General features: G+C 44.7%; 2 protein-coding genes across 2 annotated transcripts in view; both read left to right on the top strand.

Annotated features, from left to right (window-relative positions):
• Window positions 1-11,631: 11,631 nt before the first annotated feature.
• LOC120920111 (high affinity immunoglobulin gamma Fc receptor I-like) lies at window positions 11,632-39,320 on the top strand. Its single transcript, XM_040332024.1, has 7 exons — window positions 11,632-11,662; window positions 18,089-18,109; window positions 20,790-21,050; window positions 30,965-31,213; window positions 36,555-36,830; window positions 38,934-39,215; window positions 39,298-39,320. Exons 1-7 carry the CDS (start codon window positions 11,632-11,634, stop codon window positions 39,318-39,320), a joined length of 1,143 nt encoding a protein of 380 aa, XP_040187958.1.
• Window positions 39,321-41,182: 1,862 nt separating this feature from the next.
• LOC120920506 (high affinity immunoglobulin gamma Fc receptor I-like) overlaps window positions 41,183-53,373 on the top strand; it is a 21,986-nt gene continuing 9,795 nt past the window's right edge. The window contains exons 1-3 of the mRNA XM_040332622.1: window positions 41,183-41,525; window positions 44,552-44,683; window positions 48,268-48,348. Coding sequence (XP_040188556.1) covers window positions 41,219-41,525; window positions 44,552-44,683; window positions 48,268-48,348 — 520 coding nt within the window. The 5' untranslated portion in view covers window positions 41,183-41,218. The remainder of the gene's footprint in view (window positions 41,526-44,551; window positions 44,684-48,267; window positions 48,349-53,373) is intronic.

Here is a 53,373-nt window from a genome sequence, read left to right as displayed (position 1 = left end):
TCAGGGAAATATCAAGTATTAAAGCTGAATTCATAGGTGTGCGCACAGGGTGTGCCGAGTGTGCCCAGGCACACCCTAATCACCCCATGCGCATTAGTGTTATCGCTCCGTGTAGCAACAGGAACATGGGAAAGATCTCTCACTTACCGGTTCTGCCATAAAAGAAGTGTTTATGCTCTTCTCTTTCACTGTGCCAGCAGAGAGATCAATGTGCCGGGGTCATATATATGTAGATACATACACATGCATGTGTGTTTGAGCTTAAGGGTGCACATCCTATTGCATTAGGCTGCGCACACGTATGGCTGAATTCCAGGTTTGGCTATTTCTGCATAGTTTCATTGTTCCCGCTTGGTCCAATGTAAGTATGCATGATCCTAACCTGGAAGATCCCCATGAAATTGGGAATCACTGTAAAAGGCATTACTACCACAGTGACTACTGTGATTACTGCTAGCTTTCAGCTCGTCCAATCAGAGAACACTTTGCATTCATTAATGCTGTGTACACATGGTCGGAATTGCCGATGAAAAAAGTCTGATGGATATTTTTCATACGATATTCCAACTGTGTGTATGCCCCATCTGACTTAGAAAGAGAACATGTTTTCTTTTTTTACGATGGAAAAAAATCTATCGGAAATTTTGTTCGTCTGTATGGAATTCCGACAGAGAAAAAACATGCATGCTCAGAAACAATTTGACGCATTCTCAGAAGCATTGAACTTATTTATTCTAGGCTCATCGCAGTGTTGTACATCACCACATTTTTGACGGTCGGAATTTGGTGTGTCCATGTGTATGCAAGACAGCTTGATCGGAATTCCATCATAAAAAACCCGTCAGAGTTTATTCCGAAGGAAAAAACGCTCGTGTGTACGTGGCATTAGGAATTGTAAAAGTGCTCGCTGAATGGTGCCCATGTTGAGCAGGTGTCCTTCTGTGTTTACCAAGCAGTCGGGCAGCTGCTTGGCATAGGTCTGGTAGTGATCACTGAATAAGTAGTCATACTGCAGTGATTTCCAACTTCCAGGGGGATATTCAAGGTATGGATTATTCATACTTACATTTGTCCAAGCTAGACCAATGTAACTATACAAATACTGTATAGCCATACCTAGAATTCACTTTAAGATCTCATGAAAAATAATTGCAGCTTCAGGAAGCGGAATCTTACTCTTTAGGGTACCCAATCATATCGCAATGAGATTGGTTAAAAGAAGGGCCAGGTAGTATTAGTCAGTGTAGAAGTTCCACCCTTACATTGGGGTCAGTGTAGAAGTTCCACCCTTACATTGGGGTCAGTGTAGAAGTTCCACCCTTACATTGGGGTCAGTGTACAAGTCCCACCCTTACTTTGGGGTCAGTGGAAAAGTACCATGTTAAGTTGGTGGTCAGTGTAGAAGTTCCACCCTTACTTTGGGGTCAGTTGACGATTACCATCTTACATTACTGGTCAGTGTGTAGAAGTTCAACTCTTACTTTGGGGTCAGTGGAAAATTATCATATTCAATTGTTGGCCAGTGTAGAAGTTCTACCCTTACTTTGGGGTCAGTGGAGAAAAAAAAACATTTTATGTTGGTGGTTAGTGTACAAGTTCCACCCTTACTTCGGGATCAGTGGAAAAGTACCGTCATACGTTGGTGGTTAGTGTACAAGTCCCACCCTTACTTGGGGACAGTGGAATAGTACCATCTTAAGTTGGTGGTCAGTGTACAAGTTCCATCCTTACTTTGGGGTCAGTTGACAATTATCATATTCAATTGTTGGCCAGTGTAGAAGTTCTACACTTACTTTAGGGTCAGTGGAAAAGAACCATTTTACGTTGGTGGTCAGTGTACAAGTTCCACCCTTACATTTGGGTCAGTTGAAAAGTAGCATCTTACATTGGTGGTCAGTATATAAGTGTCCCTCTTGCAAAGGTGGTCACTGCTGACTTGTTAAGGAACCCCAACCTACCTCTGGATGAGAGTGGCTGTGCTATACAATCTGATTGTGTAATCTGCTTTGGATTTACCATCAACTACTGTATGTAGTACAAAGACCTGCATGATATTAAACAAACTAAAATAGTTGTTTAAGTTTGTCCTTGTATTACATTGTTTTGGTAATGCTAAAGAAGAGCCAACATAGATTGTACAATCACATAGTTTAGTGTACAGCTTATTAATTTTATTGTGAAGCCAAAGAAGCTAAAACCAGAGTGTTTCGGGGGACTGCACTATCCTTCATCAAGACTGTAAATAGGAGAAGATTTATTTTTCTCTCTGAGCGGAGAGCTGCTGACTGTCAATCAGCAGCTCTCCTGCTCTGTCCCTCCCATGCTCACTGGAGCAATGAGCTGTGGAGGGATGGGAAGGGACCGTCTGAGGCTCTCAGAGACTTTATTGTCGTGCCTGGACTGATTCCTGTGACGTCAGCACATTGTGACCCATATGAGAAGCCCAGCCAAACGAGCTCAGGCTGGACTTCTCTTGTAAGACTTTAATATAAAGGAGACTTCATTAGTTACCCTCCTCAATTGTGTAGATGGATACAGTGGCGGTGCATCCATAGGGACGCAGGAGCGCCGCCCCCTCTGGCTCGCTCACAGCCAGTAAAATATACAGATTCATACACTGCATGAATCTGTATATTTTCGCCGCTGCCGCCCACTATTCAGCTGGCCGGAAGTTGAGCGCCGGTCAGCTGAATAGCGGCAGCTGACTGGCTGTGTGGAAGTGCCTATCAGGGCCAGCCCTGAGGCTGTAGTCGGCTTCCTGAAGCTCATCCTCGGGACGTACCGGCCGTGCGTCCGAGGATAAGACTGACAGGCGTCTCAGCCAATCAGGTAAGCTGATTGGCTGAAGCTTCATCGAGGGCGGGACGAGGGACATCGAGGGACGTAGAAGCCATAAAGGTAAGTGCCAGGGGGGTGTACTGGGCACAGTGGCTACAAGTTGGGCATAGTGGCTACAAGTGGGGGCACAGTGGCAACAATTGGGGGCACAGTGGCTACAATTGGGGGCACAGTGGTGACAATAGGGGGCACAGTGGTGACAATTGGGGGCACAGTAGCGACAATTGGGGGCACAGTGGCGACAATTGGGGGCACAGCGGTGACAATTGGGGGCACAGTGGCGACAATTGGGGGCTGTGTTTGATGGCATAGTGGTGACAATTGATGGCACAGTAGCTGCGTTTGATGGTATGGCACAGTGGCTGTGTTTTGATGGCATGGCACGGTGGCTGCGTTTTGATGGCATGACACAGTGGCTGCGTTTTGATGGCACGGTGGCTGCGTTTTGATGGCACGGTGGCTGCGTTTTGATGGCATGGCACAGTGGCTGCGTTTTGATGGCACGGTGGCTGCGTTTTGATGGCATGGCACAGTGGCTGCGTTTTGATGGCATGGCACAGTGGTTGTGTTTTTATGGCATGGCACAGTGGCTGCGTTTTGATGGCACGGTGGCTGCGTTTTGATGGCATGGCACAGTGGCTGCGTTTTGATGGCACGGTGGCTGCGTTTTGATGGCACAGTGGTTGCGTTTTGATGGCACAGTGGTTGCGTTTTGATGGCATGGCACAGTGGTGACAATTGATAGGTACAGTGAGGCTGCAATTGTTTTTTTTTTTTTGCGCCCCCCTAAAAATTTTGAGCACCAGCCGCCACTGAGATGGAACATGGAAAATGTATGTAGTTTGCTTCCCCTGGGGCCCAACTGGGAAGATCCTCCTCCAATACCCCAATATTAGCACAATTTTGAATCCACTTATATAACATCCTCTGCTGCTAAATAAGACTTATACTGTATATACTGCCTTGCTTTGAGATATTCATGTCTATTTGGTGAAGGGAACCCCCTAATATCTCCTGAAATTTGGCCACTAGGCTTCTCCTGGTGAATGTGCCTTGCCTATTGTATAAAGTCTTGTCCAATAAATATGTCTAGGAGAGGAGCACAACAGATTTTTCGGATGTCAGGAAGTGTAATTTTGATCTATTGTGTTTTGGTTTCTATTTGTAAAACTGCAGTAAAAGCCTTACTAAAAAGAATTTAAAAACAATAAAAATTTTCAAAAACATTCTTGTCATTTAATGTATAAAAATACCTAAAAAGAAAATGCACAAATGGTTTCTGGACAAAACATAATGCCTAATAGAGCTGTTGGGTGTCTGAAAAATTTAATGCTCCTATCAAATCTTCCAAATATACAAAAAAAAGCCTTATATCCCAAAGGCATAAGAGCACTACAAAACAAGTATTATTATTATCGTATATACTCAAGTATAAGCCAAGTTTTTCAGCCCTCTTTTTAAGGCTGAAAATTCCCCCCTCGGCTTATTGGCTTATACTTGAGTCAGTGTACCTGAAATTATTGACAGGCTGCGGGCGTCCATTGTTTAAAAGTCGCGGTCTCCTCCTGGTTCCTTCTGTGATGGGCGTTTCTCAGCAGACACAGTTCCGCCTATCACGAATGTTCTCTCATCCTTGAACTCAGTTTCCCAGCAGTCACTGTGTTCAGTGTTCCACCAATCACGGATGTCTTTTCATCCTCGGATAAGAGGACGTTTGTGATTGGCGGAACACTGAACACAGTGGGGTAGATTCAGAAAGAGATACGACGGTGTATCTCCTGATACGCCGTTGTATCTCTGAGTTCTGCCGGTCGTATCTATGCGACTGATTCAGAGAATCAGTTACGCATAGATATCCCTAAGATCCAATTCCAGGCCGGCCGCTAGGTGGTGTTTTGTTTTTTTACGCGACGAATATGCAAATTAGGATTTCCGCCGATTCAGAAACGAACGACCGCCCGGCGCATTTTTTTTTTACGTTGTTTGCGTTTGGCTTTTTCCGTCGTAAAGTTACCCCTGCTATGTGCGGCGTATCCTATGTTAAGTATGGCCGTCGTTCCCGCGCCGAGTTTTGAATTTTTTACGTCATTTGCGTAAGTCGTTTGCGAATACGGCTGGACGTAATTTACGTTCACGTCGAAAGCAATGACGTCCTTGCAACGTCATTTAGAGCAATGCACACTGGGAGATTTTACGGACGGCGCATGCGCCGTTCAAGTAAAACGTAAAAAACGCGGGGTCAAGGGAAAACACGCCCCCTACATCCCCATTTGAATTACGCTGCCTTACGCCGCAACTAAGAGCGCAAGTTCTTTGTGAATAAAGAACTTGCGCCCAAAGTTAGAGCGGCGTAACGCGGGCCGGACAGATACGCCAGGAAACAGACACTGGGAAACTGAGTCCGAGGATGAGAGAACGTTCGTGATAGGCAGAACTGTGTCTGCTGAGAAACGCCTATCACGGAAGGGACCAGGAGGAGACCGTGACTTTTAAACAATGAATGGACGCCCGCAGCCTGTCAATAATTTCAGGTACACTGACTCGGGCACAGTGAGGCTGCAATGGGCACAGTGAGGATGGGCACAGTGAGGTTGCAATGGGCACAGTGAGGCATGCAAATGGACATTTTTGACCCTCTTTTCCGCTTAGGCCTCGTACACACGATAGGATAGCCAGAGGACAACGGTCTGAAGGACCGTTTTCATCGGTCAAAACCGATCGTGTGTGGGCCCCATAGGTTATTTAACCTTCGGTTAAAAAAATGAGAACTTGCTTTAAAATTCAACCGAGGGACGCCTAACCAATAGGTCAAAACCGTTAGTATGCAAAAGCAGCGGTTAAAAACCCGCGCATGCTCAGAATCAAGTCGACGCATGCTTGGAAGCATTGAACTTCGTTTTTTTCAGCACGTTGTTGTGTTTTACGTCACCGCGTTCTGACACGATCGGTTATTTAACCTATGGTGTGTAGGCGCGACGGACCATCAGTCAGCTTCATCGGTTAACCTAAGACAACGGTCCTTCAGACCGTTCTCATCGGATGGACTGATCGTGTGTACGAGGCTTTACAGTAGCTGCTGAATTCTCACCCTAAGATTATACTTAAGTCAATACGTATACGGTATATGGATGTATTAATAAATCTTTTGAAAATCCCCCAGCACTCCATCCAGACAACCTAAATACAAATATAGATTGGAGGGTTTGTTTCATACATTTGCCAATACACATGGAGCCACCCGACTGTGTCACGGCACCTCACCTCTTCTATATATTTTTCTTACCAAAAATATATAGAAGAATACATATGGGCATGAACTGAGAAAGAAATTTGTGTTTTAATATATTTTTGGGGGATATTTATTATAGTAAAAAGTTACAAATATTGTTTTTTTTTTTTTTTTTTTCAAAATTGGCTGCTTTTTTTATTTTTATAGCGAAAAAATAAAAACCACAGATGTGATCAAATACCACCAAAATAAAGCTCTATTTGTGGGAAAAAAAGGACGCCAATTTTGTTTGGGTACCACATCGCACGACCGCACAATCATCAGTTAAAGTGACGCAGTGCCGAATCACAAAAATTACCCGGTCTTTAATCTGACAAATGGTCCGGGGCTTAAATGGTAAAATATTTTTTTTCCCTTTTTTCTTTTATGTTAGACTGTATATTTCTTATGTTTTCCTTGTTAAGTTGTTTGAGAAGCTACCTTTAACCACTTAACGACTGCCTCCTGCATATATACGTTAGCAGAATGGCACGGCTGGGCAGATGCATTTACAGGTACGTCCTGTACATCTACCCAGCCATGGGTCGCGGGTGCGCGCCCGCGACCTGGTCCAAAGCTCCGGGAACCGATCGCCGCTGGGGTCCCGCGATCGGTCCCCGGAGCTGAAGAACGGGGAGAGCCGCGTGTAAACACGGCTTCCCCGTGCATCACTGTGGCGGCTGCATCGATCGAGTCATCTCCTTTATAGGGAGACACAATTGATGACGTCACTCCTACAGCCACACCCCCTACAGTTGTAAACACACACTAGGTGAAACATAACTCCTTCAGCGCCCCTTGTGGTTAACTCCCAAAATGCAACTGTCATTTCCACAATAAACAATGCATTTTAAATGCATTTTTTGCCCTGCCGTAGCCGTTCCCAAGTGATAGGCTCTTTATTTGAATGGTATAACTATTTTGATGTGTGCATTTCTGTTATGATATGTGGTCATGCTGATCTTCTTGATTTATGTTTGTCAATTATTTTTTTTTCTCTAATAAAAATATATTGAACAAAAAAAAAAAAAAAAAGCATTTTTTGCTGTGAAAATGACAATGGTCCCAAAAATGTGTCAAAATTGTCCGAAGTGTCCGTCATAATGTCGCAGTCACAAAAAAAAATCGCTGATCGCCGCCATTAGTAGTAAAAAAAACAAAAAATAATAAAAATGCAATAAAACTATCCCCTATTTTGTAAACGCTATAAATTTTGTGCAAACCAATCGATAAACACTTATTGAGATTTTTTTTTACCAAAAATATGTAGAAGAATACGTATCGGCCTAAACTGAGGAAAAAAAATGTTTTTATATATTTTAGGGGTATATTTATTATAGCAAAAAGTAAAAACAATATTGAATTTTTTTTCAAAATTGTCGCTCTTTTTTTGTTTATAGCGCAAAAAATAAAAACCGCAGAGGTGATCAAATACCACCAAAAGAAAGCTCTATTTGTGGGAAAAAAGGACGCCAACTTTGTTTGGGAGCAACGTCGCACGACCGCGCAATTGTCAGTTAAAGCGACGCAGTGCCGAATTGCAAAAAGGGGCCTGGTCCTTTACCTGCATTTTGGTCCGGGTCTTAAGTGGTTAAAGGCGATATATAGAATAAAATAACGTTTTTTTTTTTATTATTATTATTACTACTTGTCTTCATAATCTCCAGCTATGGCTGCTTGGCATTTCTCAAGGTGGATTTTTTGATATTGACAACAGTAGACAATGTCTGTGTAATGTATGTTGAAATATAGTTTTCATCACAAGCCCGTGTCAATTACAAAACAGTAGCAGAGCATAGTCACACTATTACAGGAAGTGCCAGAACAAGGATCTTCATGGCAGGGACACAAAGATTTTTTTTATAGAAGTTGAAAATTAAAAAAATTTAAATAAAATGAAGTTTGAAATTGCATTAACATGTTAAAGGTTGTAAGAGATTTTAGTGATCGACTTTTTATCTGTCATTCACTCATTTTAGTTAAAAACATAATATGATTGTTATTTTTCCTGGGCAAAAAAAAATTAATTTTATTTTAACTGAAAACATAAGTCATATCTTAAATGTATTTAGACCATTATAGAAAATACTGTTTTCATTCAGTCAATCTAAAGCCCCATACACACTACAGCCCAGATTCACAGACAGCGGAGCACATTTATGCCACCGTAGCGTATCTTCTTTACACTACGCCGACGCAGCGCAGAGAGGCAAGCACATAATTCACAAAGCACTCGCTCCCAAAACTGCGCTGGGTTTCCTAGGCGTAAGCCGGCGTAGGTGGAAGTGGGCGTGAGCCATGCAAATGAGGCGTGACCCCATGCAAATGATGGGCCGTGCGCCAGACAGATACGTATAATGAACGGCGCATGTGCCGTCCCGTGGACGCATCCCAGTGCACATGCTCAGAATCACGTCGGAACAACTCCCTAAGATACGTTGGGTCACTGCCTACGGCGTGAACTTAACCTACGCCCAGCCATATTCACGTCCAGCGTAAACTACGTAAAATACGCCGGCGGCTTGTGTTCCCTGGTGCAGCCCTTTGCATGGATGCTGCTGAGTTACACCTCCTTTATGGGGCATAACTTTACGCCGGACGTAGAACTTTACGCGCACTGCGTCGGGCGCACGTACGTTCGTGAATCGTCGTATCTCCCTCATTTGCATATTTGAATAGAAAATCAATGGGAGCGCCAAATGCATCCAGCGTAAAGATGCGCCAACTCTACGCCAGCGTAGGCAAGTTACGTCGATGGGATGAAGCCTGTTTTTAGGCGTATCTTAGTATCTGGGTCCGGCGCATAGATACGACGGCGCATATTTGCACTTATGCGGCATACCAAAACCATGAAGTGCAAGGGCCTGCCTGATTGCATACAAATTGAAACTCTTAAGGTTTGACCTCATATTAGATGTTTTTGGTAAACCTGATGAGAAAAACCTGCAGGAAAACTGATAGTGTGTATGGGGCTTAAGTTATTATTTTAGTTATGTAATTAGGTTGAAAAAAGATAAAGAAAAATGAAGTTGCGCTAAAAAGTCCCAAACAATGAAGGAAATTATTCTCAAGAACGGCAGTTTATTATTCAACATTAGGGATAAATGAATCCTCTTCCCAACGGCACCACAGTGACTTCAAATAGAAAGTGCCCCGTCACCTTAACCACTTAACCCCCGGACCATATTGCTGCCCAAAGACCAGAGGACTTTTTGCGATTCGTGACTGCGCCGCTTTAACTGACAATTGCGCGGTCGTGCGACGTGGCTCCCAAACAAAATTGGCGTCCTTTTTTTCCCACAAATAGAGCTTTCTTTTGGTGGTATTTGATCACCTCTGCGGTTTTTATTTTTTGCGCTATAAACAAAAATAGAGCAACAATTTTGAAAAAAATGAATATTTTTTACTTTTTGCCATTATAAATATCCCCAAAAATATATAAAAAAACGTTTTTTTTTCCTCTGTTTAGGCCGATACGTTTTCTTCTACATATTTTTCGTTAAAAAAAATCGCAATAAGTGTTTATTGATTGGTTTGCGCAAAAGTTATAGCGTTTACAAAATAGGGGGTATTTTTATGGCATTTTTATTAATATCTTTTTTTTACTAGTAATGGCGGCGATCAGCGATTTTTTTTCGGTACTGCGACATTATGGCGGACACTTCGGACACATTTTTGGGACCATTGGCACTTTTATAGCGATCAGTGCTATAAAAATGCATTGGATTATTATAAAAATGCCACTGGCAGTGAAGGGGTTAACACTAGGGGGCGGGGAAGGGGTTAAGTATGTCCCTGGGTGTGTTCTTACTGTAGGGGGGGGTGGCCTCACTAGGGGAAACACTGATCCTCTGTTCATACATTGTATGAACAGAAGATCAGCATTCCCCCCCCTGACAGGACCGGGAGCTGTGTGTTTACAGATACAGCTCCCGGTCCCCGCTCTGTAACGAGCAATCGCGGGTGCCTGGCAGCGATCAAGCCCGCCGGGCACACGCACGGGAGTCGGGGGCGAGCGGGGGGCGCGCGCACGCGCCCCCTAGTGGCGGCTCAAAGAGCAGACGTTATACTACGTGCTCTCGCCCAGGAGAGCCGACCTGCCGCCGTAGAATGACGGTGCGCGGTCGGCTAGTAGTTAAGAAAAACCTGCTTATCGAAAAGCAAGCAAAAAGGGCATGTGGCTATAACCCAGCCAAGGTCTTTAACTTGCACGGGTGATCAAAAGGCCGAATATACCAATGGCACAGGATAAATGACTGCAGATCTTCCCTTGTCATCCTCCATAAAGTCTGTGGCCGTAAGCCCAGCAAAAAAACGAGAAAGAAAGACTGACCATAGCATTATACAGTCTAATCAATTTAATAAATAAAAAGTATTGCACTTACATAAATGCGTAAAAGGTTTGCATGTTAAAATTAAAAAAAGCCCGTTCTCCTAGAAAAACGATGCGGTGACGTCAGCACGTACCCTCCCTCAGACACGTTATGTCATATGTGACGTCAAAAAAGATGCAAGTCCATTCAGTTCAACCAATAGAATAAATAAATAGAAAACCTCCATATACAGAACCCTATACCTACAGTTAATCTGGAGGAAGACAATGAAATTAATAAACTCTATAAAGAATGATCCAATATGTTCTAGTGAGGGACATAACAATTCCTTCCTGGTCCCACAGACGATAATAAAAAAAAAAACACAAAAAATGTAAAAAAAAAAATGTATCTACCGTATTTATCGGCGTATAACACGCACCCTAAATTTAAGAGGGAAGTTTCAGGGAAAAAACTTTTCACGGTCCCCTGCGTATAACACGCAGGCACAGTTTACCCTCTATTTTCAGGTAAATAAGTGAGTGTTATACGCCAATAAATACAGTATATGATCTGACATTAAAGGAGTTGTAAAGGAAATTATTTTTTTCGCTGAAATGACTGTTTACAGGGTATAGAGACATAATAGTTAACTGATTCCTTTTAAAAATGATTAAAAATAGATACAAATCAATCATATAATGTACCTGCAGTTTCTTGTTTCGTTTTTACATGTTGTTTCCTGCTTCTGTGATGTACAGAGCCACTGAGCCATAGAGCAGTGATGGTTTGGAAAACAAAACTGATTGGTGCTGTGGGGTTTTAGACACACGGTAATCACACCTCCTTGATTAGTGACCACAGAGAGAAAGCTCCCAGTACTGTGGTCATCAGGAAACAGACAACCATGAAGTGTGGAGATCAGAGAATAATTACAGCAACTTGAGAGCAAAAACGAACAATGAGGACATGAAAACAGCACTGCATTAAGGTAAAGGAAGCTATTAAGATAACAAAAAAAAAATCCTTTAAAAGCCCTTTAAGAAACAGATTTTTCATAATCAGCCTGTAGATTTCAAAACTATATAAAAAAGAAGTTGTGACATGCTTGCTTCACCCTTCTTGTCAAATACAGGAAGAACGTGAGATTTTTTCTTCTTCTTCTTGTTTTAAAACATTCGGCATTTCTTGTATCAACATTTTCTAGTCAACATGAGTCCAGAATTCTCCACACTGCTGATCTGTAAGTAAATTACATTTATTTTTTTCCTATTACAAAGTAAATTTATGATCTTATAATAGTGATGTTTTCATTTTTTAGGCAAAAGCCATAGGGCAATGTATCATAACCCATAACAAATCATTAATCCTCATTATGAATGCACTAAATGTTTTAAAGAAAAATTAAATTGGGTGTTATGAGTAATTATTTATCTTTGCTAGTATTTGAACTACACAATGGAAGCAGGCTTAGCTAAAAGACACCAAAATGATGAATTATCTTAAAGTTTATCTAAAGCCAACATTTTTTTTTTTTTTTTTTTTTAAGTTTTGCATAGACATGGGAAGGGTTAGAAGTAGGGTTGTCCTGATATCACTTATTTAGAACCGAGTACAAGTAGCAATACTTTTTTTCATGTACTTGCCGATACCGATTACCGATACTTTTTTTTTTTTTAAATGCAGCCATGTGTCCCAAAATGCAGCCATGTGTCCCCAAAATGCAGCATTGTGTCTCCCCCCAAATGCAGCCTTGTGTCTCCCCCCGCTGTCTAGTTGTTGGGTGCTCAGGTGCATTTCCAATCCTGGGACGGGTGATCTGTCTGTCAAAGTGCCCGGACAAGGGGGAGGGGCTATATATGACAACGCGTGGCGGGGAACACACAGCTATTCAAATGAAAGCTGTTATGTTCCCTGAGCGCCGAACAACTAGACGGCGGCAGCAGCTCTCCTCCAGTGGCATGTTTTACATACCCGAGGACTGCTCTGCTCTCCGCCTCCTCTCCGCCTCCTCTCCGACCGCTCCCAACGCCCTCTCCGCCCGCTCTCCGCCCCCAACTCAGAGTTAAAAAAATAAAGTATCGTGAAGCATCCGGAGCATTTGTGCGAGTACAAGGACTCGCGCAAATGCTCAGTATTGGTCCCGATACCGATACTAGTATCGGTATCAGGACAACCCTAGTTAGAAGCCATCTGGCTGTGTTGTTACTGGAGAGATTTAGATATAGGCCCGGATTCACATACATTGGTGCATATTTATGCCGGCGTAGCGTATCTAATATATGCTACGCCGATGTTGCGCAGAGAGGCAAGCACCGAATTCTCAAAGCACTTGCCTCCCAAACTGCGCTGGGTTCCCTCGGTGTAAGCCGTCGTAGGTGGAAGTGGGCGTGAGTCATGCTAATGAGGCATGCTAATGATGGGCCAAGCGCCATAGAAGTATTTAACCTCTTGACCACTGGGCACTTAAACCCCCTTCCTCACCAGACCAATTTTCAGCTTTCGGTGCTCACACAATTTGAATGACAATTACTCAGTCATACAACATTGTACCCATTTGAAATTTTTGTCCTTTTTTTCACACAAATAGAGCTTTCTTTTGGTGGTATTTGATCACCTCTGGGTTTTTTATTTTTTGCGCTATAAAAGAAAAACGACTGAAAATTCTGTAAAAAAAAAAAAAAGAAAATCTAGTTTCTGTCATATTAGCAAGTTATTTCTCACACACAGCATATGCATACCACAAATTACACCCCAAAACACATTCTGCTATTCCTCCCGAGTATGGCGATGCCACATGTGTGAGACTTTTACACAGCCTGGCCACATACAGAGGCCCGACATGCAGGGAACACCATCAGGCGTTCTAAAGCACCCAGACCAATTCTGACGTTTCTCTCCTACATGTAAAAATCATCATTTATTTGCTAGTAAATTACATAGAACCCCAAAACATTATATATGCTTTTTTAGCAAAGACCCTAGAGAATACAATGGTGGCCGTTACAACTTTTTATCTCGCATGTTTTTTTCGCAGAAATTTTTTGAACGCGTGTTTTTAAAAAAAATGTTTTGTGCTTAAAAAAAAAAGAAAAACAGTAAAATTAGCCCAATTTTTTTTCATAATGTGAAAGATAAAGTTACGCCGAGTAAATAGATACCCAACATGTCACACTTCAAAATTGCGCACACTTATAAAATGGCGCCAAACTTCGCTACTTAAAAATCCTCATAGGCGACGCTTTAATTACTTTTATTGGTTATATGTTTTTAGTTACAGAGGAGGTCTAGGGCCAAAATTACTGCTCTCGCTCTAACGTTCGCAGAGATACCTCACATGTGTAGCTTGAACACCGTTTTCATATGTGGGCGGGACTTACGTATGCGTTCGCTTCTGCATGCGAGCACACGGGGACAGGGGCGCTTTAAAAAAAATGGATATTGCAGAGTATTTGGGTATTGCAGAGTATTGGGGTATTGCAGAGTATCGCACAGGGTATTGCAGAGTATGGGGGGTATTGCAGAGTATTGCGCAGGGTATTGCAGAGTATTTGGGTATTGCAGAGTATGGCGCAGGGTATTGGGGTATTGCAGAGTATCGCGCAGGGTATTGCAGAGTATTGGGGTATTGCAGAGTATCGCACAGGGTATTGCAGATTATTGGGGTATTGCAGAGTATCGCACACGGTATTGCAGTTTATTTGAATTCCGCGTGGAATTCCTTATATGACAGCGTCGCGCACGCCGCCGCGTCATAATCGCGGCGACGGCGCGACACGTCATCGCCAGAGGATTTCGGCGCGGATTTCAATGCAATGGTGAGTACACTCCATCGCAGAGAAATCCGCTGAAATCCTCGAGAGGATTTATCCGCGGAAACGTTCCGCTGGACCGTATTCGCGGATAAATCCTCTCGTGTGTATGGGGCCTAACAATGAGTGAAGGAAAAAGTTTGTGATGAAAAAACTTTCAATAAGGTGCTGCAATAATAAAGTCTGCTGGAATATTCAGCAAGCAAATTGTATATGTCAGTGAAAATTGTGCGCAACCCACAAACATATATGTAAAAAAAAAAAAAATGAGTAAAGTCTATATCAAATACTTCTGTGAAAAGAAACAGTCCAAAGCTTGTAAAATAGTGGTATTGAATGCCTGGAATCAATTACAGTCCACAAAAAACATTCCTGACAGTGCCGGCCCAAGACATTGTGCTGCCTGGGACCAAGAATGAAATGCTGCCCCCCCCCAGAAAAAAAATCAAGCCAACCAAAAGGCCCCCACATTCATTATTTTATATCATGATAACTAAAGGGGACCCGTCATGGCTCTATACATGTATAAAGGAGTATAAGGAGGACCTGTCATTGCTCTATACATGTATAGGAGTATAAAGAGGACCTGTCATTGCTCTATACATGTATAGGAGTATAAAGAGGACCTGTCATTGCTCTATACATGTATATAGGAGTATAAAGAGGACCTGTCATGGCTCTATACATGTATAAAGGAGTATAAAGAGGACCTGTCATGGCTCTATACATGTATAAAGGAGTATAACGAGGGCCTGTCATGGCTCTATACATGTATAAAGGAGTATAACGAGGGCCTGTCATGGCTCTATAGATGTATAAAGGAGTATAACGAGGGCCTGTCATGGCTCTATACATGTATAAAGAGGGCCTGTCATGGCTCTATACATGCATATAGGCATATAAAAGGACCTGCCATGGCTCTATACATGTATCCAGGAGTATAAAGGGACCTGTGAATTGCCGGCGGCCACAATGTCTTTTGCGCAAACTAATCAATGTACGTTAATTGTGTTTTTTTTTTTACCAAAAATATGTAGAAGAATACATATTGGCCTAAACTGAAGAAATAGTTTATTTTTCTAAATTTTGGGGATATTTATTATAGGAAAAAGTTAAAAAATATATATATTTATAGCACAAAAAATAAAAACAGCAGAGGTGATCAAATATCACCAAAATAAAGCTCTATTTGTGGGGAAAAAAGGACATCAATTTTATTTGGGTAGCGGAGCTGGCGGGACGGGCTGGTGGGCATCAGTATGCTGCCTCCCTAAAAGTGCTGCCTGGTACCCATGGTACCACCCGGTCCCATCATAGGGCCGGCCCTGATTCCTGGTTTTGACAACAGCGATCAACTTGCTTTAGTATGGAAATATATGAACATCCATGCAGTGTAGATAATGAGATAAAAAGCGGCCAGATAAGCCTCTTACCAGAGAGACGATCTTTTAAGCATATCACCACGGATCTGGGAGCTGTAGTTCCTGCAGGTAGATGGGATCTGGCGTTCTGTGCTTCTCAGGTGCAGCAGCGTTTCTAATCCACTCCTATGTAGTAGGACAATCTGCATACACAGCTCTCCCCCGGATGTTTAAAAAAGTAGCAGAGATAAAGTAAAAAAAGAAGAGGACTTCATAGTGTAGTACTTTTCAGCAAAAACACCTCTTTAATAAAATATGTTTCTTGGTAAAAAAGATCAGTTTTGACACTTTTAGGGTGATAAGTTTTACAGAAACAAAAGCAAAAAAATATATAAGCGATATCATAAAATCCAATTAGCCTCGGTAGCAACCGACAGGCTAGGTAATGGCAACATTTTGGAAAAAACACACAGCTCCAACCTACGCGGCGTTTCACCCTAAAGCAGGCTTCAACTGGGAAAGGAGGCAGTCTTTGCTCACTCCCTGCCCTAACCTTGGCCCACACCAGGATTTCGCTACCAGCTGCTGTCTACTACTTGATCGCCCTCAGGTCTACAGGTCCCCTTCCATGTCTTTTGTTTAGTGGCATCTGTGCAGGACCTATAGCACCATGGTCTAAGACCTGGGGGCAATCAATTACCCATGCCTAAAGCAAACAGGGGCTGCTACAGGCATATGAAACACCAGCTAGCTATAGTTCCTCACCTAGGTATCAAGCTGTGCATTACATCAAGTTTAGAATCTATGTTAATATGTCTACAGTCATTTCCTGGCAATTGTGACCACACAGGAAGAAATTTCAAAGATTAACCGGAATCTCAAATAATCCTCCATCGAAGAAAAGGAACAAACTCCCTGTACTCCTTCACTGGTTTCCACAGAATGGAAAACTTACGTTCAGAGCTGTAAAGACAACTCTGTTTACAGATTAGTTTGTGGTTAAGGGTATACGTATGAGGCCATTTAACCACTTAAGGACCGGACCAATATGCTGCTAACTGACCCAAGGGGTTTTTACAATTCGGCACTGCGTCGCTTTAACAGACAATTGCGCGGTCGTGCGACGTGGCTCCCAAATAAAATTGGCGTCCTTTTTTCCCCACAAATAGAGCTTTCTTTTGGTGGTATTTGATCACCTCTGCGGTTTTTATTTTTTGCGCTATAAACAAAAATAGAGCTATAATAAATATCTCCCAAAAACATATATACATTTTTTTTTTTCCCTCAGTTTAGGCCGATACGTATTCTTCTACCTATTTTTGGTAAAAAAAATCGCAATAAGCTTTTATCGATTGGTTTGCGCAAAATTTATAGTGTTTACAAAATAGGGGATAGTTTTTTTTACTACTAATGGCGGCGATCAGCGATTTTTTTTGTGACTGCGACATTATGGCGGACACTTCGGACAATTTTGACACATTTTTGGGACCATTGTCATTTTCACAGTAAAAAATGCATTTAAATTGCATTGTTTATTGTGAAAATGACAGTTGCAGTTTGGGAGTTAAACACAGGGGGCGCTGTAGGAGTTAGTGTTCACCTAGTGTGTGTTTACAACTGTAGGGGGGTGTGGCTGTAGGACTGACGTCATCGATCGAGTCTCCCTATAAAAGGGATCACTCGATCGATGCAGCTGCCACAGTGAAGCACGGGGAAGCCGTGTTTACATACGGCTCTCCCCGTTCTTCAGCTCCGGGGAGCGATCGCGAGGGGGCGGCTATAAACGAATAGCCGCGCCGTCGTCCCGGATCGCTCCCCGGGGGAATCCGACCGCCGCATGTCCCGATCGGACCCCCGACCCACGTCTAGGCAGGGACGTACAGGTACGCCGATGTGCCTGTACGTGCCATTCTGCCGACGTATATGTACATGCGGCGATCGGGAAGTGGTTATGTAATGTATGTTTTTCCTAATATTTCTCCTAATACACAAGTTTGTATCAACCTCATAAAAAGCTTTCAATAATTATTTTAAAGAATAACCCAAATAAGAGAAATTTAATTGGAAATAAATGTAAATTAGTGTCTGTCTGATAGATAATTATTTGCAGGTGATGTGGTATCTGAATAATTCACTAGTCCATTGCATTTACTGCTATTACTGTATGTGTGTTACTGGGACAGACAGCAATAAAAATCTGACAAAATTGCCAAAACTAAAATAAAATCTGTTCTAGAATTGGACTTTAAACAAGTATGATAATTACATACTATATTTACCATTAATTCATATTTATAGTATTTATGCTTTCTTGTATTGATTATTATATTAATTTAAAAATAAAATGCAGAATCTTAAATGAGGTGACATTCAAGGGCTTTTGTAATTTTGGGGATGGTTAACTGATTTAGACAGAATATGAAAAAAAAAATGTGTTTGTATTAATTTATAATATAAAACAAAATGTTATATAAACTTTCTATTTTATCTTTTTAGTGATTTTTTTGGAGAAAGCAGGTAAGTGATATTTCTTTGCAAGACAAAGCTCTAATCACATAAAATATTTCAATCATTAAATAACGGATCAACATATTTAAAATATTGCAACTGTATGATCACTCTTTGGTAGTTTTATCTAATCTGTAAATGTAAGTTTTCAAATGGAACTTGAGCTTAACCACTTCCATACTGGGCACTTAAACCCCTTCCTGACCAGAGGACTTTTTGCGATTCGGCACTGCGTCGCTTTAACTGACAATTGCGCGGTCGTGCGACGTGGCTCCCAAACAAAATTAACGTCCTTTTTTCCCCACAAATAGAGCTTTCTTTTGGTGGTATTTGATCACCTCTGCGGTTTTTATTTTTTGCGCTATAAACAAAAATAGAGCGACAATTTTGAAAAAAAATAAAATATTTTTACTTTGTTGCTATAATAAATAGCTCAATTTTTTTTTTTACGTTTTTTTTTAATCCTCAGTCTAGGCCGATACGTATTCTACATATTTTTAGTAAAAAAAAAAAAAATCGCAATAAGCGACTGGTTTGCGCAAAAGTTATAGCGCCTACAAAATAAGGGACAGAATTATTATTATTATTTTTTTTATTTTTTTACTAGAAATGGCGGCGATCTGCGATTTTTATTGGGACTGCGACGTTATGGCGGACACGTCGGACACTTTTGACACATTTTTGGCGCCATTCACATTTATACTGCAATCAGTGCTATAAATATGCACTAATTACTGTATAATTTTTTTTTTTACTAGAAATGGCGGCGATCTGCGATTTTTATTGGGACTGCAACGTTATGGCGGACACATCGGACACTTTTGACACATTTTTGGCGCCATTCACATTTATACTGCAATCAGTGCTATAAATATGCACTAATTACTGTATAAATGCTTTTTTTTTACTAGAAATGGCGGCGATCTGCGATTTTTATTGGGACTGCAACGTTATGGCGGACACATCGGACACTTTTGACACATTTTTGGCGCCATTCACATTTATACTGCAATCAGTGCTATAAATATGCACTAATTACTGTATAAATGTGACTGGCAGGGAAGGGGTTAACACTAGGGGGTGAGGAAGGGGTTAAATGTGTACCCTAATTAGTGTTCTAACTGTGGGGGAGGGGGGGTGACTGGGGGGGGTGACCGATCTATGTCTCTATGTACAAGAGACACAGATCCGTCTCCTCTCTCCCCTGACAGCACCGCTGTCTGCGAGAGCCGGGAATGAGAGATGATCTCATATGTAAACATATGAGATCATCTCTCATTGGCCGCACAGATCGCCTAGGAAACGGCCGCTCCGATTGGCCGTTCACGGCGATCTGTGACTGGCTGTGTCCAAGGGACACGGCCAGTACAGAAGTTCCCCGCCGCGCGCTCGGGAGCGCGCGCGGGGAACGTGTAAAGGAGAGGCCGTAAAAACACGGCCTGTTAGAGATTGGGAGCCGCGCTGAGGCCGTACAAAGTCGTACGGCCGTCAGCTAGTGGTTAATGTACATTTGTCATATTTCATGCTGGTGACTGGATAATGATTTTAACAGATCTTTGGAACATAACCTCACTTCTGGATTTGATATTATCGTGAAATGATTGTTATTCATCTCCACGTTTCCATATAGTTATCCATTGGTTATGTACAATATCAATTGTGTACTTTTTTTGAATCATTGACTTCTCAATGTGGATGTTTTTTAACATATTCTTTATGTGTATAATTAAATATTTTTTATATCTATAACCTGTTTGGTTGTGCCTAAAAAGTCCAAGCTTTCTATTCCATTTGTATGGTCCAAATTGATAGGATGTGGCATTGTACAGTATATCTTAGAAGTATACGCAGGACAACTCTGTGCTGATACAATTAATATTTAACATATCTTTGGCTTGGTTTTGGGTATAGTAAATTATAATTAGAGTTGGGCAAACAGTTTGAGCCGAGCAAAGGGTCAGCCCGAACATTGCCTGTTAGCTGGGGTGCTCAGAAGAATGCTTGTTCGGTGACATCACAAGGGAGCCCTTACCTATTTAAGAACTGTCAATCGGCAGAGCCGGCATTCCGTGGAAAGCCTTCATCATGATTGACGATGAAGCTATATCAGAGAACATATTTTTTTTTATCTTTTAAATTAAGGAATTGTCAAAAACTGCCTGTCTTTTCTTATTTTTGATTTTTTTTGGGGTGAATGGATAGGGGTACGGGCCTCCGACGATCATAGAGATGACTGGTGACCATCTGGTCACCAGTCTACTCTATGGTTTCCATCGGACGCCGGTGGATCGTTTCTCCAAGTCTCCGATGGCAAAGGAGAGCCCGGAGAAGCACCGGATGGCGGCGGGAGGGGGGGGCATCCCCTCCCGCCGCCTATAAGAACGATCAAGCGGCAGAACCGCCGCTATGATCTTTCTTATGGTGCAGGGATTTGTCGGCTGAAGAGATGGATATCTGAATGATGCCTGTAGCTGCAGGCATCTTTCAGATATCCCCACTGAAAGTCCAGGACGTCATATGACGTCCTTGGGCTGGAAGTGGTTAAGGAAGCAATGTAGCACAAGGGTAGACTAATAGAACCCAGGGTTACCAGTGCAGAAAGTCATAGGCAACAAAGAGATTTTATCCTCTGATTTTTTTTTTTTCAGTTGTGACTAATAATTGTCATGTATAATGTTCTATTTTGTAGGATCTTCAGTGAGACCCGTGGTGACTTTCAACCCAAACTGGGACAAGATCTTCACAACTGAGTCTCTAACAATGACCTGTAATGTGAGGTCACCTATTCCAGGAAATATGATCTACTCCTGGTACAAGGATAATAATCTGATACACACCACAGGACAAAGCATTGTTATTAGAGACGCAAGAACAGGTAACAGTGGGAATTACCGATGTAAAGGCTCCAAAACGGAAATAAGTGACCCTGCCAGACTGGATGTCAGTAATGGTAAGTAATTACAGGGTTTTACTCGCCATAAGATTACACATAGGTCCATAAAATATTAATAAAGGTCCCTCCATTTAGTGGTTTACCTAGGGAGGCCATAGATTATTAAATTTTCTTTCCTGTAACCACAAATATCGCTCAGTTTTCCTGTCAACACAGTCATTGTTGATTGTGGAATCCCTCCTGGCCTGTAAAACATGATGGCCCGGATTCACAGACATCGGCGCATATTTATGCCGCCGTAGCGTATATCTTTTACGCTACGCCGACACAGCGCAGAGAGGCAAGCACTGGATTCACAAAGCACTTCCTCTCACATCTGCGCTGGGTTTCTCAGGCGCAAGTCGGCGTATGTGGAAGTGGGTGTGAGCCATGCTAATAGGTGGAGGTGGACCAGCCTCTCGTATTCGGCTGACTCCTGATGAACAGGTGGGTGCCCGCTGCCTTGAGGGAGCAAGTGGAGGGAGTTGAGGGCTACGACTCAGTTGAGCCGCCCTTGAGGACAGGTAAGTGTGTTTTTTCTCCTATCTGGTGTGTAGCATGTGAGGGGGTCCACCAACATGTGAATGTTTTGTGTAATCCGCAGATGTCCAGGAGGGAGCTGGGCCATCTGGTGCCTCTGCCCGTCCCACGCCATCATCCCCTGATGATCCTGCCCCTGACCCCCTGGGAAGCCAAGAGGCATTGGTGGAGGGGAGTGGTGCCGAGACCTCCAGTGAAGAGGTGATTGAGGAGTATGCAGAACATCTGGGTGAGGAGGTATCCCTATATCTTGAGGAGTCCTCCCTATTGGCTGGTCCATCCCGGACGTTAAGTCTCCGATCATCCAGCCCCTCTGGATCCATCCCCAACCCACCCACTCCCTCAAGTCTCTCCCCCTATGCCAGGCCTCAAGCCTCTCCTAACCCCAGGTAGGCAACCAGGAAGACCAGGGGTGTTCCGGACTTCCTGCCTGAGAATCTGACCGGTGCCCAGGACGCTCAGACCTGCCATATGGGTGAGATGGCCCAGGAAATGAGGCGAGTGGCCAACAGTCTGGCCGAGTGGCCGACAGTCTGGCCGAGTGGCCGACAGTCTGGCCTCCACGGGTCACATCAATGATGGGCTGCATGATGTGGCTGGCAACACAGCAGCTGTCATCACCTGCCTGGGTGAGCTGCAGGCAACAACGACTACCCTCGTGGCAGAGGTGCACACAGCTGCCATTGAGGCGGAGGGGAGACTGTCGCGGCAGGTGCAGTCAGAGACAAACACCATCTTGACCCGCATTGCCGTGGCGTTAGAGGGCAGGCCTCCAGCCATGGATGCTTCTCCACCTGATGCCCCTCCCCCCACCTGAGCCTTCAACCAGGCAGTTACGGAGCCGTGGCCGAGGCAGCAGCCAGGACAACTGAATATTTTGGCTTTGCCTTTTTTTTGTGCTTTGGTCAAGAGCGTTTTTTTTTTTTTTGGTGCTCTGGTTAAGAGTGTTTATATTTTTTTGGTGCTCTGGTTAAGAGTGTTATTATTTTTTATGAAATACTACACACGGTGAGTCATGCAGATTACAGTGTGAATGGTGTGTGAATGTGGTATGAATGGTCAGCAACATAATTGGAGCCTTGACGGGGCGTTGCTGCTCCCAAGTCCTGCATGTTGGACTTGGGCTAATCCAATGTGATGTGGATGTTGGGTGTGTGTGCTAGAGACCACAGTGGTGTGCATGTGTGCATTCTCCTTGTACCATGATGAATGTGTGTGTTTAACGTGCAAAGATACGTTCCAGGAGACAACTTCTGACTGCTGTTCCCTCAGCAGACGGGGTACCCTCGGGCAGGGGGGGAATGTCTGGTTCGGGGGTCAGGTCATCATGTATGTCAATTTCCAGGCCCTTTCTCTCCGCAAAGTTGTGCAGAATGCAACATGCACCGATGATCTGGCACACAAAGTTTGGGGAATACAACAGGGTCCCCCCGGACTTATCCAGGCATCGGAAATGGGACTTCAGGATGCCAAATGTGCGTTCCACCATTGCACGGGTACGTATGTGTGCAGCATTGTAGTTTTGCTCTCCTGTGGTTTCGGGATTCCGGAATGGAGTCATGAGATGGGGTCCAAGTGCATATGCAGAGTCACCTGGAAGGGAAAAGACAGGAGGATGTTAGTCGTGCATGTGCCCCTCGTGATGTCTGCATCATGGGGTCGGACAGTCATGCCTGACACCCATGTCACTCACCAACCAGCCAGCTGTCCCCGTACACGTTCTGTTCGAATTCTGTTGGGATGGTGCTTTGACGGTATATGTAGCTGTCGTGGCTGGACCCTGGGTGTTTGGCACGGACGTGCCATATGAGGCCTTGGGCATAGACTATCACCTGTACGTTGATGGAATGCCAATGCTTACGATTGCAGAATATGTGCTGTGTCACGGGGGGGCCGTAGTGCCACATGTGTGCAATCAATGGCCCCCACGGTGCGTGGGAATCTGGCAATTCAGACAAAATCCGCCATTGCCTTCAGCCGCAGGTGCTCCTGGGTGGGTCTGATGATGTGGTGGGACATGCGTCTGAGGATTGCGGGGACAACCTGGTGCACACATCTGCTCATGCTGGTTTGTGACATCCCAGACACGACTTCACTTGTACACTGGAATGATCCACTGGCGAGGAAATGCAGTGTTGCCAGTACCTTGACCAGTGGCTGCACTGCATGTGAGCGGTGTGTCTGGCTGGTGATGTCATCATGTAGGGTTGTGACTAGTTCCAGGATGGCATCAGTGTTGAATCTGAAGATGCGATACACCTCCAAATCCCCCATGCCAAAGACGTTCATGCGCGTTCGGTTTATCCTCTCCCATGCCCTCCTCCTTCTACGCGCCTGGGCACACACTAGTAGTGCTATGACCATGCTTGCCCCTGGCATGTTGGCATACAGATGTGTTGTCCTGCAAGTGTGGTTGTGTCATGGTCTTACCTCTCTCCTGTCTCCTTCGTTTGACATGTGCTGGCGGCCATCTTGGTTTCTGGGACTCTTGTAGCCTCCCACCCTGCGGCTCCTCCTTCCCACTGGGAGGAGCTGGATGCCTGGCTCACATATATAGGAGCTCTGTGGCTTCAGTTCCTTGCTTGGTCCTCCTGTGTTCACATGCTTCTAAGACTGCTGCTGCTTCTGGTTCCGATCCTGGCTTCGTCTGACTTCCCTGCTGGTTCCTGATCCTGGCTTCGTCTGACTTCCCTGCTGGTTCCTGATCCTGGCTTCGTCTGACTTCCCTGCTGGTTCCTGATCCTGGCTTCGTCCGACTACCCTTCTGGTTCCTGACCTCTGGCTTCGCAAGACTCTGTTTAACCATCCGTTTGGACTTTTGCTTTACAGCTTGATTTTCAATAAAGCCTTCTTATTTTCACTTATCTCTTGTTGTACGTCTGGTTCATGGTTCCGTGACATTAGGACCAAGCCATGAATTTTGACGGTACAGGGCCATCCTCGCTACCCACGCTGGTTCCCAGACTTGATCAGCAGGATTACCTGTTGGGTCAGTTCGCCGTGGCGTTGCAAACCCTGCTTGAACGCACGGCTCATTTCACTCCCGTTGCCGATGGGTCGGTTGTCGCTCCTGGGCCCGCTCCTACTGCCGCTCCGGTTGTTGCGCCAGAGTCTACCCCGACACCTGTTGTTGCGCCTGCGGTGTTTCGGGGTATGACCGGTTCTGCCCCCCTTCCACAGCGATTTGGGGGAGAGCCAACTCAGTGCCGAGGTTTCCTTAACCAAGTGGGCATTTATTTCGAGTTGCTGCCACATGCCTTTCCCACTGAGAGATCAAAGGTGGGCTTCTTGATCTCGCTGCTCTCGGACAAGGCCTTGGCCTGGGCCAGCCCTTTATGGGAGAACAACAATCCGGTGGTTGCCGAGTTTTCCGGTTTTGTTGCTTCTCTTCGGAAGGTATTCGATGTGCCGGCTCGCGCCGCCTCTGCTGCGAAGCTCCTTATGTCCGTCAGACAGGGTTCACGATCAGTAGCCGAATACGCCATTGAGTTTCGTACCCTGGCAGCAGAGGTGGGCTGGAATAATGAGGCTCTGGTCGCTGCTTTCTCTCATGGTCTCTCGGATGCCTTGAAGGATGAGGTTGCAGCTAAGGACCTACCAGTGGAGCTCGAGGCTCTTATTTCTTTCCTGATTTTGATTGACACCAGACTCAGGGAGAGACCTTCCTTTAAGGAGAGCCTGCGGAGGCCTCCTAACAGTTTGGCGCCTACGTTTGCTGTCCCACCCGTGCCTCCCTCTCCTCCCACGCCTCCTGGGGTTGACTTGTCTGGGGGTGAACCCATGCAGCTGGGGTTTGCTCGCCTGTCCGAGGGGGAGAGGGTACTCCGGAGACGCGAGGGCCGATGCACGTACTGTGGTCTCGGTGGGCATTTTCGGTTGGCATGTCCGAACCGTCCGGGAAACGCTCGCACCTGAGATCCTGTCGGGGGCAGATCTTGGGTGGAGTCTCCTCGTCCCCGGTTTCCCGTGTTGATAAACCACTGATCACTGTTGTCCTCTCCTGGGTCGGGGGCTCGGTGACGACCCAGGCGTTGGTGGACTCTGGTGCTGGTGGTTTTTTCATTGATAGTGAGTTCGCTGCCGCCAATTCCATTCCTCTGCAGGCTCGAGGTTCCCCGCTGGCTCTAGAGGCGATAGACGGCAGACCCCTCCAGCCGTCACACGTGACTCATGAGACCCTTCCAGTGGGGATAGCCATTGGTGCCGTTCACAGAGAGTCAGTCTGCTTCCAGGTTATTTCGTCTCCACACTACTCGGTGGTCTTGGGGTACCCCTGGCTCCAGAAGCATAATCCAACTTTTGACTGGAGATCGGCCGAGATCCTCTCATGGTCACCACAGTGTGGGGCTAGTTGCATCCATGGGCCTGTCAAGTTGCTGTGTACTTCCTCGGACTCTCTGTTGCCTCCTGAATACGAGGAGTACCGGGATGTATTCGATAAGGTGCACGCAGTTGCCCTACCTCCGCACCGCCCATACGATTGTGCCATAGAGTTACAACCTGGTGCCGTTCCTCCTCGCGGCAGGGTCTATCCACTGTCGGTTGCGGAGAATGAGGCCATGGAGGAGTACGTGATGGAGGCGCTGTCCCGTGGTCACATTCGCAAATCCTCGTCCCCGGCAGGGGCTGGATTTTTCTTTGTGAAAAAGAAGGGCGGTGAGTTGAGGCCTTGCATCGATTACAGGGGCCTTAATCGCATCACGATCAAGAACGCTTACCCGATACCCTTGATTTCCGAGCTGTTCGATCGCCTTAAGGGGGCCACGGTCTTTACCAAACTCGACTTGAGGGCGGCATATAACCTGGTAAGGATCAAGGCGGGCGATGAGTGGAAGACCGCGTTTAACACCAGGACCGGTCATTATGAATCCTTGGTTATGCCCTTTGGGTTGTGCAATGCGCCCGCAGTCTTTCAGGAGTTCATCAACGATGTTTTCCGTGACCTGTTGCAGCAGTGTGTGGTGGTCTATTTGGATGACATCTTGGTATACTCTGAATCCATGGAGGCCCACATTCTGGATGTCAAGCGAGTGTTGCAACGGTTACGAGAGAACAAGCTGTTCGGTAAGCTTGAGAAATGCGAATTTCACCGATCCCAGGTAACCTTCTTAGGTTACATCATTTCCGCTGAGGGGTTCTCCATGGACCCTGAGAAGGTTTCGGCTGTCTTACAGTGGCCTCAGCCCAGTGGTCTTCGTTCCTTGCAGCGCTTTTTGGGCTTCGCCAATTATTATCGGAAGTTCATCAGGGACTTCTCCATGCTGGCCAAGCCTCTCACGGATCTGACCAGGAAGGGCAGTAATTCCTAGGTCTGGCCGCTCGAGGCCATCCGGGCTTTTGAGGCCCTAAAATCCGCCTTTGTGTCGGCTCCGATTCTGTCTCATCCCAACCCTGGGTTGCCCTTTGTCCTCGAGGTGGACGCATCTGAGACGGGAGTAGGCGCCCTTCTGTCTCAGCGTAGAACACCAGAGGGTCCGCTGCTTCCTTGTGGGTTTTACTCCCGGAAACTGTCACCCGCGGAGTGCAACTATCAGATTGGTGACAGGGAGTTATTGGCCATAGTGCAGGCTCTCAAAGAGTGGAGGCACTTGCTCGAGGGCTCCGTGGTTCCGGTTCTCATCCTGACGGACCACAAGAATCTGACCTACCTTTCTGAGGCCAAGAGATTGACACCACGTCAGGCCAGATGGGCTCTGTTCTTGTCACGTTTTAATTACGTGGTCTCCTACCTACCCGGTTCCAAGAACATCAGGGCGGATGCCTTATCACGGCAGTACTCCGAGCTGTCCAGGGAGGAATCTATACCGACTTCGGTCATACCTTCGAATCAGATCCTGGCCGCCATTCGCACCAGCCTGACCTCTCCCCTTGGTGAGCAGATTTTGGCGGCTCAATCTGGTGCTCCCTCTGGGAGACCCAACGGCAGATGTTTTGTGCCTGAGGAGTTGCGCACTCGGTTGTTGCGAACCTACCATAACTCCAAGACCGCGGGGCATCCTGGTAAGAATCAGCTGTCCTGGGCTGTTTCACGTCTGTTCTGGTGGCCTTCCCTACGTTCCGACATCGCCGCATATGTAGCGGCATGCTCCGTTTGTGCCCAGAGTAAGTCCCCTCGGCACCTTCCGTTGGGCCTGCTGCAACCCATAGCCACCGGGGAGCGCCCATGGTCACACCTGGGGATGGATTTCATTGTGGATCTCCCTGCATCCCGAGGCCATACGGTCATTCTCATGATTGTGGATCGGTTTTCCAAAATGTGCCACTGTGTTCCTCTCAAGAAGTTACCCTCTGCACAAGAATTGGCCACGATTTTTGCCTGGGAGGTCTTCCGGTTGCACGGTTTGCCCAAGGAGATAGTGTCGGATCGGGGGAGTCAGTTTGTGTCCAGGTTCTGGCGCGCCTTTTGCTCCCAGTTGGGGATTCGTCTCTCCTTCTCCTCGGCCTACCACCCTCAGTCCAATGGGGCCGCAGAACGATCCAATCAGGCCTTGGAGCAATTCCTTCGTTGCTATGTCTCCGATCACCAGGACAATTGGGTTGACCTCCTGCCTTGGGCTGAGTTTGCCAGGAACACGGCGGTGAACTCTTCTTCTGGGACGTCTCCCTTCATGGCCAATTATGGGTTCCAACCTGCCATGTTACCGGAGGCATTCTCTCCCCAGGATATTCCGGCTGTGGAGGATCACCTTTCCGTCCTACGCGCCTCTTGGGTACAGATCCAGAAGTCCCTTGAGGTCTCTGCGCAGCGCCAGAAACTCCAGGCTGATCGCAGACGAGCGCCTGCTCCTTCCTACCAGGTCGGAGACCGTGTATGGTTGTCCACTCGCAATCTCAACCTTCGAGTGCCCACTCCCAAGCTGGCTCCTCGCTTTGTTGGTCCCTTCCGAGTGCTTCGCAGGGTAAACCCGGTAGCCTATGCCCTTGCGCTTCCTCCTGGCATGCGGATCTCCAACGTGTTTCATGTCTCCCTGTTGAAGCCACTGGTGTGCAATCGCTTCACTTCCTCGGTTCCTCGGCCTCGTCCGGTCCAAGTGGGCAATCATGAGGAGTATGAGGTGAGCAATATCCTGGACTCACGCCTGGTCCGCGGTCGGGTGCAGTTTTTGGTCCACTGGCGTGGTTACGGTCCAGAGGAGCGTTCCTGGGTTCCCTCCGCAGATGTCCATGCTCCTGCCTTGCTCCGAGCCTTCCACGCACGTTTCCCTCAGAAACCGTTTTTTGCACCGCGGAGGAGGGGCCCTTGAGGGGGAGGTACTGTCATGGTCTTACCTCTCTCCTGTCTCCTTCGTTTGACATGTGCTGGCGGCCATCTTGGTTTCTGGGACTCTTGTAGCCTCCCACCCTGCGGCTCCTCCTTCCCACTGGGAGGAGCTGGATGCCTGGCTCACATATATAGGAGCTCTGTGGCTTCAGTTCCTTGCTTGGTCCTCCTGTGTTCACATGCTTCTAAGACTGCTGCTGCTTCTGGTTCCGATCCTGGCTTCGTCTGACTTCCCTGCTGGTTCCTGATCCTGGCTTCGTCTGACTTCCCTGCTGGTTCCTGATCCTGGCTTCGTCTGACTTCCCTGCTGGTTCCTGATCCTGGCTTCGTCCGACTACCCTTCTGGTTCCTGACCTCTGGCTTCGCAAGACTCTGTTTAACCATCCGTTTGGACTTTTGCTTTACAGCTTGATTTTCAATAAAGCCTTCTTATTTTCACTTATCTCTTGTTGTACGTCTGGTTCATGGTTCCGTGACAGGTTGCTCAGCTCGTCTGTAACGGTGCTGCTGAAGCTGCTCTCCAGCTGACCTGCACACGTCTGGTGCAAAGTTACCCCTGCTTTATGAGGGGCAAGTTTGGGCCGGACGTACAGCTTACGCGCACCGCACGTAGCCTGCGCCGGACAAACGTACGTTCGGGAATCGGCATATCTCCCTCATTTGCATAGGAAATCAATGGGTGCGCCAGATGCATCCAGCGTAAATATGCACCCACGCTACGCCAGTGTAGAAAAGTTACGCCGGTCGGAAGAAGCCTATTTTCAGGCGTATCTGGTTCTGTAGTTACGGCGCATAGATACGCCAGCGTATATATATACACTTACACCGCGCATCTCGAGATACACCGGCGTAACTTCTTTGAGAATCTGGGCCTAAGTCTTCTGATATATGTGGAGCTTCTATTGGGGTGCGCTACATTCAAAAATTCTACCCTTGGTCTAGCAAAGTCTTTGCAAAGCATTATGCCTTGTCATGCGCAAGACTGGTACAAGGTGATGTCCTGTCTGGTGCACACAATGAGATTATCGGATGAATGATCATCCGTTTTTTTTTGTTTGTTTGTTTTTTGCATGCTAGTCTCATATCGAAAATAAAGAGGTTACGGAAGTTACGAAAACTCTCATATAACAGAATAAAAATAAAAAGTGATGTGTTGTAATTTCAATTTTGGACGAAAACTCTACCGTACGTATTTTTTCTGGTATCATCCGAGAAAAAATGTTTGTGCTTGTTTTTCCGTACAGTGGGCTGGATTCAGGTAGAATTGCGCATTTTTTACGGAGGCGCAGGGCAACGTTTTTGCCCTGCGCCCCCGCAAATTTGCTGCGCTGCCCTTGATTCACGGAGCAGTAGCTCCGTAAATTGCGTGGGCGCGCCGGAAAAATGCCTGGCGTAAGCGCGCGCAATTTAAATGATCCCGTAGGGGGCGGGAATCATTTAAATTAGGCGCGTTCCCGCGCCGATCGCAGAGCGCAAGCTCCGTCGGGAAACTTTCCCGACTTGCATTGCGGCAAATGACGTCGCAAGGACGTCATTTGCTTCAAAGTGAACGTGAATGGCGTCCAGCGCCATTCACGATTCACTTACGCAAACTACGTAATTTTCAAATTTCGCGACGCGGGAACGACGGGTATACGTAACATTGGCTGCCCCTGCTAATAGCAGGGGCAGCCTTACGCAAAAACCGCCGTACGTAAACGACGTAAATTGCGTACGCAGGGCTCGCGCAACATTGTGAATCTGCGTTAGTATGCAATTTGCATACTATACGCTGAGCACAACGGGAACGCCACCTAGCGGCCATCGCAAGAATGCAGCCTAAGATATGCGAGCATAAGAGCCTTATGCCGCGCATATCTTAGGCTGCAGTCGGCGTAACGAGGTTCCTGAATCAGGAGCATTCGTTACGCCGGGGCAAGTAAGCAATTGCGTTGTGTAACCTTTGGTTACACAGGCGCAATTGCTTCTTGAATCCAGGCCAATGTTCTTATTGTGTGCCGTGCATTAAGTGTGTAGAACAAGAATCCCCTGGGAGGTGGTGATTTATATAAAGGGTGGGAGGTGCATGAAGGTGTAGAACACTCTTTAGTTATCTTTGCTCTAATAGGTTGTCTGTGGTTCTGTTTTTCAGACTATGTGATCCTGCAGGCTCCTCTCCATGTTCATGAAGGTGACGATGTGACTCTGAGATGTCACCATTATCCCGAATATGATGAAGGACAGACTATATTTTACAAGGATAATGTTGTTATAAGGATTTGGAGATATGACCCTGAGTTACATATTAATAACATAAACCTAGCAGGATCCAAAGGATATAAATGTACAAAAAAAATCCCGTATTCTGGGTACAGTGGAGAAGCTTCTATACCTATGAAAGGTAAGTCCTGAAACATGATTTGGGTGGAGTTGTGCAGATTTGACCTCTTCAAGTGTTAATTATTCCCAGAGATCTCCTCTTCTAGCTTTGAATTTGGTTAGCTCCTTACTTTGATTTTTAATATACTGTATATACTCGAGTATATCCCGAGTTTTTCAGCCCTTTTTTTAAGGCTGAAAATACCCCCCTCGGCTTATACTCGAGTCAGTGTACCTGAAATTTTTGACAGGCTGCGGGCGTCCATTGTTTAAAAGTTGCCGTTTCTCAGCAGACACAGTTCCGCCTATCACGAATGTTCTCTCATCCTCAGACTCAGTTTCCCAGCAGACACTGTGTTTGGTGTTCCGCCAATCACAGACGTCCTCTTATCCGAGGATGAAAAGACATCTGTGATTGGTGGAACACTGAACACAGGGACTGCTGGGAAATTGAGTCCGAGGATGAGAGAAGGTTTGTGATAGACAGAACTGTGTCTGCTGAGAAATGCCTATCACGGAAGGGACTCCCGCAGCCTGTCAATAATTTCAGGTACACTGACTTGGGCACAGTGAGTCTGCAATGGGCACAGTGAGGATGGGCACAGTGAGGTTGGCACAGTGAGGTTGCAATAGGCAGAATGAGGTTGCAATGGGCATAGTGAGGTTGGCAGAGTGAGGTTGCAATGGGCACAGTGAGGTTGGCAGAGTGAGGTTGCAATGGGCACAGTGAGGTTGGCAGAGTGAGGTTGCAATGGGCACAGTGAGGTTGGCACAGTGAGGTTGCAATGGGCACAGTGAGGTTGAAATGGGCACAGTGAGGTTGCAATGGGCACAGTGAGGTTGCAATGGGCATAGTGAGGTTGGCAGAGTGAGGTTGCAATGGGCACAGTGAGGTTGGCACAGTGAGGTTGCAATGGGCACAGTGATATTGCAATGGGCACAGTGAGGTTGAAAAGAGCACAGTGAGGTTGCAATGGGCACAGGGAGGTTGGGCACAGTGAGGTTGGAATGGGCACAGGGAGGTTGCAATGGGTACCATGAGGCGAGCAAATTGGCATTGTTGACTCTCTTTTCCGCTTACAGTAGCTGCTGCATTCTCACCCTAGGCTTATACTCGAGTCAATAAGTTTTCCCAGTTTTTTGTGGTAAAATTAGGTACCTCGACTTATACTCGGGTCGGCTTATACTCGAGTATATACGGTACTCCTGAGGAGAAGTCAGGAAAATGAAGGTGACACAGAAATTTTTATAATATAGAATTGAAAAAAAACATTGCAGCATTTAGAGACAGGCTAAAGTTTTTAATCAAATCTCTTACTGTGTGCTCACACTATCTGTATCATTTATTACTATAATTTAGTATTGTACTATACAGGGTGGGAGGACTGCCGGGGACAGGGGAGCACTGAGGACCTGGGGAGGTATAGGGGGGGTCAGCACAGCTAAGTGGTCCTTTAATATTACTGACAGATTTCTGTGGGCTAAAGAAAGTGGACCATGCAAAGTGTGCCATGGGGCATCAGGTGTCTTTGTGACCCTCGCCATTCAGTCACTTGACATCTCAGAGCAACAAAGGAAGTCAAAGGTGGAAGACTTTCCTTTCTTAAGATGTTTTCGCAGGTATGAACAGGGATCATAAAGCAATTTAATGGCCATAATGAGTCACTGACGGCAAGTTCCCAATCTGATCAATGTTTGCATGTAAGTTATCTTCAGGCCCCGTACACACGTCCGAGAAACTCGACGGGCAAAACACATCCTTTTGCTCGTCGAGTTCCTTGTGAAGCCGCAGAGGATCTTGGCGAGCCGAAATTTCCCATTGAACAACGAGGAAATAGAGAACACGTTCTCTATTTGGCCCAACGAGATCCTCGTCGGCTTCCTCGGCCAAAAGTGTACACACCACCAGGGTTTCTCGGCAGAATACGGCTCCGATCAGGTTTCTGGCTGAATTCTGCCGAGAAACTCGGTCGTGTGTACGGGGCCTCACTTAGGGGCACCAGTCCAAAAAAATCTCAGTACTGGTCCAGGGGCAAATACCTCAATGCTCCCAAAAAAAGTCCTCCCCTACCAGGGGTAGCATACATTGCACTCCTGATCCTCCTCTTCTTTGGTCCCTCGCTGGTGCTCTTGGCTCCTCCTCTTCGGTGATTGTCCCCATAGGAAGCTTCTTCTTATGGGGGCACTCTCGCTATCAATCTGTCCAGTGGGGACGGAGGAAGAGGAGAAAGCAGCTGCTCTCGTGCACGGGTAAATATGGGTGCTATTCAACAGAAATCGAAGGGATGAATGTTCAAAAACGTTTGTAGATCATGGCCTTCAGCTAATCAACTACAACGGCTGATCCTTGTGTTTTGACACTTTTGCACAAACCAATCAATATAAACGCTTATTGTGAATTTTTTTACCACGAATATGTAGAAGAATACATATCGGCCTAAACTGAGGAAAAAAATTGTTTTTTATATATTTTTGGGGGATATTTATTATAGCAAAAAGTTAAAAAATATTGCATTTTTTTTTCAAAATTTTTGTTTATAGCGCAAAAAATAAAAACCGCAGAGGTGATCAAATACCACCAAAAGAAAGCTCTATTTATGGGGAAAAAAGGACGCCAATTTTGTTTGGAAGCCATGTCGCACGACCGCGCAATTGTCAGTTAAAGCGACGCAGTGCCGAATCGCAAAAAGTGGCCCCGGTCAATTGGCAGCCAAATCCTCCGGGGGTTAAAGTGGTTAACAGAACAGCATCATTTTCAGGAACAGCCTTAAAAACAGCATATTTTGGCATACTTGGCTTTGAAATGTAATATTTTTCTGGTCAATGAACTTGGCTTACAACTGCACTCCAATTAATTTCAGTTTAAAAAGTAAAAGTTTTAGACCCTCTCCCAAGCAACAATAGACTCCCTGCAACAAAATACCCTCTGTAACGGTCAGGGGTTAACGCCGTTACGGTATTCCATTCCACCAACCCAAGACAGCTTATCCGACACTCCAACAATCCAGCAGACACGATCCATTGGAATTCCCCAGACAAATGAGACACACAGCTCTGTTTCTGGTTCCAAAACGAATGACTACTTTTAATGGTACACTCAGTTGTTATATACAGATACGTTTTTTTTTTTTTTTTTCAGGTTTATTAGCAGCACATGCTTTTAATTATGTGGTACTAAACCTGTATTGGCTGGGGAGTAGAAGCAGCACAAAAGCCATAGGAAGGTGTCTTCTTCATAATTACAGGGAAATCAGGTATAGCTTGGTGAAAATTGGCCAGTGCCACAATAGTCTGAAGTTTCATTTCCTTTTAATTGCAGCACCAAACTGCATCATACTAAATGAAAAACCTTCTTTTGATATGTGAACAGTACAGTAGCAACTGAATATCACAGATTTACTATGATGACTATGGAGGCATTTGCATAATTGCTTGTAGTCCAGCTTAAGCAGCCCATAGATTATGCAATTCTTTCCCCCCCAGAGTCAGTGTTGATGGGGGAATCCCTCCCACAGCACTATTGTGTTCTACTGGCAGGGAGCCTTCCTGGCCGATCAGAACACAATGATTACTGCTAGCAGCTACAGACACCAGCAGTAGTTGCATGTAATAAATTCAACAGGCTGGTTGTTGTTTCCCCCTTGAAGCCATCTTACATGAACTCTCTTTGTCTTGAAGGTTTGCTGGGGAAAGTTCTGGATCTCTAAATATAGCTAAGTGTCTTGAGTTCTGGAGACATCCAAGTGCCATTATGTCTACTTGTCTTAAAGCGGTTCACCCTAAAATAATTATATACCATCCCGTCCAGCATACTTGCGTCAGCTACAGTATGTTTTTTTTTTGCGCTGTATTTACCGTTTAATCCCTCAGTTTCTTTTCAGACTCCCGTGGGAAGTAGGCGTTCCTATGAAGAGGGGGACATGATTGACGTCCGGCTATGGCGCGTCACGTGTTCCGAAAATAGCCAAAATAGGACTCGGCTGTATACGGCGCCTGCGCAGTCAGCTCCTAGTCCGTGCGCAGGCACTGTATAGCGTATAGACCTAGTCCGGCTATTTTCGGAACGCGTGACGCGCCATAGCCGGACATCAATCATGTTCCCCTCTTCATAGGAACGCCTACTCCCCGCGGGAGTCTGAAACGAAACTGAAGGATTAAACGATAAATACAGCGCAAAAAAAAGAAAAGCATACTGTAGCTGACGCAAGTATGCTGGATGGGATGGTACATAAATGTTTTTTAGGGTGAACCTCCGCTTTAAGGAAAAGGTGGCAGCTATACTGTAGGTGAAAGTCTTATTATGTTCACAGAACCGGTAAATCTTACACCATTAACCTACGTCACTGGACCAAATACTCCTGGGGGGGGAGTATGTTTAATTGTATTTTAGCTTTAAGATATACTTTTATTTCCGCTCAGTAAATTAAAAAATCTGTAGATTGCAGGAAGTAACTGCTGTTCTTACCAAGAACATATTAGCACTCTAGGCCCATGATGTCTATCAACTGCACAATGTCGTTGATAGACACCATGGCTATGAGCAAAAATGTGTTCACCACCTTTAAAGCAAAATCACATTTTAAAAATGCGGAGGAAATTAAAGTGGAGGTAAACCCGATTTATTTATTTTTTTAATTAAGGCTTGCACCTTGTACAGTATAGGATTTAATGTCATCTGTGCCCAGTCTTGCCACGAAGAGTTAGTCCAGCTCTGAGCAATCCTCTTATCTATTTTCAGTGAGATAAAAACTGACACACAGTAAAATAGGAGTCAGTTCTTCCCCCTTGCTGTGAGTGACGGGTGATTTACATATCTCTTGCACAAGCCTAAGAGAGACATTATGTGTACTTCCCATCCCCTCCTCCCTTTCTCCTCCAGCCCTCCCAGGATTGGCTGCTCCACACTTCAGCATGATTGGACATGTTGAAATCATGTGGTGACTTCTCTGGGTTTTGACTGGATGTTAGTGATCATAGCAGAAGTTCAGTGTAAGAAATACATAGGAGAAAATGCATGTTGACAAGAAGAGTGTAGAGGTGGGCGGGGAGTCTACTGACATCACGACTCCACCCAACGAGCTCCAAACAACAGACCCACCCACAGAATCTGCCATTTTTTGGGTCTCATAACAGACAGAGGGGAGACATTTGACAGGTGAGGATACATTCAGGAGGCATCTATATCCTTATAGATCAGCACTATGGCAGTAATTTAGAAAGGATGAGAGTGGGTCCACTTTAAATTAATTAAGTACAGACTATCTTGACCATTCACAGATGAACCTTGTAAAACCTACAGTAGTGATTCCTTTGTGTGCTGCTAAAATAATGGAAGTTTACTGTTTGATATTTATAATTTACAGAACTCTTCACAACTCCAGAAATAAAGGTGACCCCATTTCCGGTAATGGAAGGAGATAATGTGACGGTGACATGTCACACGAATGTGTCTCAATACAGACCAGAGACACAACTGCAGTTTGCTTTCCACAAAGCTGAACAGAATGTTCAGAGATTTGGATCCTCTGACCAATATGGATTCCAGTCCGCTAAACTGGAGGATTCTGGGAAATATCACTGTGAAGTTTCTGGCAGAATGATAGTGAAGAGGAGTAAAGAGCTTAACATTGAAATAAATGGTAAGTATAAATCAAGAATTGATAGATATGGTGAAATACTTGGTGAGGGTGTCATATACCGCTTCCTCCTAATCTGAATATAGATATCAGATATTTCAAACCGCTGACAACCACAAACTAGGCAGTACTCGTTTGGTCGCTCAACATTACAACAGAGAATACAGTCTTTTATACATTTGAAGAGGAGGTTCCCCCCTCCTGCTCATATTACTCTAACAATACACCTGTAACCAGAAACATAAATTGACATGAGCCAATTAACTCATCATTTCCAGACTAGGTGACTCAGAGATATGACCTTTCAAGTCATAGCCTTGTTGTCTCCTAGTTCCCTAACTACAATACACAGTATCATAAATATCAACACAGAACTCCTTCACACAATAGCAGAGTTAATTAACACAAGCAACAATGGGTTTAAGACCCCTCAGACTAGGAGACAACGGGAGACCCAGGGCTTTCTAGATCTCAGCATTCTTTTCACATACATCGGCTATTAATCCCACACTGGCAGAGACCATCATGGCCTCCTTAAAGGGGTTGTAAACGTACAATTTTTTTTTTCCTAAATAGCTTCCTTTACCTTAGTGCAGTCCTCCTTCACTTACCTCATCCTTCCATTTTGCTTTAAATGTCCTTATTTCTTCTGAGCAATCCTCACTTCCTGTTCTTCTGTCTGTAACTACACATAGTAATGCAAGGCTTTCTCCCTGGTGTGGGGAAAGCCTCTTGAGGGGGAGGGGGGGCGAGCAGGAGTGTCAGGACGCCCACTAACACACAGCTCCTTTCTCTATCTGCAAAGTAGAGAGGGTCCCGACACTCCTGCTCGCCCCCTCCCCCCTCAAGAGCCTTTCTCCACACCAGGGAGAAAGCCTCACATTACGGTGTTGAGTTACAGACAGAAGAACAGGAAGTGAGGATTTCTCAGAAGAAAAAAGGACATTTAAAAGCAAAATGGAAGGATGAGGTAAGTGAAGGAGGACTGCACTAAGGTAAAGGAAGCTATTTAGGAAAAAAAATTGTACCTTTACAACCCCTTTAACAATGTCCTTTTGCATTACATAACAGAATATCTTTCTAAATGCTTGTAGCCCCCACAAATGGCAGGGCCAATAGTCGGTAATCAAGAGGCTAGCATTCAGCCCCCTCCAAAATCCTCTGTCCCCGGTGAGTCTATCACAGTATCCAATTCATTTTGTGGGTCCAAGACCCTTCAAGGCTGTGAGTAAACGGCAGAAAATCAGTGTGAAAGCAGCCTTAGGCCCCTTTCACGTGATTGGTCCAACCCAATCAGACCCTCCATTCACCTCTATGGAGCAGCAGATGTAAATGGACTTGTGTTCACTTTAAGGCTTTTAAAAATTCGTTTTGCAGCGCCGCGCAAATAACATACACTCATGCATTGCATGAGTGTATGTTATTGTGGCCAGCCTATTCAGATAACCGGACATTGGGCGCTGATTATCTGAATAAGGACAGCTGGTTGGCTGTGCGGAGGTGCCTATCAGAGCCAGTGCCGGGCGCGGGGGGGCGCAATCTGACTGGCAGCATTTTACAGGGCACAGTGGGGACAATTGATGTGGGGACAATTGATGTGGGCACAGTGGGGGACAATTGATGTGGGCACAGTGGGGACAATTGATGTGGGCACAGTGGGGACAATTGATTTGGGCACAGTGGGGACAATTGATGTGGGCACAGTGGGGACAATTGATGTGGGCACAGTGGGGACAATTGATGTGGGCACAGTGGGGACAATTGATGTGGGCACAGTGGGGACAATTGATGTGGGCACAGTGGGGACAATTGATGTGGGCACAGTGGTGACATAAAAACAGAAGGTGGTCCATCCCCTTTTGTCTGATCGGACTGAAGGGCCCATAGAGTGGAGCAGATTGTGTCCATTCTGCATATGCAGAGCGAACACGGACCTGTCAACCGCCCGCTCCGCTCACCACGACCGGTTACCAAGTTGCTTAAGTGGTCCTTGCTCTTCAAAAGGTTGGGCACACCTGCCCAAAAGCATGTAAGTGAGCTTTTCACATTCACACAGGTCATATTTTACAACTATTTTATTTTTGTTTCTTTTATTCTCTCCTTCAGAGCCCTTCACTCAACCAGAAATGATAATGACCCCAAATCAGACGACAGAAGGAGACAATATGACCCTGACCTGTCACACAATACGCAGCAAACTCATTCCTGATACAGGTCTGGAATTTGCTTTTTACAGAGATAGACAAAATGTTCAGGAATTCAGTTTATCTAACCAATATGAAGTCCGGTCCGCTGAGACAAAGCATTCTGGGAATTATTCCTGTAAAGTGAGGTCTTCAACAAACAAATTAACAAGGAGCAGTGACGAGTTATACATCCAGATACAAGGTGAGCAGAACAGGTGCCATAGGGACTTATCATATAAATTGGTTTACTATTTACTATACTGTCCATTTGTGAAATATACCAGATACCGTATTTATCGGCGTATAACACGCACTTTTTTCCCCTTAAAATCAGTGGAAAATCATGGGTGCGTGTTATACGCCGAACAGGTACCATGGAGGGAACGAACCCCACCAAAATAGACAGAGCCGAGTGTACTGTGTACTTGGCTCCGCTCGCGGTCACGCCTCCCGCCATTGGACCAGTGTTACAGTATGTCCATCATAGGAGCCGGGCCAAGGGGCGGGACTGTGAGATGAGCCGAGTACACAGGACATCCGGCTCTGTGTAACTTGGTGGTACTCGTTCCCTCAAGGCTGCAGATTGACACTGGATGGGGCAAGGCTGCAGATGGACGGCAAGGTGGCAGATGGATGGCAAGGCTGCAGATGGATGGCAAGGTGGCAGATGGATGGCAAGGCTGCAGATGGATGGCAAGGTGGCAGATGGATGGCAAGGCTGCAGATGGATGGGGGTAAGGCTGCAGATGGATGGCAAGGCTGCAGATGGATGGGCAAGGCTGCAGATGAATGGGCAAGGCTGTATGGATTGGCAAGGCTGCAAATGGATGGGCAAGGCTGCAGATGGACACTGATAAGGCTGCATTGATGGGCATTTAAAATGTAATTTTTTTCCTTAAACTTCCCTCCTAAAAGTTGTTTTCCTTAACCACTTCCAGACCTGCGCACGACGATGTACGTCCTATTTTTAAAGATTGATATCTCGGTAACGGCAGCAGCTGCTGCCACAACCGAGGTATCCATTTTTAGTGTGCGCGGTCTGGTACACAATAACGGCGGTCTCCGCGGCGGATTCGCCGCGAGATCGCCGTTATTGGTGGCGGGAGAGGGCCCCCCCCTCCCGCCGCTCTCCCGCGCCCTCCGCCGCTTACCGGAGCCGTCGGTAGCGGCGGAGGAGATCGGGACTGTTCGGCAGCTGAGCGGGGACGAGACTGAAGGAAAAATCTCCTTCGCCCGTCCCCATAGCTCTGCTGGGCGGAAGTGACGTCAAAACGTCAGTCCCGCCCAGCCTCTTAAAGAGACAATTTTTTTTTTTGTCATTTGAAAAAATGAGTTTCAATTTTTTTTTTTTTTTGCATTTTAGTCTAATTATGAGATCTGAGGTCTTTTTGACCCCAGATCTCATATTTAAGAGGACCTGTCATGCTTTTTTCTATTACAAGGGATGTTTACATTCCTTATAATAGGAATAAAAGTGATCAATTTTTTTTTTCAGTGTAAAAAGTAATAAAATAAAAAAAAAAAAAAATAAGAAAACAAAACCATTTTTTTTTTAAAGCGCACCGTCCCGACGAGCTCGCTCGCAGAAGCGAACGCATACGCGAGTAGCGCCCGCATATGAAAACGGTGTTCAAATCACACAAGTGAGGTATCGCCGCGATCGTTAGAGCGAGAGCAATAATTCTAGCCCTAGGCCTACTCTGTAGCTCAAAAAATGCAATCTCTAGAATTTTTTAAACATCGCCTATCGAGATTTTTAAGGGTAAAAGTTTGACGCCATGCCACGAGCGGGCGCAATTTTTAAGCGTGACATGTTGGGTATCATTTTACTCGGCGTAACATTATCTTTCACAATATATAAAAAAAATTGGGCCAAATTTATTGTTGTCTTATTTTTTAATTAAAAAAGTGAATTTTTTCCAAAAAAAGTGCGCTTGTAAGACCGCTGCGCAAATAAGGTGTGACAAAAAGTATTGGAATGACCACTATTTTATTCTCTAGGGTGTTATAAAAAAAATATATATATAATGTTTGGGGGTTTTAAGTAATTTTCTAGCAGAAAAAAATGTTTTAGTCTTGCAAACACCAAATCTGAAAGGTCTGGAAGTGGTTAAACTTCCCTCTTAAAATTAGGGTGCGTGTTATACGCTGGTGCATGTTATACGCCGATAAATACGGTAATTATGTATACTGATCTTGTCTGATATGCTTACTGTCGCATTACTTTCCTGTGTAGAGCTCTTCTCCAAGCCGGAAATTGAGATGATCCCAGTTTCGGTCAGTGAAGGCAACCAAATGATCCTAAAATGCAATACAATTGTAATAAGAAACAACACTGAACTTCAATTTGCATTCTACAAGAATATACAGAAAATTCAGGAATTCAATTCATCTCATCAGTATGTAGTCTCATCGGCTCATCTGGAGGATTCTGGGAATTATTACTGTGAAGTAAGAACTTTAACAAGAAATGTGAAAAAGAAGAGTGAGGAGTTAAATGTAGACATACAAGGTGATCAATCATAACTTATATTAAAACGGAGACCTGAATAACAGTTGATGATGAACATGCTGTGCTTACCATACGGAAAGCAAAATATGCGTAGAGGCGTTAACACTTATGCCCTGTACACACGATAGGTTAGTCTGATGAAAACGGTCTGATGGATTTTTCCATCAGTTATCCGATGAAGCTGACTGACACACCATCAGTTAAAAAAACGATCGTGTCAGAACGTGGTGACGTAAAAACACAACGACGTGCTGAAAAAAATGAAGTTCAATGCTTCCAAAGCATGCGTCGACTTGATTCTGAGCATGCGCGGATTTTTAACTGATGGACGTACCCCACAGACGATCGTTTTTTTCTATAGGTTTTTTATCCATCAGATAATTTTAAAACAAGTTCCTATTTTTTTAACCTATGAATAAATAACCGATGGGGCCCACACACGATCGGTTTGGTCTGATGAAAACGGTCCATCAGACCGTTTTCATCAGACTAACCTATCGTGTGTACGCAGCATTATGAATAATCTGATTGGCCAAATCAGTTGAGGTATGAGCCATTCTTTGAAGCAACATGCTGATCATCCAATGGGGTACGTTGGTGTATATGGGATATCTATAAATAATATTACATACTTTTCAAGTCCAAGTTAGGATTTTTTTAAATACAGTGCTTGTATTGCGAAATGCTCGTTAACCATGTTACTTGCAATTCGAGGTTCCACTGTAATTGATTACTCTTTCAGTAAGAACTGTGTCTAGCTTGGAGTTCCTGACCACTAGTCTCCACTCTCTACAGCATGGGTCTCAGTTTACTGTCCTTCAGTCTTGGGGGGGGGGGGCAGATTGTGGCCACAGGGAGTAGAAAATGCCCAAGCATCAGTGGGAGTTGACAATGCATAAGGCTTGGTGGTCAGTGGGAGTAAATAAATGACATAGCGCCTGTGGTCAGTAGGAAGAGGAATAGTGCCCTATCACTGGTATCAGTGGGAGGAATATTGACCCATCATTGCAATTAGTGGAAGGAATATTTCCCCATCATCGATTTAATTGGGAGGAATATTGTCCCTTCATTGATATTCGTGGGAGGAATATTGTCCCTTCATTGATATTCGTGGGAGGAATATTGCCCCATCATTGATATTAGTGGGAGGAATATTGCCCCATCATTGATATTAGTGGGAGGAATATTGCCCCATCATTGGTATTAGTGGGAGGAATATTGCCCCATCATTGGTATTAGTGGGAGGAATATTGCCCCATCATTGGTATTAGTGGGAGGAATATTGCCCCATCATTGGAATTAGTGGGAGGAATAGTGCTCCATTATTGGTATTAGTGGGAGGAATATTGCCCCTTCATTGATATTAGTGGGAGGAAAATTGCCCCATCATTGATATTAGTGGGAGGAAAATTGCCCCATCATTGATATTAGTGGGAGGAAAATTGCCCCATCATTGATATTAGTGGGAGGAATATTGCCCCATCATTGGTATTAGTGGGAGGAATATTGCTCCATTATTGGTATTAGTGGGAGGAATATTGCCCCATCATTGGTATTAGTGGGAGGAATATTGCCCCATCATTGATATTAGTGGGAGGAAAATTGCCCCATCATTGATATTAGTGGGAGGAATATTGCCCCATCATTGGTATTAGTGGGAGGAATATTGCCCCATCATTGATATTAGTGGGAGGAAAATTGCCCCATCATTGATATTAGTGGGAGGAATATTGCCCCATCATTGGTATCAGTGGGAGGAATATTGCCCCTTCATTGATATTAGTGGGAGGAAAATTGTCCCATCATTGATATTAGTGGGAGGAAAATTGCCCCATCATTGATATTAGTGGGAGGAAAATTGCCCCATCATTGATATTAGTGGGAGGAAAATTGCCCCATCATTGATATTAGTGGGAGGAATATTGCTCCATTATTGGTATTAGTGGGAGGAATATTGCCCCTTCATTGATATTAGTGGGAGGAAAATTGTCCCATCATTGATATTAGTGGGAGGAAAATTGCCCCATCATTGATATTAGTGGGAGGAATATTGCTCCAGTATTGGCATCAGTGGGAAGAATAGTGCTCAATTGTTTATAATCGTGGAAGGAATTATGCCACATTTTTGGCATCAATGGGAAGAATACTGCCCTACTGTTGGTGTCAGTGGAAGCCTTATTGTTTATGTCCAAGGGAGGAATAGTGCCCCAAGGGATGAATAAAGCCAAGCAAAGGGCCTCATCTTGTTTGGAGCCCACTGCACAACAGGTAGATTGCTAACAGTGTCCTTTCAAGTTTTTTATTCTAAGAGTATGTACATTCCTGTATATGGAGCTCATTGATGAAGAGATCTAGGATTTGTTTTCATTTGTCAGCCCAGTGTCAGAAACCGAGACCAAGACAGAAGTACAGTTAAATCACACTTGTAAAATAATAATAAAAAGATAAACGGAGTAAGCATAGTCAAAATATGGCCAGAGTTCAGGAACCGGATCGGATAGTCAGCCAAGCCAAATGTCAGAGAGCCAGAGAAGAAGGTGTATAACAGCAAGCAGTATCTGGAGCCAGAAGGAACGTCAGCCAAGCAAGTCTTCAACAGGAACGCAGGAGCTAGTCTCTGTGATGTTGACCAAGTAGAAGGCAGAGAGCAACTGAACTGGAAGGCTTAAGTAGGCAGGACTGATGAGCAGAATCATCAACAGGTGAGTCACTGTGGAGAGATGGGAGCTGGCAATTAGCTGACAGCTGAGCAGCCAGCTCAGAGAAGGAAGGGCTGAGCCTAGCCCTGACACCAAGCTGATTCTTCTACCTGTTAACGGGGGTTCCATGTTTTTGCTGCTCTGATTGCCCCCCCAGACACACACACAATCTCATATTAAACTTCCTTACCTCCAACCTTAGACTGTGTCCATGTCTTATACAGGAACCTAAGAATATTCACGTTGTTGCCACCTTTTGTTTGCATAGCTGCCGCAACCATAAATGTACCCATGATGAAGGCAGTGATGAGTATTGTTTCCCTACAGGTAACACAGAGCTCTTCATAATTCTTATTCCGCTGGCTCTAGGAATGTTACTCCTCCTTGTTGCTATCCTGGTGACCCTCTTCATTTGCAGCAAACGCCGTTCATCTGTAAAACCCCAAGAACCAACAACAGGTAATTCTACTTCCTAATTATTGTGCAATTATGAAATGAAACCTGTGCTGGGCAAATACAGAGGATGCCATTGATGACCTTCTTCTAAAAAAGCTAGGTGCTTAGTTGTCTTTATGTTCAAGACAAGTAGGCCGCCAGTGAATACAAGGTAAAGACAGAGCCAGTGGCGAGCAAACTGATTCTCATAGTTTATTAGACATGTGCATTCGATATGGTCTAAATGCATTTTCATCCGAATTTTGGGTATTTTTGTTATCGTTATAACAAACGAAAACGAACGCGCCGAATCCGAAAGATCTGACATAAAAAATGCTTTATTTTCATTCTCGCTGTGACAACAGTTCGATATAGATAGGAGATTCGACATGACGGTGACAATAGCGATCTGTGTCTATCGAACTTGCGCCTAACCTAACTCTATTAGTCCAATATTATTCTACATAGAGAGGAAAGATTCAACATTATAGAGACAGTGTTGGGTAGACCATTCGACATGAACGACGAAGATTTGACGAAGCAGCGAAAAACGTACAAACGTTGAATCTGTCATTGAAGGCTTATGGTATCTGTCGAAAGTTCTAAGAAGATTCGACAAGCAGCTAAACTGTACGACGCCGCAATCGTACATTTCCGGTCAAATGCTCCACCCATAGGCTATAGAAGAATTTGAATGTTGGTTGACTAGTAATAATTATTTATAAATATGATTATTACTAGTGTCATACAACATTAGAATTCTACTATAGATTGTAGGCGGAGCATTCGACTGGAAATATACGATTGCGGCGTCGTACTGTTTAGCTGCTCCGTCGAATCTTCTTAGAACATTCGACAGACACCATAAGCCTTCAATGACAAATTTGACCTTAATTCATTCGGATTTTCGTACTAATGCATTTTTTTAACGAAACTAAATAAATAAAAACGAATTTCGGGAGTAACGAAATAAAATAATTTTTTTTCAGACGAAAACAAAATTCCAAAACAAAATATTTCAGTGTGCACATGTCTACAAGTTTATTGGAAATCCAGCTTCACACCAAGGTTCACAGGATGAGTGATGAGTAGATATAAGCAGACTGGGAGGGGTTTGGTTAGCAGGAGGTTCGGCAAATTTAGCAGGAAACTCAAGGGGCAGGGGCAATTGAGCTATTACGGTACAGGTAAATAGGTAAAGTCAAGTGTAGAAACACATACCGTATTTATCGGGGTATTGCGCGCTCCGGCGTATGGCCATCGGCGGCCTCGTCAGGTCCGGCGTCCGTCTGTGGCTTCGGGTGTCCTCTTCGTCGGGTCCGGCGTCCCTTCTGCGGCGTCCTCCCCGCTTTCCAGCGCCGAGTTTGAATACTGCGCCGGCATATACCGAGCGCAGTACACTCGTGTATAGTCGGGCAGGCTCGGCTACTCTCGCGCTCACGTCCTGTACGTCCAGGACGTGAGCGTGAGAGGAACCGAGCCTGCGCGACTATACACGAATGTACTGCGCTCGGTATATGCCGGCGCAGTATTCAAACTCGGTGCGGGAAAGCGGGTATCGGCGTATATCGCGCACCCACGATTTTGCCCTGATTTTCAGGGCAAAAAAGTGCGCGGTATACGCCGATAAATACGGTATATAGAAAAATATACATAAAACACACATAATCATGTACAACTTAAAAGCATAATGACAATCCATACATATCATCAGTATAATGGTCCCCAAGAAGGGAAAATCACAGTGGGATTGTGGGTCACGAAAAGCATCTCAACTAGTTTCACGGTCTATTGCCGCTTTGTCAGGAGAATATCTGTAATTGAATTAACCATTATTTAGTAACTATATTGTTAGTTACTTTATGTATATTTTTCTATATATGTTTTTCTACACTTGACTTTACCTATTTACCTGTACTGTAATAGTCCAATTGACCCTGACCCTGGGTTTTTTGGTTTGGGGACCAAAAATTACGATCTTATAAGTCAAAATTTCTTGGATGATGGTACTACTAATCACAATACACTATATATATCTGTTAGAGGCTATACTGAAATTACACATTTAGCAGGAACCCCATTAAAGTTTATTGAGGGTGAAACTAGTTATTATTTAACCACGTAAGACCCGGACCAATATGCATGTTAAGGACCTTGCCCCCTTTTTGCAATTTGGCACTGCGTCGTTTTAACTGACAATTGCGCGGTCGTGCGACGTGGCTCCCAAACAAAATTGGCGTCCTTTTTTTCCAACAAATAGAGCTTTCTTTTGGTGGTATTTGATCACCTCTGCGGTTTTAACTTTTTGCGCTATAAACAAAAATAGAGCGACAATTTTGAAAAAAATTCAATATTTTTTACTTTTTACTATAATAAATATCCCCAAAAAATATATATAAAAAAAACGTATTTTTCCCTCAGTTTAGGCCGATACGTATTCGTCTACCTATTTTTGGTAAAAGAAATCGCAATAAGCGTTTATCGATTGGTTTGCGCAAAATTTATAGCGTTTACAAAATAGGGGAAAGTTTTATGGCATTTTTATTAATAATTATTTTTTACTAGTAATGGCGGCGATCAGCGATTTTTTTCATGACTGCAACATTATGGCGGACACATTTTTGGGACCATTGTCATTTTCACAGCGATCAGTGCTATAAAAATGCACGGATTACTGTGAAAATGACAATGGCAGTGAAGGGGTTAACCACTAGGGGGCGCTAAAGGGGTTAAGTGTGCCCTAAGGGAGTGATTCTTACTCTAGGGGGGTGTGGCTGTAGGCGTGATGTCACTGATCGTCGTTCCCTATATCAGGGAACGGACGATCAGTATCAAAGCCACACAGAAGAACGGGGAAGGTGTGTTTACACACACCTCTCCCCGCTCTTCAGCTCCTGTGTCCGATCGCGGGACACCGGCGGCGATCGGGTCCGCGGGTCCTGCGGGCACAGAGCTTCGGACTGGGTCGCGAGCGGCGCGCGACCCCGCGGCTGGGCTCTTAAAGGCAACGTACAGGTACGTGCCTGTGCCCAGCCGTGCCCTTCTGCCAACTTATATCGGTGTGAAGGGGTCCTTAAGGCTCCATTCACACCTTGGCGACAAAACGCCCGACGCTCGTGCCGCTGGAGGGGAAAATTGCCATTGATGTCTATGAGATGGTTCACATCTCATAAACGCTGTACGCCTGCCGCCTGAAAACAAGTCCCAGACCCTTTTTTTCAGGCGGCATTGGCGTTCGGCCATAGACATCAATGGCAATTCTTTGTGAAAAAAAAATAAAAAATAAAAAAGTAACCTAATCGCGGCAAAATACGCCGCGTACGCGGCGTTACAATGTGAATGGGGGCTAATAAGCAGTGGTCATCAATTTCTATTGTTTCCTGTTAGAAGATGCCTTAAAGGTTAATTTACAGTGTATGTTTTTGTAACATTTTTACATATTTTTGATATGTCTTTCCTATTTTCACTTGCCGTTCCATATGTTGATTACTGTATTTCCAATACAGTACTGTAAATGGACAGCGTCTAGCACCGGGTGATTAAAAGTTTGGATTTTTAGTTTTATGACATGTTTATTTTAAGCAACACCTTCTTCTTCTGTATCCCAGAAGGGTTTAACACTTTCGGTGATTGTGATGTTGAACCTGAGATCACATACTCCATTCTTGCCATGTTCCCTATGTCACAAGGTAAGTACTTTGTGTATGTACAGTTGTGCTTAAAAGTTTGCAAACCTTGGCAGAAATTGTGAAATGTGGCATTAATATTGAAAATATGACTGATCATGCCAAAAAAACGGGATAGTGATCACAGAAAGCCATTTATCATTGCATAGTTTTTTGGATGCTTTTTAAATCATGTTTGTTCTGTTCTCATTACAAGTTTTCCCCTGGCGTATATGTTACTCAACATACAGCTTAAACCTTGCATCCTAAATAACCAGACTGTCTGTAACTTTGGATCTTTATTACGACGAACAGGTGGTGGCCATATAAGATGCATATAAATAATGGTGAAACTAGAGATCAACAAATACATGAATATATAAGAATTATATGAACACAAACAAATGTATACTAGGCATATAGATAAACAGTCTTTATCATACCAGCGATGCTGTCCCAGGAGGATCAAGACCTAGGAAACATGAAGTGCAGGCTTAGCTGACTCCATGTGGACTGTCCAGTGGAAAAGAGATGAAAGAGTTGTGATAGGAAGTGAAGATGGTTTTCAATAACACGATAGGAAATGTACATTACCATAGAACAGTGGTCTCCAAACTGCGGCCCGAGGGCCGGATGTGGCCCTTTGCTTGCCTTTATCCGGCCCTTGGGGCACTATCCCTCCCACTGATACGAGACACTATTCTGCCATCTGACACCGACAATGGAGCACCATTTCTCCCACTGACGCAACTAATAGAGCACTATTACTCCCTATGATACCAGCAATGGGGCACTATTCCTCCCCCTAATACCAAATGTTTACTAACAATGATGCCAATAAAATTTCCACTCCCGCTGGCCAAACTCCGGCCCTCCAAGAGTCTGAAGGACAATAAACCGGCCCTTTGTTTAGAATGTTTGGAGACCCCTGCCATAGAACATTGCCCATCAACAGTTAAGAGTGGCATCTAGTGGACAATATTTGAATTACAAGTCCAGAAGACATTACTGTAGTCCCTTGTAGGCCAAAGGCATGACAATATTGATAGCAGAAATCGCCAAAATGGCCTTGATCGAAAGTTTACATACCCTGGAATGTTTGGCCTTGGTACAGACACAGAAGGTGGCACACACAGGTTAAAATGGCAATTAAAGGTAAATTCCCCACATTTGTGGCTTTTTATAATCACAATTAGTGTCTGTGTATAAATAGTCAATGAGTTTGTTAGCTCTCACATGGATGCACTAAGCAGGCTAGACACTAGGGTTGCCACCTCATCCCTTTAAAACAGAACACATATGAATTACACAGGTTCTGAGGCTAATTTAATTTAGATAAGGCTCCACTTGAGTTCAATTACCACCTTAATCAGCCACAGAACCTGTGTAATTCATATGTGTTCTGTTTTAAAGGGATGAGGTGGCAACCCTACTAGACACTGAGCAATGAGGAGGTAGAAAAGAACAGTCAAAAGACCTGCGTAACAAGGCAATGAAACTTTACAAAGATGGAAAAGGATATATAAAGATATCCAAAGCACTTGAATATGCCAGTCAGTACTGTTCAATCACTTATTAAGAAGTGGAAAATTAGGGGCTCTTTTGATACCAAGCCAAGGTCATGTAGACCAAAAAAGACAGTTTTTTGGACATGATCAGTCATATTTTTAATAATAATGCCGAAATTTCAAGCATTTTGCCAGGGTATGCAAACTTTTGAGCACGACCGTATATGTATGTTTTATATATGTTTATTATGTATGTTTTTATATTTCTATAATTTCATCAAAACTGTCAATTTTATTTCACCGTTTTTTTTTTTATCATTGAAAAGAAGAAGTTACAGGGAATGGACCTGTTGATTAAACATGACCAAAATATTAACTATTCTCTACCCTCCACCCTCCATTCATGTTTCTTGAACTGAATGGCCTCATACACACTGGATGTTTAGCCCCGGTACATGAGTCTTCAGTGTTTAGCCACAGTCAGAGGGCACAAATGTACCGTCCACCCCCACTGCCAGCAGTCTATCAAACTCTTGAGAATCTTGACAGCTGCTCCAGCTAGATGGGGCACCTAGTGGTATGTACGTTTAGTGTAATATGCGCCCAGGGATGAATTTTTGAAATCCAAGAAGTCTGCATTCTGGTAATTAGCCCCTGGGCACACACTGCCCTAAACAGAAGTACTGCTAGGTGCACTTTTCAGCCTCATCCAGACACAGCAGCTGTCAGACTCTCATAGGTTTGCCAGCAATGGGGCTCCATGAGAGACTTGTGCCCATGTACAAAGGCTAAACGCCCAATGTGTATGGGGCCCAGGGAGTCTACTGACTTTTCACAACAACCCTGCAGTTTTTTTCAAGTTTTATATACTATATAGTATTGCAAAAAAACGAGGCATCATATTTTGTATATCTTCACTTCCGGGTATCGGGCACACCATTTCTACTACTGTTTCTTAAATCTAGTATTGACGTCATTTCCGCCCTTACTATATTTCCCTTTACAAATCTTGTGCATGCGCTGTATCACCTAAACCAAGCCTCTATCTCCATTGTCGTTACTACGGCAACCGAGCTAAACCATAGCTGAAGCTACATAACTTGCAAGGCGGTATCGCGAGACTTCCCTCTTTGCTGTTGAGAGAGGAAGTTAATCAGGCCTCAAGTCCTGCGGGAACGCGTGGGAACGGAGTTCCTGTACTTTTTTCACAGCAGGAACTCAGTTCCCTTTGCAGGACTAGAGCAGCCGAGCCGCCCGAGCCAATGCTTCACTAAGCGGCGATGCCCAGCTCGAGTCACTGTCAGGGGCAGGCGAACCTTAGTAATCCTTTATGTTACTGACCGCTTCCTGTATATGGATTCATTGAGTAGTGTGCGGATATTCCGTCACTTCCTCGTTGCCGCAATGTCTCCTGGGAGCTTTTGTCATTGTTCCCAGGAGACATTGCGGAGGTCTGCCGCGAGTTATCGCGGGATTTAGAAATAACTTGCGGTTTATTAATTATGCATATGAGTGTATCATTTTTTTTTTTTTTTTTTGGTGGGGGAGTGGATCTTGGATGGGAGTTCCCACACTTTTTCCCCCAGGACTTGACCCCTGAAGTTAATGAATGATAATGACCGGCATTGCGGGGGGGGGGACAGAAATGGCACACTTTACTGTGCCATTAAAGAATAAACCTACTGCGCAATCGCGCCTGACGTCACCCACGCTTGCAGGGAGATTGCTATGGAAATTACAACAGTGAGTACACTTTCTCGCCTGTTCTACCTAGATTTCAAAAAGCACAAGTTGTGTTGGAGGGTTTACAACCACTTTCATTTGCTACATAGTGATTAGTTGCATTGTTAGCCATCATTTTTCACCAGCTGATAGAAAAGGCAAACTAAAAAAAAAAACGTAAAAACTTGTAAGGTCTCCATATGAGTGTTATGACCCTGCGAGAATATTCTGGGTTTAGTAAATATGGTTTTGGATCTCAACAGCGAAGGCTACTCAGGGTTTAACCACCGGTTCACTCTCAATGAACAATAAGAGTTTGGGGTTTACTCATCACAACCTCCAGTGAGAAACAGAACTATAATTATGGTAGTTTATTACTTCATAAACTAGATTTAGACAGCAGACTATGAAACAGTCCTTGATATAGTTACTGGCAGTTCAGTATTAAACAGACAGGTTGACTGTGGCTGAATGCAAATGACTCTATTAATGATTCAGTGGTCTTACTGAGGTGAGTGCAGGAAATAAACTTGAGCTGAGATGATAGATCCAGTAATATAACAGATATAGAGCATAAGAACACTGTCCCTTTAACAGTAGAGAAGATATACACTGTAATAACAGTTAATTGTCATTTAGAGTACTTGCGGTTAGATAGTATCTTCAATGGAGGTTTCCAACAGTAAAGTTGCTGACATCCAGATAGCAGGGTACAGGGAAGAGGTGCTGTGAAGCTGATTCAGGGAGGCTGGATTGGCGTCAGGGCTGCTGGCAGATTTGTCCAAGAAGGAGAGGCTGCAGAGAGGTCCCAATACACAGGTGGCGGCAGGCGTCCAACTGCAATATCTGAACACCCTGCCGCCGAACCTGGGGGTTTAAATAGCCCGGGCTCATGAGAGGAGCCGGGCGCCGTACGCTGGAACGCACTTCCGCGTTCCAGCGTGAACCGCAGATGTCCGCGCACCGGAAGTGACGCGGACATCTCACTGAATAGAGCGCAGCTGCCAGGGAGAGGCACAGCTGCGCTCGTACACACCGCATCAACGCTGACAGCGTTACATACTCCCCTACATACTCCCCTCCTCAAGGGAGCACCTCTGGTGCTCCTAATAAGAGATGGTCTGTCAGGATACCTGCGATGGAATTGTTTAATGAGTCGAGTAGCGTGGATGTCTGAAGAACATTCCCAGGAGTCATCAATGGAAGAATAGCCTTTCCAACGTATCAAATATTGGAGGGAAGAACCTCTTTTCCTAGAATCGAGAATCTTCTCTACTTGATATTCGGTCTCACCTAAGACTTCAACTGGAGGAGGGGGTTGAGGATCTCTGTTAGGAAATGGATTAGGTTTATATGGTTTGATAAGTGAGACGTGGAATGATGGATGAATCTTCCAATTTGGAGGTAGTAGTAGTTTGACAGCGTTAGCGTTTATGATTTGAGAGATTGGGAAAGGACCAGTGAATTGACGGCCAAGTTTCTTAGAAGGAATTTTAAGACGTAAATTCCGAGTGGATAGCCAGACTAAATCGCCAACGTTGTATGAGGGAGGTACTGTTCTATGCGAATCGTAATATCTCTTTTGTCTTTGCTGCGCAGCCTCAAGGTTAGAGCGGAGCATGCTCAGAGTTTCCTTTATGGTTGACAGATATCGATCGGAACCTTATTTGGGTGTAAAATAGAAGGCATACTCTTGGGATGAAATCCATAGTTGGCGTAGAACGGTGAGAACTGAGAGGAAGAGCTGGTGGCGTTGTTGTATGCAAATTCAGCGTGAGGAAGTAGATGAAACCAGTCATCTTGGAGATGTGTGCAATAA

This window comes from Rana temporaria, chromosome 13 (genome assembly GCF_905171775.1).
Source record: "Rana temporaria chromosome 13, aRanTem1.1, whole genome shotgun sequence".
Lineage (NCBI taxonomy): Eukaryota > Metazoa > Chordata > Amphibia > Anura > Ranidae > Rana > Rana temporaria.
Note: the sequence above shows the minus strand (reverse complement) of the source record. Positions and strands in the feature narration are given on the sequence as shown.

Excerpts from the sequence above, each read along its gene's own strand:
- LOC120920111 (XM_040332024.1), top strand. The coding sequence starts at position 11,632 with ATGAGTCCAGAATTCTCCACACTGCTGATCT. Across the intron at positions 18,110-20,789 it reads GATTTTTTTGGAGAAAGCAG|GATCTTCAGTGAGACCCGTG; the intron begins GTAAGTGATATT and ends TCTATTTTGTAG. Across the intron at positions 31,214-36,554 it reads AGCTTCTATACCTATGAAAG|AACTCTTCACAACTCCAGAA; the intron begins GTAAGTCCTGAA and ends TATAATTTACAG.